This window comes from Mixophyes fleayi, chromosome 2 (assembly GCF_038048845.1).
Source record: "Mixophyes fleayi isolate aMixFle1 chromosome 2, aMixFle1.hap1, whole genome shotgun sequence".
Taxonomy (NCBI): Eukaryota; Metazoa; Chordata; class Amphibia; order Anura; family Limnodynastidae; genus Mixophyes; species Mixophyes fleayi.
Window position 1 is genome coordinate 348256057 of NC_134403.1, and position 72089 is coordinate 348328145.

The window sequence follows — 72089 nt, forward strand, 5'->3', positions numbered from 1 at the left end:
TGTAGCCGCAGACCGGTCAGAGTGACCATGCTGACCCCTGTCCACCATCAAAAGTGCCTACAATTGGCATGTGAGTGCCAGAACTGGACCATGGAGCAATGGAAGAAGGTGGCCTGGTCTGATGAATCACGTTTTATTTTACATCATGTGGACAGCCGGGTGCATGTGTGTCGTTTACCCTGGGAAGAGATGGCACTATGGGAAGAAGTCAAGTCAGCGGACGCAGTGTGATGCTCTGGGCAATTCTCTGGTGGGAAACCTTGGGTCCTGGCATTCATGTTACTTTGACACACAGTATGTCATCTACCTAAACATTGTTGCAGACCAAGTACACCCCTTCATGTCAACGGTATTCCTCGATGGCAGTGACCTGTTTCAGCAGGATAATTGCCACACTGCAAAATTGTTCAGGAGTGACTTGAGGAACATGACAAAGAGTTCAAGGTGTTGACTTGGCCTCCAAATTCCCCAGATCTCAATCCAATCAAGCATCTGTGGGATATGCTGAAAAAACAAGCCAAAGACATGCAGGCCCCACCTTGAAAAACTTACAGGAGTTAAACGATCTGCAACTAACGTCTTGGTGCCAGATACCACAGAACACCTTCAGAGGTCTTGTGAGTACCTGTCTTGACGGGTCAGAGCTGCTTTAGTGAGCATGACCCACACAATTTTCGATTTTTAGTAATTTAGTGTGTGTGTGTGTGTGTGTTTGTGCGTGCGCGCGTGTGTGTGTGTGTGTGTGTGTGTGTATATATATAACATTGTCTTGAAAGTTATAGATGCATTGCAGGCTAGGGTTAAAGCCATCTGAAACATAAGGGATTTAAACTCAATAAAATACACTGCTGTCAGGACAAATTACTTTTTTCCAGTGTAATATGTCTTTAGAAATGCTCAGATTCTGGGATCTAGTCAAAATAAGGCATATTCTGTATTCATAGTGAAAGCAAAATAATCCTTACAGATAAGTAGCACATTAAATGTCTGAGTTTCAGCAAACCGAATGCTTGGTGGTTAAGCCTGAATGAAGTATTATGAAGTGTAATCCTCGCCGTGTCAAATTACAGATGCAGCAATATGACTCACGCAGAGACTGGGCATCACCAATGTTTGCATGTAGAAAGTGATCTATATATTAAGCTTTATTTTTTTCCATGTGAGAGTAAAACCTCAAAGATAATGGCTAAATGCAGAAAGTGTTAATTATATTGTATAAAAGGCCAGGAGAAGGATGAAAGAATGAGGATGGCAGGCACTGGGAGACATAACCCTAATTATGTGTTAAACCCATCACAGATTAGCAAATGTCTGCCTTAGCTAATTATAATATAGATAAAAGGCCTCAGGAAATGCTGCTGAGGAACTAGCATACAGAAAGTCTACTGAAAAGGAGTTATCTTACTCCATGGATTGATGTATACTGCTCAGGGCTGATCAGGAGATGATGAGAGAGGGGATTTCAGTGTATGCTGCATGTCTCAGGATATATTACAGTCAAGGCCACTTTAAAGGCGCACTAACTAATTTTATCTTTGCATTAAACATTCCAAATCCTCCTCTTAAAAAGAAGAGACAACATTCTAAGACGAGCTCACAAGCACATAATTATGAATAAAAGGGAGGCATTTTAATGAACATACCTCATTAAAAACAAGTGAGTGACCTTACATTGTAGTAGCACTAAGTAGCATACCATATGTAACCCATTTGTGAATTAAGAATAATTGTAAAATAATAAACACACTACAAGGACTAAAAAGTCAGGGAGATTCCCAATTTTCTAGCAGAGAAAACCAATATAAAAAGCTAGGTCACCATACAAAACCTGTCACAGAGTAAATGGGAAACGAGAAATAGGAAATGATAACATACACAATATAGCAATAAATATTATAGTAAAGCGGAAAATACCATATAAATATAGAAAAAGAAAGTAACAGAATAAATAATTTACTGGAAGATCTGAGATCGATTCATTAGATTATGTTACGCGATTTTCAATTATCTTGTAAACGATGCTAAATTATTCTAATAGCTTCTACTATTTTAATGATTAGGTTAATTTCATACTTGATTGTCTTTCAATCAAGTATGAACATGGGACATCGGTCCATTATACTGGGACCACTAGGGTATCAAAATTGAGGCACCAGCCAGGTGGCAAAGGCAGGATTTGCATAGGGGGGTTTCCACACCACACAGCCAGTGGGCGTGACCAGCATGCTTGGGGGCGTGGCTATAATTTTAGACAGTGCTTGGCTGCTCTCCAACTCTTCCTATCCCCATAATATACATGGGCAATGCTGTGTGCACTACTGTTAGGTGCACGCAGCTCTCTCTTTTCGAGCAGAGCCATGTGAAGTGGGGGCAGAGTCCACCCACCTCAATTATACAGTGCCCCAGGCTTGGAGGGGGTTTCCAGGCACTAGGACCCCCCCCCCCCCTTGGTATGCCAGCTTAGGGCTGGTTTTCACTATGCCCTAGTTGACCACTTTTGCTAGTCTCCCTGTTCTAGTCTAAAGCAGCCCAGGGTGAGGCAACATCCTCCTCTACACAGTGCCCCAAACTATTGAAATGCATTGCACTTATTCAGATACCTAAAGCAAGGGGCAGTGCACACGCCAATTGGTTAGCAATTCAGGAGAGGGCAAGCATGTTCTGTACTACTCCTGACTATATGGCACCAAGCAGGGCTTCCACTGTATATTGGCATACAGTGGAAATTCTTACTGCTTGTAAAATATACATCCAGGTAATTATATATATATATATATATATATATATATATATATTTGTGTTTGAGTTTATTTTTTTACATTTTAAATATATATATATATATATATATATATATATATATTGTTTTTAATATGTTCAGTTTCTATTTTAATAGACACAACCTTCTTTCACCAACCTTCATATATTGTCCCTGTAGAATTTGTACGATAGCCTCACAAGTATCAGGTATGATCAAACCCAGAGCTTGCGGTGAAATAACTGTGCTGTACTTGAGATCAGCGACTGTCCTTCCTGTGGCCAAAAATTGTAGGGTAGCTACCAGTCCCTGCTCTGCAGATATGGGTCTCCTTGGGTTTCGTCCTTCTGGATGAGGGGGGGCGACTAATTGGAGCAGTTCCTGGAATGTGGGTTCATTCATCCACAGGAAATTCCTGAAATCATCAGGATTGTTGTCCCGTATCTCCTGTAGCAGGGGCATATGAGGAAGAGAGTCTCTTTGGAACCACTCTTTGGTCCAACGGCTCAGATTCTTTCCCTATGTCCGAGTGTTTGCAGCGTTCATCCCATGGCAAGAAGCAACAAAGCACAAGCTTTTCGCTTATTTGAAAGGATGATCATTGTATTTCAATAAATGGTAACAAGCGTACAGTTGTGAACGGAGTTGCCAAAAGTAAGTATACGCAAAGCAGAACAAATCAATGAATGGCGATAACGGTATTTCCTGTTTCTGGATGTAAGTTTGTGGGTGTTATGTGCACTGAGGTTCAGCTCTTTATTTAAATGATGTTTGTATATTGATGCAGGGACTGCAGATATTTGTACGGAGTCACAATAGTTTGAGCCGATGGTTATGATTATTATCACAGATCTGATTGTAAACCGTGTATAGTGAATCGGCACACTCATTGGGACTTTCAGTCGTTGGTGAAAACGTTAACAATATCGCATTGGGATAAGTTTTCTGTAGTGTGTATCTAGCTTCGGTGCTATGATAAAGCCACTGGTTAAGGTATCTGATGCAGAGAAGAGAACCAGGAAAAAGAAAATATTATCTATGCTAAGTTCTACTATAGAGGAGGATGTAGGTTCCTATGAACACCTATTCCTGTGAAAGACAAGAGGCAGGACAGAAATGATAGACTGAAATTGGAAAACCCATTCAATGTAGAGTGTGGATAACAATAGAGAAACTGGTTTAATTACCCTTACTAGTATATGTGTGTAGGAGGTGTTAGTTTCAGCATGTATGGGACTTCGTGTATCGTGCAGGAGACACAGTGTAATATAATGGTTTAGTGGTTTAAGAGTAACAGTAGATGGTGAAATGTCAGTGTAGAGCGTGTTAGACACAATTTAATGTGTTGGAGTTTAGCGATATATGGAGGGGGTCTTATTGTAAAGCAGTATCTGTTTTGGGGATGTGGTCTCGCTCTCTCTCGCCAGAATTTTAAATTAAATGTGGGGCCCCAGCCTTCAATTGTTTTGTATCACATTAAGGATTAATCTGTATATTTTTTTTTTTTTTTAGGTCTATGCAGTTCTGATAATGGTCTGTGATGAGAATTTCTTCCAATAGAATATGTGGAGATCTCTATAGGACTAAACTGAGTTTCACCCACTCAGTAGTACCCCTTGTTTACGGTTATCACTGCAGCTCATGGTAAAATGAGGGTGTTCAGTGATGTGTGCCATGTTATTACCGTTGAGAGATTAAGGGTGTGCACTTTTAGTGTTTTGGGTTCTGATTTGTTTTGCCAAAACACCTGACGAAAGGTTTTGGGTTCTGATTTATTTTTTTAAAAAGCATAAAAAGTGCTAAAATCCTGTTTTTTGGTTGTTTTCCACTCCTACGCTATTATTAACCTCAATAACATTCAATAACAATCATTTCCACTAATTTCCAGTCTATTCTGAACACCTCACAATAATGTTTTTAGTCCAAAACGTTGCACCGAGGTAGCTTTCTGGACTGCGCAGTGGAGTGGCCCCTGTACCCAATTTGGTACCGGGGCCACAATACCTCCTCCAACCATGGTACAGAGCATTCATCATTGAGATCCCATCAAGTATGTCAAAGACAGACAGGGTCGAAGTGTTATTTGTTGACTTTGGGAACAAAAAAACTGTACCTGTTGCAAATCTTCGTGCAATGAAGAGTGACTTTTTCATTTAAAGGCTCAAGCTTTCAAGTGTAGTGTTTATAAGTTATATTATACTTTTGGTTTAATTTGTTTTAATTTTGTTTTACTTTGTGCTCATGGCAAACGACTGTTGAACGGTCACATAATGCCAAAAAAAGCTTAAGTCTCTTAAATTTTTTAGAGGGGGGGGGGGGGCGAAGGAGGAGAGCTTAGATCCTTGGGTGAAGCTGAACCACTAGTCCCGAACACGGGCCAGGGCCTAAGCCGTTCTTTGCCACTACGTGTCGTAAATGGCATATTGGCAAGTTTTCGTTTCTCCTCCGATGTTTTTAATTTTCTTTTTTTGGTAATTTTAGTCAACTTTGGGTTTTTGGATTTTACATGCCCTGTACTAGGAGATTGGGCATCGGCCTTGGCAGACGACGTTGATGGCATTTCATCTGCTATGTCATGACTAGTGGCAGCAGCTTCAGCATTAGGAGGAAGTAGGTCTTGCTCTTTCCCTACTTTATTCTCCAAATTTTTGTACTCCATTATATGCAGCACTAATGAGTGTACCCCTAAACCACACACACTTTGGAAATGCTTAAAAATTGAACGTAGTAAATGTAGTATAGATTGCAGTACCTATTCTCTGGAACTGCTTAAAGAATGAACGTAGTAAATGTAATATAGATTGCAGTACCTATTCTCTTGCACTGCTTAAGGAATGAACGTAGTAAATGTAATATAGATTGCAGTACCTATTCTCTTGCACTGCTTAAAGAATGAACGTAGTAAATGTAATATAGATTGCAGTACCTATTCTCTTGCACTGCTTAAAGAATGAACGTAGTAAATGTAATATAGATTGCAGTACCTATTCTCTGGAACTGCTTAAAGAATGAACGTAGTAAATGTAATATAGATTGCAGTTCCTATTTTTTGGACTGCAGAAACAGTGAATGTAGGTATTGCAGTACTAATATTTCAGGACTGCAATAATATATTGCTCTAGAATTTTTTTTTATACTTTTTAAATTATTTTTTACTTTTTTTTTTTTTTTTTTTTTGAGTTTTTAATAATTAGACAATTACTATGAACTTGGCACAAAAATGCACAGGACTAAAGCACCACTGGACTCAGCAAGGACAGAGCACTGGACACAAGCATAAAGCACAACTGGACTGATCACGCAGGAGTACCACTACCCTACAACCTCCCTCTACCCTGATCACAGCCCAAATGAAAATGGCGGCCGCTAGCGGGGAATTTATGCAATCCGAGTCCTTGGACGTCAGAGCCTCAGTTTTATTTTTTGGCGCCGGAAATACCCGAACAGTGCTCGGATCCTGTCGGATCCGCACTGTTCGGGTGGGCTCGGATTTGCGGAATCCGAGCCCGCTCATCCTTATGAGAGACTACATATTACAAAGGGATACTGGTCTCATGGTGTGTTTGGATTATAGATCCAATACTAGTCTGGTTTAGTAAAGCATATGTCCGCATTACTGCACTCTGTGCGTACGCATGTATCCGTGTTACTGCACTAAGTGTATTATGATACTGGGTGTATCTGCATTATGGCAGTGTGTGTATTATGGACCAGAATGTGTATATATCAGCATCCCACGCTGTGCTGTAATATAGAGACACAGTACCGTATATCTGTGTATTACAGCACGCTGGGTAGTGGTCACTTTCTTAGGTACACATTTCTACTACTGGGTATGACCCCTCATTGCCCCAAGAACAATCTGAATTCATGGTATGAAACATCCTTAGAGATTCTGGTCCACGTTAACATGATCGCATTACGCAGTTGCTGCAGGTCTATCAGCTGCACATTCAGCTACAAATCTCCTGTTCCACCGCATTCTAAATGTGCTCGATTGGATGGAGACCTGGTGACTGTGGAGGCCATTGAAGTACACAGACTTTATGGTCATGTTCGTGGAACCAGCTTGAGATGACACTTGCTTTATGACACGGTATGTTCTCATTCTGGAAATAGCCATTAGAAGATGGATAGACTGTGGCCAAAAAGGGATGCACATGGTCAGCAACAATACTCAGGTAGGCTGCAGCATTTAAATAATCATAATTTATTTATATAAAACCAGCAAATTCGGTGGCGCTTTACAATTGGGATGCTCAATTGGTATTGAGAGGCATAATGTGTGCCAAGAAAACATTTCCCCCACACCACGCTGCGCCGTTGACACAAGACAAGAGTGGATCGACATTCAACTTTGGGGAGCCTGTGCCCACCGCAGCCTCAGTTTCCTATTATTAACAGATGGAACCTGTTTTCGACTTCTACTGCTGTAGCCCACCTACTTCAAGGTTCGATGTGTTGTGCGTTCAGATATGGTCTTCTGCTTACCACTGCTGTAAGCATGGCTATTTAGCTACGGGATTCTTCCTGTCAGCTAGAAGCAGTCTGGCCATTCTCCTCTGACCGCTCTCATTGACTGCTACTCACTGGATGTTTTTTTTGCTTTGTGCACTCTAGAGCAGGGTTTCCCAAACCCAGTCCTCAGGGCTCCCCAACAGTGCAGGTTTTCTGGATCACATGTGACATAATTAGGACTACCTGTGGATCTGTTACAATGTGTCAGTCAGTAATGAATACACCTGTGCTCCAGCAAGGAGATATGGAAAACCTGCACTGTTAGGGAGCCCTGAGTTTGGGAAACCCTGCTCTAGAGACTAGCTAACACTGGAGACTGTTGTACATGAAAATCATAGAACAGCAGTGCTGTGTGTGTACTTTATAGGAGGGAGCCCTTACCACAAAAGAACATTGTCCATCTTCTACATTTCAGTTAAAGAAACATAAATGTTAAACCCTTGACAATAACAATGTACAAATACATACAAGAAACAAACACACTGCACACAGGCAGAACACGGCACTAATGCTTGCAGCAATATAGGCTACAGGAGAATCCTTTAATTATAAGTTCACACTAGCTATAGGCTAGATAACCTCAGAGGGTATAATCATTTTATAGTTCACTGGTTATCAGGGATAAAACCAGCAACAGTCAAATCTGAGCTTTCCGGTTCTCCGAATGCCCAATTTGAGTTTCAGCAAAGTGCTATTATTTTATAAGAATGACTGGTTCAGTGCAGAAAAGGTCAGGAGATCTTTTCAACTCGACAGCTAAAGACATTTCACCAACACCACAATCTTCATATAATCCGTGCAGGACATCCACCCAACTATTACTTGTATATAAATAAAAAAAAATAAAAAATATTACAGACAGACAGACACACACACACACACACACACACACACACACTATTATAGTAAAGGTATTCTGCTTTCTTGTAACTTGATTTTGGAATTAAAATTTCTAACGCCCCCAAATCAGCAAAACAAAAAAATCCAACATACATTTATTAAAATAGTTTTTATTACAAAATCAAAAAAGAACAGCATACAATGCAACAAAACGCAAAAGAAACGTAACTTATCTTTAAACAGGAAAAACGGCAACTTATAATAATTATATAAAATAGTTTCACTTTCCAAAAGTGAAAAATACTTATCAATATTTGCCAGATTTGCTTTCTAAAAAGCACAGCTTTTACCAGTGTAAAGGATCCTACCCAGACAAATATATACATTAAGACACACTCTCGCCTATCATTATACCATTGCTATAACTTGAAGGTTTTAAAACACTGCCTTTTAATTTTGCCTGTTCGCTCTTAATTCTAAAAATTAAATAGTTTGAAGTTCTAAATTATGTTCAAAGACAAACATAGAAAAAATAAATCCAAAACACACACTTTTACATAAGAATAAAAATACAAAAACAGTTTACATTAACAGATTTGCTTTGGCAGTGATGAATATTCTGTCATTTTAATTTACATCAACATATATCGAGATCTTGATTAAACAAAGCAAAAGCAAATTCCAAAAGAAAGGGACTTTATGTTTTAAAACCATAAATCCATATACATTTTACCATGACAAGTCCATATTTCAAAATCATCCGTGATTGTTTCACATGTATACATATTTTGTAAAATACGTATATTAAAGTAATACTATATTTTAATCAGGCTTTTAATTTTTCCACTCCGTGGGTAAATGTGCATGACGCTTTTATAGATCGTGTCAAGACACATAACAAGTAATGAATTGAATACACACAATTACAGAAAAATAGTATCACTTTAAAGCTGCTCTACCACCTCATCTGCAAAACATTTATGTTTGCCTCTTTTAAATGGCTGCAGCTTCTGATTGGTCCTCCTGCTTACGCCCAAACTTCCACAGGGAAACAGGGAGGGGGGGGGGGGGAGGGGTCACACAGCCGTGGTTCATTAGACGAGCCACTAAGACCAGGGTCTCCAAGGTGGGGAAGGAAGCATATTATTAAAATTTACCAATAGGTGATACTGCAGCTTTAAATAACTTTCTTTAAATAAATTAGTTATGGTTCAGATAGAACTTGTCGTACGCTTTAGAAATTTCCTGTAACTACAAGATCTGTTAAACTTTCCATTATCAGCTCAGTTATGTAACAGACAAGATAAATTAAAGCAGTTATTTTGTGTTCATATAAAAGTGAAACCAATGTCCTTTTATTACAAAAGCAAATTAGTTTTGTTCAGTTTCTCTTGATATTAAAAAAAATAATATATATATATATATATATATATATATATATATATATATATATATATATGGTACCGCTTATTGCCATAGCATTTTGTATGTTTTATGCATAGAAAATGCTGATTTCTTTAACATCATATAGTTGTTTTTTTTTGCATTTGCATGTAGAAATCTGGTAACCGCTGGTCAAATTCTATGTTTCACTGAATCTCTAAAGCCACATGCCACTTGAGTAATTAGTTGTTTTTTTTAGAAAAAGCCTAGAAAAAAAACTAAAATTACTTGAATGACTCATTAGGCCTTAATCACAGTTAGGTGAAGACCATATCAGACATTAAGAATGATTCTGAGCCACTAGGGTACAAATTTATCAAACTGCGGGTTTGAAAAAGTGTAGATGTTGCCTATAGCAACCAATCAGATTCTAGCTGTCATTTTGTAGAATGTACTAAATAAATGACAACTAGAATCTGATCGGTTGCTATAGGCAACATCTCCACTTTTTCCAACCCAGTTTAGTAAATATACCCCCTAAAGTTGTAGAATGGCCGCCACAGCCCCTAGACTGGAACAGTATTAAGAATCCGTGAGTGAATCTTAAAACATAAACAGCATACAAGACAACCTAAGAATATTTCTGAGCTAGAAGAGTTCTGCAAGGAAGGATGGGAAAAATAAACTAAAGCAAGTCCTGCACATTCCAAATTCAGTTTAATTTCTCAATCTGTTAAATTTAGCGATATAAATAGTAATTGTGCAGAAACGCATCATGTTCAAGTTCGAACCGCACCAAGTTTAGGTTGTTAGTGTCTGTTCACTTAGAGATTCAGTGAAATGTGCATTGTGATTGAAGGAGCTCAGCAACTTTAATACATTTTACACATTATATTATAACACCATGCCATAAAAATCACATTTCTACCCTTTGGCTGGTTCTAGCGTAATTTCATGAATTGTAACATTGCTAGAACATGATTACACCACTATCACACAATGCAAAATGGAAGATTTAAAAGACCAAAAAAATAATTTTCGCGTTCATACCATATCTGGCAGCCTTTGCTTTGAACTTGCAGGTATTGCATAGCAACATATACTTAGAAAATATCATGATGATCTCATCACAATTTATTTTTACAGCACCAATACATAATATATTATCCCTGTGCGTCTCTTTCATTAATTGTAGAACGACCCAGAAACATTGACCTGCAATTGTACGTACATACTGGTACAAATAGGACATCGGGACCACTTGCTCTTGTACATCCAATCTGCATGTGAATTTTCCACTCAGATGAATTATTTATCCACTTAACAGAAAAAAAATAGATTAAGACCTTAACGCTACATTTTTCCAAAATCACTTCTGTTTCACTAGTGCATTCAAAACCAAAAAGATGAAATGTTCCTATTAAAAAAAATGGAACACACAAAACCAGAGACAAGATGTGTGGAAAAAAAAATTGCTAACAATATCCTTGGTCAGACATCATAATAAATGTGCGAAACAGTAAACATCAGTGAAGCAAAGTTTTTATATAGAATTAAAAAGTATCCAAAAATATTTATCTATGTAAAAAAACAGTAGATCGTATAGTCTCAACTTGTAAACATGAAAAAGTTTCTAGCAATACAATTTTAAGCATTTCAAGCAATAGTAACATTTCTCTTATTTGACCATATCTTTTTTTTTTTTTCTAAAGAAAAACAAAACACCTTTGAAACCAACAAAAACAAACAAACAAAAAACAGTTCAGCCGATCAATGTCACGTTTTTGTTTTAAAAGTTAATAGACCGCGGCTGATTTTTTTGGAAGAACAAGAGATAACTTAAAATAACTAAACAACCAACAAAAATCAAAGATGTTGGAGCGTGTGACAAATTCAGTCCAAAATCTTTGCTAAATAGGCACCAATGCTGCATGATTTGTCATAATACTGACCAGTCTCAAAATGTAAAAGGTCAATTTACATTTTCTCAAGGACCAAAGGTGGTTTTATTGCCCCACTGTACAGTATTTGATAAGACCAGGATCCTACTTAAAAAGTGGCCTTACAAGATAACTTGTGTCAACATCTTGCTGGAAAGGAGATGAGAACGAACATCCCACATGACCGGAGGACGACAACTTCTGTGTTGTGTTTTAGGTGTTCCGCCTACAGTGCACGGAACTCTCGTCTCCAGCCATCTCCGGAATCAGGTCCAGTAAGAACGGGGAAATCTACCAAACAATTTCCATTGCAAAAGCAAATAAGTAAACAGCTCCCAGTTTAATCACTGTATAGATTTTACTCTGCAGTATAATGAAAAGTAAATGTCAGGGTTGGTTTAGCAAGGCATGTGTATGGACTTTTGCTGGAGGCTGTAGACGTCCACTCCCCCTAGTTATTGATGGTCACATTCCCTTTCAACCTAGCCCGACCCATCTGGACACATGGAAGCTTCGAGTAGTTTTTAAGTAGCTGTTCTATGGCGACGTGCCGTACGTGGAGCTCCGAGGAGAGCGTGTCCTTCTCCTGCAAGACGCAACTGAGATCTTCAAAAACATCTACGGCAGACAAAGGACAGGAATGAGAATTAACAAATCTTTTGCCATCAAAGAAAAATTTCGAGACGCTCCAACATTTCTTCTCTAACTACCGATATATAAACTTCTTTGGCACCTCAACAAAAAGGATTTAAAGTCAATTAAATGGTTACATTGGGAGCACCGGCTTTGAAGCATTTTTTTTTGTGAATAGCGCGCCGCTTTGTGAAATGGTTCCGCTCAGTAAAATATTCCACTTAATGCCGATAAAGCTATTCTAGTTTGTAGAGTGGAGTCTAAAAATAAAGCTGAAATACCGTCAAGCACTGATGAGCTTTACTGTAACCTATACTTATCCAGCAACTCAGATTACTGCACAAGCCATTGTAGTGTTGTGCAGCACTTGTTGACATATTGATTTAATGCCAAGTCATTTCTTAAAGCAATATTTCAGGAGAAATAAATAAAAGTCTGCTACACAAAGATCTCAAATATCTCTGTAATCACTAAAATTCATAAATCAATATAGAATCAAACAAAAATAATAGCTATAATATAAAAAAAAATAAAAAAATAGAAGACCAAAAGCAAGTTAGTGAACAGTTATTTAATCTAACTCAAAAATAATACGCATTAACTAAAATTCTAGTTATTAACTGCACGATAACCTGTGTGTTATAGGTACATCTACCGTAAACTCACAAACAAATATATTGCTTGGTGTGAGAAAATCCTTGGATTTTAGCAGGGCAGTCCTCAAATACAAAATATAGAGAACACAAATCTTTCTCACTCACAGAACAAGTATAGAGTCACAATAGTTAAAACTATTGTGTCATAGTCAGTTCTGACTATTGTGACTCTATACTTGTTCCTTTACCAGGTGCAACGTTAAGGCAATGAATGAGAAAGATTTGAATGAGAAAGATTTGCGTTCTCCTGTATATTCTGTATTTGACAGACGACTCCTAGGCTCGCTAAATCAGGGAACTTTATCTCACACCAAGCAATATACTTGTTTCACAAGAGTTGATGTACTAAGTAAAGTAATTGGCTGTGTTCATTTACCTCTTACTATTGGAAAACTGTTTGTAGCCCGGATCCCTGTAGAAGTCCGTATCCAAACACATTTTCTTTTTCTATACTCTTCTCTATTAGAGGGGATTTTTTTTATATACTAAATGCTGCATTTTATGGTTGGACAGAATGAAATGGGTCTTATGTTACTGAGTCTATGGTAGACCTACCTATAACTCACAGGTTATCGTGCATTTAATAGCTAGAATTTTAGTTAATTTATTATTTTTATGAGTTAAACTATTCACTAAACCTGCTGTTGGTCTTCTATTAATAGTTTTTTTTTGTATTACTATTTTTGTTTGATTCTAGGTTGATTTATGAATTTTAGTGATTACACAAATATTTGAGATCATAGAATTTTTTTCTGGTGAACCTCGACTCAGTATAGATGAAATAATTTCTAGATATTTGATATCACGGATACTTTTAGGAATCGCCTGTTTGCCCTGTTTGGTTTAGTTTAGTAAATAATATTATGGGATTGGCACTGTCCCATTACAACGGCATCTGGTGGTGCACAAGAATATTTGTCATTATATTCTCAGCAATTTCTAGTGGCTGAGAAATTTTGTCTTTCCTACTTAAAGATGGCAACGTACGCGCTTTTTACATGGGGGATTTAAAAAAACAAAACAAAACAAAAACAAAAAAACCCAAAACACTACATATGCCTCTCTATCCACTATATAAATTATTTTGCACTGGATGTGTTAACACCCAGACAGACAATGTACATGACAGACAATGTACATGAAGCTGAACACTACGGATCTCCAGAGAATACACCAGGCATTAGATATTGAGACTTACCTTGGATTTGTCTTTGGAGACGTTCATTTAAACATCCCAGTTCTTCTCTACTCATTGAGCTCACTGCAAGCAGGGGAAAAACATGCAAAAAAAATAAGTTACTGTTGACACAGTAATTCAAAGCATCCAACAAAATGCAAATAACTGGGGGACATGCAGGGGTGCACTCACAGTGATGCACACCAATAATGTTTGCTCATTGTGACAGTACACATGGCATTTAAATGAAGCCAATGACTCTGTAGGTTTATTTTTCAGACTAAAAGTATAAATGAACTGCACAGAGTGGGAGCAACCTTTGTGTGGGCTGAACTAGGTAAGGTAACTTTGACCATGCTATTAAAAAAAAAAAATTTCTTCTTACCAAAACAGCAGCTCTTTATCAAACATTATCAATGACAAAATGTCATACTACACAAAGTATGTAGTATTATGGGTCTTCCCACCAAAGAGGATCACATTGTTAGTGACCCGTGGGGGCTCTGCACAATGTCTAAGCCACACAATATATCATTACAACAATGGCTGGCAGAAGGTTATTCCTCCAATTGGACAGGTGACACAGTAGAGAAACCGTAAGGTACCGTTAGAGCTGCAGGATTAAAGAAATAAGTTTAGACTCATAGGGGGGTATTCAATTGTTCGGCTTGACGGCCGAAAAACTCGCACTCTAAAACTATTACCGTTAATACGGTAATTACTCGCTGAATTTCAGCTCGCAGCTCCCTGAGCCGCATATTCAGGTAGTCGTGGAGTGCCACCGGAAAAGTTGCGGAGGCACTCTGCGGCGATGTAACACCGCGGTTTTCTTTTCGCCCCCCCCTTCCCATAGGGGTGTTCGGAGAAATCCACAACATTAAGGTACCACAGTACCGGAAAAAGTGTGCAGCCATGATGTACGGTGGAACATCACAGATAACTGATATCCCCCCTAAAATGCAATCAGGATGAGAGCGATAAGAGGAATTGGAGTTATTACAACAGCAAGGGTCTGCAGTCAGAATGGACACCAACTATTGCAAACAGAGCTGGTGACGAATAGTTAGCTCTGCATTGTTCAATGGCACCTGAAGTACCCATAGAGAGTGTGTGTCTATGTATATCTCTATCTCTATCTCTATCTCTCTATCCATATACACACACACACACACACACACACACACACAGAGTAATTTACTATTTTTTAGAGGCTTAACTTTAAAGCACATCTTCTGTATACAGACTCAGTCACTGTCTATTTGTCTTACTGTCAATCAAAAGGGGCATTTTGGTGAAGCAAACATCCTAAGGCGGTTAGTGAGGGCTGCAAGACATCACAACAGATGTGACCTTGTGGTGTCCTTTGTGCGGCGTTTGTGCCGAATTATCCACATATATTAGGGAAGAGCTATAGAAGAAGGCCGCACAGCTAGAGAGACCCATTACTGACACTTAAATAGGGCTGTACACTTTACAATACATGTAAAACACGAACACAAAAAGGGAATTAAAAAGCCTAATTACAGATGTCAATGGCTAGTTAGGTTTGCAAAACTAGGGAGCACTAAAAGTGTATCCTATTAATAATTATGTAGATTTTTGCTTACTGATAAGGATATAAGCATGGATTTATAGAAAACTTGGGAGCATAGAAAGGTTTTCAACTGACTGGATAGCTGCCGTGACTCCTCCAATCAGCTGAGCAGACATCCATCCAATGCACCAAGTTTACTTTCAGACTTCCTGGCTGTTTATCAACAAGAACCTACCAAACACAGCGGTTCCATAGTCTACTGCTTGATGGCTGAGGTAGCAACGACATACCTTCCTCCTTGCTGTAATGCTGAGGATTCCTCTGTACACTAGGTCCAGACTGTAGGTTGGAGTGATCAGCCTTGTGTTCTTTGCATCCATTAGGCCACAAATGACTGTGGCAAAATGCTGTGTTGGAGTTCTGTAGCACACCCACGCTGAATCCTCTGGCACGGTCATGTTCCAAAATTTCCTGCCCGCAGCGGGATATGCCGCAGGCTCCAGCGTTCTGCCACTTTTCCGAGTACTTGGGAACTTGTGAATCATGCTGGGGGAACAGACTTCTGTCATTTAGATGCCTGAATTTATAAAGCTTGTGCTGAGAAGGTTTAGAACGCTCGGAATCCGAATACAAATCTTTATTTTGTGCGTATTGTACAATCCAGCTTATTTTTTTACTTAATACAGTTTTGACCTCCTCATAGGGACTCTTGGGGAGCTTAGACCGAGAACAGTCCTGGTTTGCAATTTGGTGATACTTCTCAAAACAATCCTTGTGTCCTCTTAAAGATCTAGTGTGCAGAAGATCTGACCTTGCAATCCCTAAAAGAAAACCAAAAAACACACAAAACAGCATGAAGATATTAGTTTTCATTAGTAAGCTAAACAAAATCATCCCCCCCACCCTGCTCACTAATATAACAAATATGCAAAACTAGCTCTTGTGCAAGAACTATTCAAACAGAGACACAGGAACATAGAGGCAAAAAGCAAATATACCTGCAAAACATGTAGTAGGTCATAGCTGCAGTGAGGTAGTTCTTGTCTCAATGCTGTTCTAACACTTTAGAATTTATTATCAGCAACCAGGACAGTCCAGCATAAACTGCATATCAGTGCATAGACCTGACCTGACCGAGTTAAAGCTCCTGTGCGATTTGTCACTCAAGATTAGATTGATCAAGTTTTAGGATTAGATGCCTGTTATTTATTTCTCCATAACCACCCTCCCCAAGTCTTCTATTAGACAGCTCTGGCCTTACAAGAACAAGTTATACAGTACAGAGGAGACAGGGACAAGCTGGAAGCAAACCAACGTGAGACAAGACTGTGCGCAGGAGCAACATAGAGAGCACGAGATGAAGTAGGGGGAGAGAGAGCGACCAGGTAGACGCATGGGTGCTCAGGTGGACAGAATTGTGGGTAAGCATGAAAATAAAAGGATAGAGGGCCCTGGTCGTAGGGGCTTACAATCTAAAGGGGAGAGGCCGTTACAAACACGGGTTTCAGAGTGGGTGCATAGGAGATGAGTTAGGAAGAGGACTGTAGGCTTTGATGAAAAGATAAGTTTTTGTCTGTCCATTAGACACTTTATTTATGGTTTTGACACTGGCAAAAAAAAAAAAAAAGGCTTATTCCAGTAACCTCTACACTAGCACTGCATAAAAAATAAATCATGGCAGGAATGGTGTACGTTGCTCTGCTGTGCTACGGGTATTTTAAACTAAATAAGAGGTGGCAGGACAGATGGCTACTCTCTTATACACTGATGTGCCCACACACAAATCTATGTTGCCATGACAAGGCAGACTGAAGCCACGGAACAAGAGCAGACACAATCTGGCACACATACATGTGCAGGGGACACAGCCGAGTGTGGATCTATCAACACAAAGTCTTGCGGGCGATTTATAAAGCAATTAACACTGTACTACTGACCTTGAAATTAGTCAATTAATAACTAAAGAAAGAACGTAAAGAATACAACAGACTAAACCATAATACCAAATGAATGAACGTCACAGGAGATGCACATTCTGTATGTTATAAAAGCTATAGAATGATGTATTATTTCCATGTTAACCAATAAAAGGTTTCCCGGCAGTGTCCTTAAAACAGACTTACTGGTGTATAGACAAAGGCCTCCCAAATAATCAATACTCAAATAACGAAGCCAGGTCACAGATTACCTCTGGACAGATGTGGATGGTCGGCATTTGGAGCAAGATCTCATGGGGGGACAGCTGTTAACGTGTTTGCTATGCATTTACTGTCACGGTCATAATCCAAACAGCACCACCCAAGTCATAAAGCACGCTGTGAACGTGATCCGTCCTGGTCCCACATACGTGTAATACCAGCACAATAATCAAAATAATTTTTACAGCAAGTGGTTAATTCACCCATACTTTTTTTTTAGAAGAAGCGTATAAGCATTGGTAGATAGCGGTCATCTACTGATCGCATTTACTGGCATTGTCGGTAATCATCAGATCATTCTTGGGCATTTTGCTTAATTTGGAAAGGAGTTGCCAGTTCACCAATATTGCTGCCGATATCGGTGTGGGAGTTCGACATAACAATTTCAACTCCTTACCATTATATCTGATTACTAAAAGATCTTGCAGTTTTATTTATCACATGATGAAACATATAATGCAAGTACCGCAACTTCTTAAATGAGCGGAAAGTCTGTAGGAGCCATACTTACCATAATACAGACCACGCACATTTAACCGTTATATATGGGGGAGGGATGTACTCAAGGAATCTTAACGTAAGGCTTCACTAGAAGCTAAGTTGTGAAAAGGATATTATTCTTCCAGAAGATTAGAGGTACATGTACAAAAAAAACCCCCCCAAAAAAACCAGTGAAAGTTATTGCTGCGAATCAGTTTGCAAATTAAAAAGCTTGACGTTTGGGACTTAAGATTTTCAAATACTCTCACTTTAAAGACTCCTCTCTGAACAACCGGATTGTTCAAAAAAGCAGGTAGGACTGCGGGACAGAGATATGATGCAGGATTGATTTAATTTCATGCTTATTAGCAGATTTCGCAAAGGAGCTAAAATTCTTGACAGGGACTCTGGACATGAAACGTCTGACAAGAAGGAATATAAAGTAAAAGGAGGTCACTCACACATCTAGAATAACTACTACTGTGTAACAAAATTAAAGCCCAAGTACATTTTTTTTTTTTATTGCTAATTAGAAACAGTTCGTACTAAAGGCACTTTGGTGAAAGTTTCTCTTTTCTGGCTGTATAGTATCGTAAATTAATTAAATTTAAGGCATCCGAAAATGGAAGACCCTTTTAATCCTCAAACGGTGCATCCAAAAGAAGGGGGGGGGGGGGGGGGAGAGGGTCTGGGCTCTGAGGTATGAATTAAGAGGAAAGTGTTACACCCTGACATGAACCTGCTAAACACAGTGGAATTGTACCTTTAAATAGACAAGCAGCTGGCAGATTCCTGACTACATCAGTCAGCTGGGATACAAACCTATGTGCTAAATTGGAAAGAGAAGGGGAATAAAAGCAGTTTCTCTTCTATGTGTAGATATAAGCCTGAGGCATGAATGTGCATCTCCAGCTCACAGCATATTGCTAAGATATTCTACTGGAGGCTTGAGTTATCCTTATGGGGACAGTGGACAAATGCTGCAGATCAGCGGACAGCTTCACTGCCTCCATCCTCCACATTCTATTACACAACAACACACAAAGCCAGACTGCTTATTACTGGAATAGTTTCAGCTTCACTATTTATTGTATAAATGAGATGAAACCCATGGGCCTGATTCATTAAAGATCTTAAGTTAAGAAATACCTTATTTAAGTCACCTGGACAAAACCATGTTACAAGGGGTGCAAATTAGTATTCTGTTTTGCACATAAGTTAAATACTGCCTGTTTTTTCATGTAGCACACAAATACTTGAGAGCTTATTTGTACACTGAAATTTAAAGTTGCTATCAAGTATTTGTGTGCTACATGAGAAAACAGTCAGTATTTAACTTATGTGCAAAACAGAATACTAATTTGCACCCCTTGCATTGTAACATGGTTTTGTCCAGGAGACTGAAATAAGATATTTCTTAATTTAAGATCCTTAATGAATCAGGTCCCATGTCTTTCAAAGTGCAATGATCATAAAGAAATATTGTAAAACGCTAAAGAACATGATGTATGTAAATAAATGTTTAAAAAAAATAAAATAAAAAAAATACACAACTACTGATGGTTGTGTAAAATTATACTTAAATCTTGTTCTTCCAGCAGAACTCCCCAGAACATTGTATGGTATCATTATCATATTGCATCATTTTAGCATGATGTTCTTTGCCTTAGTTAGGTTTTTATTTCATGCTGACTAGGAAAACCTTCAGTTATTACAAAACTTTCCCCCCCCAGACACTAAGCAAGGGGAGCAGAACATAATACTACATGTAATCGTCCGCAGCAATTGCTTTACATTTCATTGCACACAATTTTAAAGCAGATCTGGACAAGTTTCAAGCCAGCAATTGTGCACGAAATTGTGATGGCAGCATAAATATTTCTGAACATTATATTTCTCGGGTGGCCCTAACATACCAATCTGAAGGAGTCATTTGACAATATCATTAAAATGTCTTAATGATTTCAAATAAGAAGCCAGAAGGATGGTAATTGGTCACTTCAAGCTGAGGTGTTGAATGTATGCATGTTGCTCATAAACTCCCATTAACTAGAGATGGGAAGTTTCAGGAGAGCCAGTGTGTTGGGGAACTAAAAGAACCTGCAGCACATGACACTTATATTATCACAACAGTAAGAGTGACAGGATACCTAAAGCCCAAAAAAAAAAACACAACACATTTGGCAGCTTCAGTTACCAAAAGCAACCAGCATTGAGCTACATCCCCCTTCCAGCACTTGAGAACTTAGTTAACACCAGGGGGTCTCGTGAAGAAATGGGTATGGTAATTTTTGTGCAAATGCCACCCATTGGTGTACACTGTTTTTTTAAGTGTCGACAGCAGACTGCTAGAGACCGCGGCTTGTAGCTGGTCCCCAGCACCCTAAATCCTAGGAGCTCAAGCGACTTTTTCCCAAACCTGTTTTAAAATTGACTGGCCCAGTTCCTGGCTTCAGGTAGCTGGAAAGGGAACATAAGGGGGCAATAAACAGGGGAGGATGAAACATTAATCACTGGTATTTTCACAGCGCTCTGGGGGAACACCAGCAAAGCAATTAAGCGCATCATATATAAATTGCATCAAAGAGAATGTGGGAGCAGAAGGACCTATCACAAACTGCAGATTTTGATTAAAGCTTGTGATTGGCTCTCCCTTTCACTGCCCACAGTTTTTGGTCCGGATGACAGAAAAGAAAAAAAAAAAAAAAAAAAAAAACCACAAAAAATACAAACAAAAAACCCCCCTAAAAAACAAACTTCAAAACAGCTAGGGCACAGTTAGTAAAAATGTTTTCCAAAGTGGAAGTGCAGCTGTACAAACAACCCCCCTTACACGTTTATAAATTAGAAGGTCGCTAATGCACTGCTGTTAAAGAAAACAAACCACCACTAGTAAAAGCTTACATTTTAAATACCATTAAAAGCATTTAAACGGGGTATGGGGATGGGAACATACGGTTCCAATGACCTCATACCCACTTCTGCCTGCAGTTCTTTTAAACAATGCCAGTAAATACCCCCCACCCCCCCCAAAATCGACCAAATGTGTAGCTGCACACCGCATCCCAAATGTGTAACTGGCGTTAGGCAAGTGGATTCAAAACCAATGCCATTACAGCTTAATCTCAGATATCTTCAGTGCCGACTTACACCCTGAAACGTTTACATAAATGCTCGTCAACGCTTGCAGCTCTTCGAAAGAAGGCAACAAGTATTTTAATTTCAGTAGTCATTCAAACGCACTGCTGTTGCAATCTGTATAAAAACAGTCCGCTCCATAGTGGATGAAACCAGATAACCCTTTTGCTGGGAATGGACTGTTACAGGAAACTCACTGATGTGGACTTATAAAGTACAAAGTACTGACAATGGCACTTCCATCATATGTAAACAAATGCAAAGTGGAAACACAAGGACAGGGTAACCTAGAAACAGTGAATTTGACGGCAGATAAGAACCGCTCGGCCCATCTAGTCAGCTCATTTTTTAACCTGTGGTAACCTCCAACCCTATTTGATCCTTAGCCTTATGTCTATATCTCAAGCATTTTTAAATTGTTCTACTCTAGTAGCCTCCACCACCTCTGATGGGAGGCTATTCCACTTACCCACTACCCTTTCTATGAAGTATTTTTTCTCTCAAATTTCCTGCGAACCTATTTCCCTCCGTTTCAGTGCATGTCCTCGTGTTCTACTACTTCTCTATTTGTAATTCCTGGAGAATATGGCATAGGCATCCAACATCAGGACACACTGAGCATAACAAGAAACAATAAAAGCAAAAAAAAAAAAAAGTCTCACAGGGGAGCTGACGAGACGCCTCTGTCACTTTAACAAGGAGGAATCGGCGAGCATTGATTTGCTTGCTTAACCTCTATTATGTTTGTGCATGTCTTGTTGTAAGTGGTTAAGCACGTTTTTAGTCTTTCCGCTCCATCAAGTGACATTAATCCAGCGGCGGCAAAGCGGCTGTCACTGCCCTTGATTCACACATAATTTCCCATAGCTTTTGGTAGCTGTAAAAACAGCTTTTGCATTTTTTCTTAGGTAGAGCAGATTCAGAACACTTGTGTTGTCATAAAAATGTAAAAGGAGGCAGAAAGCAGCTAAATTATGTAAATCTTTTGCCAAGCTATAGAAGTTCAACATTAACATCTGCTCTACTCCCAATCCAGCAAGTTAGCACAGGACTCCTGGCGCCAGATATACCCTTGTGTCGCTTCTTTCTGATTGGACGACTGACAAATAGTTAAGAAAAAGACTTCCAGGTGTGTACTCTCGAGTGCACACACACAATGTGCCACCACTAGGGGCAGTGTCATTAAGTATTCTAATTTCTAAATACCTGTATAAAGACAACAGAGTAGTCTGCAGAGCAATGCGGCCAACCCACAAGGGCTGCTCACCGTGTCTTGTAAATCCCAAGCCAAAAGTTCTGGTCTACACTGAGCAAAACTGCTGATTTAAAATAATTAAACAAGATAGATGTGTGCGTATATTCTGACATTCATCCACAATGAGTCCAACATGCCAGCGGTGACCAGTGCTGGGTTAAGGGAATGGAGGCCCCTGGGCTATCCCTTCACGATTCACTGGTCCTTTAAACTACTAATGGCTGCATATTTTGTAAATCTTATTTTTTTTTTTTTTTTTTCCTTTAAAATGATTTCATAGGACTCATTTGGTAAAAAGACACAGTGCCCGGTTTAGTGAGCGCTACAAAACAGAATTGATAGGACTTTATGTGTCCCTTGTTAATTGCAGTAATTGTGCTGGCTGAGTACTGTCATCACCCGGGAAATGCAGGAGTACCCAGGTGTGGAGCGAGCATCTGTGCACTGCAGTGCTGTCTGACGTAAAGCTGTAACAGAAAGCCATAAAGACCTCCAAACACATTTACAGTGCGATAAGACAAACTTTGAAAAGCCATTTTCATCTTGCCATTACAATCGGAGTTTTGTGTGATAAAAAAAAGCAAGAGATCCAATTCCAAGAGACTATGATACTTTGGGGGAGAGGTACCCCGGGACATTTTTCTGTGCACCTCTATGGGGCTTGATGAACAATGAGCAGAGATTTCTGTCTGAACGTCACGCCCATGTGTCTCCGCAGACACACTGAACTCCGCACAATCTCCCCCTTGGTGTTCACATTGAGCTCTCCAACAACTACCTTAATAAAAGGACAAGTTAAGTTAAAGGATTCACCTTGTATTCCTGGGGTCAGATATCAATGCGGATAATGAACAATAAGAAACTGATATAAAAAGGTCTTGTACACTAGGGCTGCCACGTCTGAAATAGCACAGTACATTCCCTACGGGATCATAAACACAGGCACTTACTGGAGCAATGCACAATGTTTCTGCAAACACAGCCTGTGCCAATTCTTTTAGGTTCAGTACAGTGCTTATTGTGCGTTTAACGGCACATTTCAGTATAAGCTCAGATATAAAACGCACATGCATTGTGAAAAAGTTCAACTTCAGTTTAACTGGTAATGACATTGAGACTGTTATTGGGAGAAACTAAGGGGTAGGAAGAGAAGAAGGTGGAATGAATAAAAGAGAGAGAGAGATGGCCGAGAGTATGAATAATCCTTGACTGGTTGAAGTACATACATACATTCGCTCGTTTTGTGAACAGACACATTATTAATATCATTTATTTGTTAGGCGCCACAAGGTTTCCGCAGCGCCGTACACAGTACAAACAGTAGACCATAGAGGGTGACATAGTACAGAACAATAAACACAAAGTACCAATACTTCAGAAACTCTGAGCAGACATATGGGGTAAAGACGGAGCAGAAGAACAGGTATGGAGACATGAGGGGAGAGGGGCCCTGCTCATACGAGAAATGTCATAGGGTGAATACAGATTGTACTGAAAGGCCAACCAGGGCCGCCGTCAGGGGGGCACAGGAAGTACAACAGTGTAGTGCCCCACCAGCTCTGGGCCCAAACAGATTAGGTAAGGGGGGCCTCCACCGTGAATAAAGGGACGTAGCAGGTTTCATTTCCAGGCAGCAGCTGCTCCTGAGATATGAGGGGTAGGCTTCACTCTGAGTTAAGGGATGAGACAGTGAGCCCTCTTTTATGCAGCACCTCCCCCTCCAAAATTTTCTCCAGTTCCAGCCCCCCCAGGTACATATCTTCCCAAGTAAGAGGAGCCCCACTCCTGGACAGAGAGCTGCAACAAGGCGGAGAGGCTCCCTGCAGTGCAGTCGACGTAATTTAATTAATGACATCACAATACTGTCAATGGAGAGGAGCTGAAAGGACCCAGCAAGAAGAAGCAGATCTGCAGCAGTTGGAGTTAAGCTAGGTACACACTACAGGGTTTTTGTCCAATAATCGGCTCAACCAGCCGACATACGATCGCTCGTTCAATAGTCGGGTCAGTGTGTGTAGTGACACGATGGGCGAAAGTCTGCCCAAATGGACGATTGTCGCCTCATTTGGTTGGTCGTACCGTTTAATATTTTCGTTCCAATCTCGTTTCCATTGTGTAGTGTGTATAAACTTCTGACCGATCCACGATAATCCTCCGATACTTCCTCATATACTTCCGACATTGCAATCATTGCTCACGATAATATGGCTGTAAAAAGTCGCTAAAGGGACGTCCGCTCTTCCCTTTATCGTCTAAAACAAGGCTAGTCCATGGACCGAACGATCGGACCATCGATCGGATGTAAAATTGATCGGCATAAAAAGTTGGTGGAAAATTCTGTAGTGTGTACCCAGCTTTAGATAGAACCAGAGATGAAAGAGGGGGGGGGGGGGGTGACTAGAGAGTCGAGAGAGACAAATGTTGGGAAAAGGATAATTTAATGAGGGTGCGTTGAGAAAAAGAAGGGGGCCCCTACCAGATACATTTGTACTAGGCCAAACAATTTCTGGTGGCAGCCCCGAGGCCTACCATCTCTTCCCTCCTAAGCAATGTAAGTCAGACTTAGATTTAGGATTCAGGATGACCAATTGTGTCCAGTGGAAGCCCACGCACACGTAGCAGTATAAACAAAGCAGGTGTTCCGTAATGAAATAAATGGAAATGTTCAATTATATTTAATTGAACAGATATAAAACCATTTATAATAATCCTTAGTATTAATTTCAACTGTTTTAATAATACAAATTACAGGAAATCTAATTTCTTTTCCATATTAGGGGTTATTTATTTTTATCAAAGTGATAAGCAAACAGAGTTGTTTGTGTATAATATCAAGAAGAAAGTCCATGGTTCCTCTGTACAGAGGGAAGAAAAATACTTGAAATAAAAAAAACAAAAAACAAGCATCCGCCAAGTGAAACAAAACACCCGGCCGTGGAAACATTAGAGCGGTTAATGTGCTATGTTAAATGTTATCTCTGAAATAGAAAAACAAAGCTGTTATATATTCAACAGATAAAACCACTTTCATTTCCACAGGGTGAAGTTCTCCCAGCTCATTAGGTCTGCTCGGTGTAATGGACCCATCTCTGGTTATTTCCTATTACACAACTTTGATTACGCAGATTTAGAGATCATGCGGCAGAGGACGGTGATATTCCACGTTAGCTGCTCCCTTTCTGCACGTTAAGATGTATGAAATGGGATGCAGCCCTCTAAGCCCGGATGTAATTGAATGTAAACACATTTAGGAGGTGTTCTGCAAACAGGGATCTAGCAAATGGCATGTCTGAGCAAGAACTAAAATGCATAGGGACACAGAGCTCTATCCATTGACTAGAATAGGCAAGTTCTACTAATAACTTTACCTGTACATACCATGGTGGGTTGCCTATCCAAAGAACTTAGTAATGCTTATAGGAAGTCTGATTACTGAACCTATTATGTTGTCAGCACACTGAAGCTTAGGGGGGTATTTAATTGTTAGCGAGATTTTTTTTTTTCCCCACCGTGTAAAAAAAAAAAAAAAAAAAATCTCCTGCGGGTTTTTGCCGGCAATAGCGACAGTTTACAGTTCGCGCAGTGGGAAAACTCGTGCAATTAAACTAAAAAAAAGAGGGAACGCTTCCCCCGCATGTTAAAAATTGTGTATGCGAGATTTTAAGGGAGTTTTAACGCGGTCATGTATAACACAAAAAAAAAAAAAAAGGGGTTTTGCATACATTTCCACACATTAGATTGCATTACACATTGATGATATCTACATTACAGTACTTTCTTTAGCATATTTTTTATCACACAATCTATACAATGTCAAAACATATTGCTTCATATTTGTACCAAAAACATACATAAATCTAATTAAATTAGTGATTTTATTTTATGTCTTTTATTTCAATATTTTTTCACAAGTTAGGCATTAGTGATAAACATAAGTTTAACTTTTTTTCCCCACATTTTTACATGATTTCAAATACTTTTCAGAGATTTACTATTTTTAAACACACCCCAAGGAGGTACGAGATAAAACAGCATATTTTCCCGTTTTACCCGCCGCTTTAAAAAACGATTGAATAGCTTTTAACGCGGCTGCCTCTCGCACACCCTATACTTTCAATATACCTTCTACTGGAGCACGAGAGGACCGTTCCATTAAAAAAAACATAGCGTTAAAAATGGAATTGAATTGCGGGTAAAGTTAACCTGCTTGAAAATGATAAAAAAAACAGCGTTAAAATGACTTAACACGGTCAAAAAAAACCAACAACTTGCTGACAATTGAATACCCCCTTAGTGCTTGTTTTAATGTGAACAAGCAGGATAAAGTGTCATAGGAGAAACTATAACACACAGCTACTTTATTGTGCCTTCAGATTAAGTGTAATTTGTGCAACATCATCAACCGCATTACTAGTGCTTACATGAGAGTGAGCTCTGTAATCATTCTTACCGCAAATAAGGTGTTTGCCCAGTTGTGCCTAGTACAGGGGATGTAAATTAGAAAATCTTATGCTAAAATGCTTTACAGACTACAAGTAAACTTCAGATGGCCTCACACACTAAATAATCGCAATCTGTGCTGCTCAAACATGTGATAATTAGATCACAATTAACTGGTTTATCATCAGGAATATGAGTAAACACAGCTGGGAGATAATCCCTAATGTAAGAGCAGGTGTCCTTGAACCCAGCCACAAGCCTCAGGAAAACAGGAAGACACTTGGCACCTCTCAGTTAATTTGGCCACTGCTGTGTGACCAAAGTGGAGACCCGTTACTTGGCTCAAGGGGCAGATTTGGGCCGCATAAAATGTTGGCGCTATACAAAAAGAGTAAAACTGTCAGACCATTCCTATCACAAGACCAAACCCTCAATATTTTGTATTGTGAAAGGAATATCCCATTCAGGGGCGCATGCAGGATTGTTAGGGGAGGAAACCCCCCCCCCCCTAAAAAACAAAAAAAAAACCAGTGAGAGCTGCTGCGCATGCGCCCGCGCAGCAGCTCCATTTCGACAGCACTGTACTATACAGCAGCCGCGGCGCTGTCAACTTTGACAGCGCCGCAGCTGCTGTATAGTACAGTGCCGTATGTAGAGGCACTTCGATAGCGGAGGGGAGGTGTTTCTGGAGACCCAGAAACCCCCCTGCATGCACCACTGCAATTAAAAAGGTTAGGGGAGAAAAAAAAGTGATATATATATATATATTATATATAAGCCTAGCGGCATGTGTTAGTTTGTGTGTGGAAAAAAACAAAAGCTGCAGCACCACCTGCTAGGCGGAGTTATACACTGACCTACTAAATTCTTAGCATTATCTAATATATAAAAGTAAAAGCCTAGCGGCGTGTGTTAGTGTGTGTGTGTGTGTGTAAAAGACTATTTTCTCAGAAAGGGCTCATCCAATTGACCTGAAATTTGGTATACTGACATTATTTGACAAAAATATTAGAATAGTGAAGTCAGTTAACTTCCATCATCCACCCTTCCCCCCGTGGAAGGGGTAGTAAAGGCTAAATTTCTGAGTTGAGGGGTCAAACTCATTTTCGCGAGGTAATTTTACCTCATGAACACACATTAATAGGGGGCTTGCGTCGGGAAGTAACGCTCTTCCCCTGAGGATGCCTGGGCTAGGCCCAAATGCATGACAAGAACCTTTTTAAGACCTTAAGTAGCTTGATTTGACTAGAATGCATGAGTATCATGCACGGGTTAACATATATATCTCTATCTCTATCTATCTCCACAGCTAAACCAGATAGACTAAACCACCCCCTCAACACAAAACTAAAACCAGATTATTATTTTTTTATTATTACACTTAAGAGTGCCAGAAAGATGTGGAGCTACATTAACAGAAAGCACATGTAGGATATTTGTCTAGACTGTCGTATGAAGCCGTTATCAATGTGTTCAGTAAACAGGATTTTATTTTTATGACTTGGAATTTACAACAACTCACAGATGAGCCACCTGTCCTTGGGAAAAGAAATCTCAGACTTAGATATCCCAGGGGAAAAGCCATCCTTGTGTATCCTTGTATAAATCACACTAGGAGATGAACACTCCAACACAGATGGACCCCAGAAAGGAAAAATAATATAGTGTGTACTGTACAACTTATATTTCTGGTGTCCCGAGAAATTGCAGATAAAGACAACGGCATACGTCATATATTTTAGGTGAGGTGTAAGTTCCTCAGTACCGCTCCCTTAGTATACATAAGTTAATAAATCTAATGCTCACTGTATAATTTATAGCATGATTTATAATATATCACAACTGCCTATTTTAAGGTGAGATGAAGCATTTAAACACTGTGTACAGTTGGGCACACACTAACTACAGGTGTTTCACCTGATTATCGTGCCAATCACACAATATATGACTGTTGGGTCAGATATTGCATTAGTGTGTACGCAGCAATGATCATATTTTATTGTACAAAAGTACATCGTATTGTTTGATTTCATTTTATAATGAGACTAAGAATCTCTATAAATGATGGAACAATGTTGGCCAAATTCTGCAGTGTGTACGCACTCAAAACCAGCAGTGTAGCCAGATCTCCATAGTGTGCAGAGTCACGGTCTTTTCAGCAGATGGTTATGACAGATGAAGAGCACTGATCTGAAGGTAAATTGTGACTAATGTGCACACATATATATCAGCTGATCAATCGTTAACAATATCGCATTGGTTGAAATTTTCTGTAGTGTGTGCCTAGCTTAAGCTGTAATATCCACCAATGGCAAATTTAAAACCTCTATCACGTACAAGTAAAAAAACCCCAAAAAAAACCACAGTATTTTCTAACAGAATAAATATATTAAAAACATATACACTCACAATTTATTAAGCAGAGTACACACCTACGCAATGTCTCTAATGATTTCAACGATGATTGAAAATCCCGATCCGTGCGTACCCACCTACACTCATTCAGGGAGGGAGAGACACACACACTATGGTCAATTTTTGATAGCAGCCAATTAACCTACTAGTATGTTTTTGGAGTATGGGAGGAAACCAGAGCACCAGGAGGAAACCCACGCAAATTTATAAAACCAAATCAAGAGATGCGATGTGCCCTTGATGCATTAAAACATGATCGTGGGGGCGTAAATAATTTTGTCATATTTGACCAAGCGGCCGTGAATCATGCGATCTGCGCGATGATTGTATAATTGTATACCCAGCTCTACTAAGATCACCAACAATATCTGTAGAAAAACTGCCGGAAGGGTAACTGATGCTTTTTCTTTACCTAGCTGGTCAGAAAACTAGTAAAAAATTGGTCAGCAATGTGAATTGCGTATAACTGCTACAGGAGTGACCAGCAAGTCAAGTACAGTACCACGGTTTCCTGAAGCAGCACAAAGGACACCCACAAAAAGCATTGACGTGACCTGTTTATTTGGGAGGAGACTTGCAGCCTTCTCACAGGACCGGAGTCACTCTTTAACCTGTATTCTGAGGTTTCTGCTGTTACATTGCCTAGAGTTTCAGGTTCCAATACAGATACAATGTTTATAACAAACTATCAGTGTATATGTTTTGTTACATATTCTAAAAAAAAAATAATTTTGCACCATGCTGTTTTTACTTATACAGAATGAAGAGGATTTACCTATCTGGGATTGTAGGCTTCATCTCACCTTAAAATAGGCAAGTGTTCGATTATATATATTATACACCATTCAATAAATTACACAGCGAGTGCTAGATTTTTTTTTTTGTATTATGGGTCTGCAATGAGGGAGAGACACGTTACCCCACATACAGAAGCTCTTTATTTCCTAAGGCACCCGTCTCACCTAAAATAGCAGCCTGTACATTTTGTACTTATCTGCAGGTAATTTCAGAACATTACAAATATGAGTTATACAGTACAGGCTGTATTTATTTTACCCATTTAGGTGTCCTTTTGTACCAGGAGTGATCAACTGCTACGATATGCTCTGGAGAAGTATTCCAGGCAGTGGCGCACAGATATAAAACTTCATTTCTATTGTACTATGTGTTATTACAATTGTAAAGGTTGTCCTCATTAGTTGGTTCGATAACTAATCATCGAATTTGCAGACATGAATCTTGTAGGTCACAATCCAGACATTTTCATTCCTTGTGGTTTGACTGGTTTGTGCATCCGGTGTAATCAAAAGACGCTGCCCGATTGCATTCGTGGTAGAAGTTGGAGAAACGTGATTGGATGGTGCCTCCTCTATCCATTGACATGCCTTAGACACCTGAGACTTCAAGCCCTAATGATCGTGCTTCGTATAACAATCCCATGAACAATTCAGCTTTTGTAAGCAGTCAGCTACTCCCACAGTTACAGACATTATCAGTATGTGTACATGAGTGATGGTAACGCTAGGAAAATCACTTATTTCTCATCCGTATCAGACCAAAAAAAAAAAACAAACCACAAGACTAATGTGAAACACAAGGTCTCCTGTCAGACGGCTTATTTCTGTGTGACATTTAAAGCAGCCGTGTGTGGCAGTAAACATTTAGCATAATCCATCCAAAGATCAAACTATTCAATGATTATCATCTACCTTTGGCAGATAACGTCAGAAACAACCGTCAGAGTTAATGTATGACTGGAGATATCACAGAAGTGCAAGATGTATAAAGTAACATGGAGAAGATTTGAAAAACAGGATGCTGGCATGAAACAGCGTAATCCCCAGTGGCCACGATGAAAATAGAAGTGGCTGAGAAAGTTTCAGTCACAGATTGTAAATATCCCCGAGACTGTACTAGCATGAACTGGAAACATCAAGGGGATGCTTACAGGACCCTTGTTCTAAACCCAATCTTCAAAACACCCTCTGAGCAGGGGGAGATGTAGGGAGGAGCTGGAGGGGTGTACATATATTGTCCACCTGCTCTCTGGACACAGTTATATTCAATACAGAGAGTACATAGAGAAAAAGTGTACGATGAGGGTAAAAAAAATATAATAAATAATAAAAAAAAAAATATCCAGAGTGCAGAATCAATGTAGAAGAAAGTTGCAAACCAATAAATTAAAAAGTCAACTGCAGGCAAGACAATCTCCTTAAATCAATCATAACATAATTTAGCTTTGAATTGTCCAAAACAGTTTCTATGAGCTCATATCTCCCGTTTATCAAGGCTATGCCCTGACCAATTCCAGGGGTATCTTTACAATGGAACAACAATCCCACCACATACCCCTAAGCAAGAGCCCTTGGGTCTGCTTTAAGCATCTGTTTTACTCAGGGGTCATCTGGTTCTGTAATTCACAACGGGCAAACCAAACAAGTTAACTTAAGTAACTTTAACCGGAGGTGGAGGTGCGAGCGGCTTGTGACTGGCGCACCCGCTCACTCCTTGAGCGCCATCACCGTTTACTTGGTTGGCAGTTTAGCTTTAACAACAACCAAAAAGTTACTGCTAACAAACTCATCTAAAAAGAATAGATAAGTTGGTATTTGAAAAAAAAAAAAAAAAAAAAAAAAAGAAGCAAGAAAACATAGTGGATTGAAGGGGAAAATGCCAGGTGCATTTTACATTTATTGCTACCAGAAAACTGCACTGTGTGTTTTATTTATCAGCCACCTTTCAGGTGAGAAAATCAGGAAGCTGTAGTACACAAAACATATTGGGTTTGTTTTACAATAGGAAGTTAATTACGTAATTTGATTATTCATTAGATTAGTTACATCACCTATAAACGGATCTAACAGCAGATCTAAATGTGCTTTCCCTGCACGTGTGATGACTAGCAAAGCCCCAGGCTTAAACGGCCATTGTAACTTTACACAGAAATACAGCACTCACATGGTTAATGCATGGCAGTCTAAACACGGAACGTCATGACCCAATTCTCTGCCAGCACATTAGCACCTATATTCCAGCACAAGTAACCAAGTGCATGGGTTTATATTATGCATGTTAACAGAGGACTGTAGACCCTATTTTAGATGTTTTAATAACCTTATTAGTTAATCTATGGTATTTGTATACAGATTAAATTTATGTTAATAAACTTTTTTTATTATTAAAAAAAAAAGGCACGCTAAATATTTAAAGCCTATGGACAGGATTTCTCAAAGGCATAAGTAAATTTACAATAGAAGTTTGCACACACACAAATCCACCTTGTGATAGTGCCCCCAGAAAACTGCAGTTAAACAGCTCACCTGAAACACCTACATTGTTCTTGCTGGCTTTCCAGAGAAGACAGTTTCCTATGTGTATGAGCCAAAATACACCCCTCACCCCCTCCTCTCTTTGGGCACCACTCCCCATCCCAGCTCAAGGTAGAAGCATTTATTTATTAGACATCCGTTTAGAAGTGAGGAGAGCAGGTTATAGAGACAAGTCAAGTTTAACCTTTCATATACCCCAATTACTGATTGTAAGCAAACTCACTGTCACACAGAAGTGTATTTCTCCAAAGATGGGGAAAAATTCAGATATTGTATTTACTTTCTTGTGCACAACACAAAATAGGAGACAAATAGAGACATCCGCTTGTCAGATCTTGGAAGCCTGGATTTATCACCACAGGTCCACAACCAGATAAGCCGTTTTACGAACAAATTTTATAATATAATTATATAATTTATAATATAATTATAAAATTTGTTCATAAAACGGCTTATCTGGTGTGTGTATATATTACAATATACATATTATTTTTAATAAAGATGGGATATATAGATATTGGGCACTGCAACAAGGGAAGAAAAAAAAAAAAAAAAGCCCCCAATAAAACAAAACACAAAAACACAAACAAGACAATACATAAATACAAATTGACCAGATGACCAGACCTGGCAGTACAGCACAGTACAGGGTATTACAACATCTTACTTAAATATAATACAGACAACAAACACATGGTCTCCAACAGTAGTCACATGCCTTGTACCAATTGCAGAAAAACAGAGTCTCACTGGGTGGTGAAATTAAAGAAATTTCACACTAACAATCATGGAGAAGTAAGAAATAATGCAAATCTACTACTAGTTTTTAAGGAAAAAAAAAAAAAAAAGGGGTGTACATGTAATAAAGATTTGCCCCAAAGAGAAAATATGTCCAATGAGATTCTGCAAAGGAGACAAAAATAGTATATCTGTACTGGAAAATAGTTCATCCATGTCGTATCATGCAAACAAAACCAGACAAGCCAATCTTACCCTCAATGCTCAGCTCAAAGCAAATGTGGCAAAATGACAGGGTCTCCATGTCAGTGCCCAGCTTGCAGATACCGCAGACATTGTCATCATTCAAGTCAATGTTCACAAACTGCTCCTCTTCAGCCATGGTGCCCCTGAGACAGAGAGCAAGAAGTTCACATTAGCAAAGCAAAACCTTTAACAGTCCTTAACAAACACAGCTGTTTTGGCCAATTGAAGGCATTGTGTATTTTACCTTTTTATGCTCACATGAGAGTTTGTGCTCTTTTTCTGCCATTTAGAGGGTATTCATTATTCGAATTAAAAGATTTGTATGGGTACAACTTACTGGAGTAGCTCCTGAAACATGAAAAAGTCTTCTGCCTGATGAAAACTCTGGACTGCACCGATTGCTTTCATGGGTGAAGAGCTTGCTAAAGTTTTTTTTTTCCTTTAATTTTAAAGCTGGTGATTTTAGGAAAGAGTCATATTTCATGCATCATGAATGAATCCAGGAAGCATTAGTTCATAAAGATTTAAAGGTCAGTGACACTTTTAAACAAATTTACATCAAATGATTAGGCCATTGGTCACTACAGCATGGTACCTGTGAGCCTAATTTGGAGATAGTGTATAGTATGTTTGCTCTGAGTGACAAAAATACTATGCAGTCTTAGGCCAGCCTATTTTAACTTCAAATCCCATTTTGTGTTACCTTATCTGCAGTTGTTAGCTCTGTGAAGGCATGAAACAACAGCTGCTACCACCATGCTGCAGACAACTTGCTGATGATGTCACAGGAGAGAGACAGGATTGTGACATAAAACTACATATACAATCACTACACATAGTGCTATGACATCCCTGTAAGCTGCCCCATCCCTCACTAGAACTACATTTTGAAGAGATGCACGACCGCTACTGGAAGTCATAAAATCTCATATAAAAAGGCAATTTTAAAAGCAATAACAGATATTTATTGGACAAATATTAGCTTTATTACATATATTAAAGATTGAATTATACTTCAATTCCATAGCATCAGTTTTGAGTAGAGACAAAGTTTAGGTTTCTGATGGAGTTACACTATGAAAGCCATTTGATGTAGAACCCCAAATGAGAGGGAACATAATTGTAACCACTGAATGGACTTCCAAATGACGAGTCTGCACATCTCCCTGTACATCTACTTACAGGGTAACCAAGTATAAAACAATTGATCCAATATGACAAAGAAATATTGTAAAATTCACAAGCAGATTATTTCTCCATCATTTGACAGAACTGACATTTTAAAGTGTACCTATGACCTATGCAAACGGGAGGCAGTCATTTTGTAGATTGAACCAATATTCATAAGAAAGCAGTCTACCAATTCACTATAAACTACTGCCACATGAATATGTTACCAATACATGCATCTGTGATTACCAATTCATACGGTGATAAACTGAGTGTTATAAATACTGGTACCAACTGCCTCCACTGTATGTGGGAATAACAGCACTTTAAACAGTCCTTGTTATTCTGTTGAATGCAAGGTATTCATTTTAGGCTCCCAGTGGCTCCAGGCTATATTCTTCAATAGACTTAGATGATGCATTTTGGTTGCGATACCAAAACCGTACACATATATCAATAAACAAAAATATTTAATGCTTCATTTGTTTTGCTACATTGTTTCCCCCTCATTGCTGTACCATTTTAGCATTTTATTGTATCCCCATGCTATTTTTCTTGCAACTTCCATTCTGTTTTGGTATTTAAACACACAGTTAAAACAGACAACTGACAGTGTATTGCTGGTAGTGTCACATTAGTGGATATTAATGTTGTTTAACACATTGCTTTAGCGGTTAGCAGTGTTAATGAGGTGCTAACTTATTGTCCTTTAGAAGCACTTGGAAATAAAAAAAACTGAATGCTGCAATACATTATTAAACTCCAAACCAGCTACATAAATGTCAATTTTATATAAGCAGCAGTCATAGGATACAGTTCATTGGTATCTAGAAGTTATAAAATGTTTCTGATGTATAAGGGATGAAGAAAGTTAATGGCAATCTACTGAAGTATACACCAATGTGCATGACAAGAGGAGGCCTGTGATCAAAGCAACAGAGTATAATTTGCAAGTCAGGCTAAGTTCAAACAGCTCGTTGGAGAAATAATCAAGCGGAAAATGCTAGCAGTGCTGAAACAGCCTCTAACACATCCGCAGCAATGAACCATGTCCCAGGCTGGGGGTCACCGACTTTTATGATGGTTGAACACCGAAAATTCCAGTACTATAGAAAGGTCCCGAGACCAGCCCAGCATGGGGGGCCTCAGTATGTGGATATGTTAGGTGTAAAACAGACACTGCTTTTATTTTATATTTTTTTTTTAGCTCCAACATCAATAAATATTTTTGTTCTCAACAGTCAATACACATTTGCCTTTGATTCAGACATTTCATGATGTGACAGTGGGCAGTGAGCAGGGAAAACTAAGTTCTTTGTTAAGACTCCAATTAAAACACAATGTTATGAAAGCAATTAGTATCATTAGTCACACTGAAAAAAATGTACTGTCATGTGCACAGTCACAAAAACACGCAGAGTGTACTTTATGCCACCAGCGGAATGCTTCGATGTACTCAATCATAACTTCATAAAGCAAATTTCATTACAGACTTCTGTAGCATCAACATAACCGAAAGGCTTTAAGAAAAAAAAACATTAATGCCAAACAACTTTTAAAAGCCAGGCTCAAATACAGCACCCATAACAAAACATATTAATGCACTATCTGTTAAAAACAACAATATACACTTACACTAACTAGGAAGGAATAAAACTAAAACATACACACAGAAACAGATATCTAACTATAATATACAATCATTCATAAGTAAGCAGAAATTAAGGCTTTGCATTACAGCATACTATCATACCCATTCCCTGTAGAAATGTGCTCCAATGAGTTCCATTAATGTTCTACTAAATCTTTTGTTTTTATCAAACAAAATCAGGAAGTAATGTAGTCTCACAGGGCCCTGTTCAGGAATCCTTTGTTAGTAAACTGTACTTTAGCATGAAAGAGTCTCAGGGTAAGCGTGGACTTAAGGACAATTTACAAACACTTAAAAATACAGATTAATGTAAACACAAGCACAAGACATAAAAACCCTACAGTATTTACAAGTAATCAGATTACTTTAAACTTTAGGTCTGTAACTACCATGCTTGTTAGTCTAAGTTTCTTCATTCTAATTTAAACTGTTTACAACCAAAGCCAGATTATGGGAGAAAAACACACTTATCTCTTCCGTAAGGAACTGTAATTGTAACATCATACTGAATAACAGTACTGTTTTGGGCCCCCATAGGCATTGTTTCTTACTTCAACCCCCAGTGTTAACATAGCTATTAACATCACAACAGGGGAAATAAATAACAAAAAGTAACAAAAAAGTGAAGCAAAAAAGAAACTATTCTCTAAAACATCTGTACAGTAGTAGACTATATAACTTGTGGTATGTCAAGAGACTTTTACATGTTTACCTATATCTCAGATGTTATAGATACAAGACTAGCTTAAATACTGTGTATGCTCATGTCTATAAAAAACACACAATACATGTATGCTCTGAGGTCTCAAAGCCAATGATGTACTCACATTGGCATGTAGTCCTCCTGTAGTAGACGACGAGGATCCCAGCTCCCCTTCCTATCTCGCTGTTGTCTTCTCACCTTACTATACCAGCAAGCATGGATATCCCCTATCACCCACTCTGCTGGATCATACCAACACCCCAAAGAGTGGGAGGGGGGTATTGAACTAACCGCAACAAAGTAACAACAAATACTTTACTAGTTTATTTGTATATACTAGCACTCATGTGTTGAACAGCAAGCAACCAAAATATCAAAAGTATAACATACATTTGTCTTTTCCTACTCCTAAGAATTATGGTACAACCCACGCCAATAACTACATAATACAGCACTGATGCCCAGTAAAGGACTAAACCATTACCGACACGGGGGGCATCGATAATATGTACTAAATTATCACAAGAACTGCAAACTACTTAAACGTAAAGTAAATACAGCATGCTCGGCCGTACAGAAACTATATAAAGTGCTGGGTTTTACCCTCGCTGGTGTTCCGTATCCTCCATGGAGTGTGGTACAGTCCAACTGTGTATATTCCTCTGGAAAGTACACGCTGTTCTTTACGTCATAGAGAGAGACGTTCTGAAGCAGAACGGAAAGGGACAATGAATACAGAGAACGCACGTAGCCCCGCCCACAAGCTGGTAGAATCTTGAGAACGTAATAGAAGATGCTTCTACTATTGTCTCACGTTTTCAATGTAAACCCCATTGCACTTTGTGTTCTGCGCCTGCCCGTCCACATTTTATGTATCATCGTTTTTTGCTTATGTTGTTTTTTGTTGGCAGTGAGAAATGATGTCCTAAGTAAAGTGCTGTAGCCAGACTCTAACGCTATGCAGGAATTTGCTAAGAAAACTATGTTAGAATCATGGAGAGTTCAGCACACCCCAGATATCTGCCAACTTGACTTTTTATGAACACTGTGAAACTAGAGGTTAACGAGGTTAGGTTTGGAGTTAGTTTGCGCCTTAACAACCAGAACAATTATTGAGATTTTTTCTGCCTCTATACATCTATCTCATATCAGGGGCGCACGGAAGATTTTTAAGGGGTTGGTTTCTCCTCCACCCCCCCAAAAAAAAAGCAAGAGACTGTACTATACAGCGCCGCGGCTGCTGTATAGTACAGTGCCGAAATGTAGGGCACTTTGTTAGCGATGGGGAGGGGTTTCTGGAGACCCAGAAACCCCCCTGCGTGCGCCCCTGCATACTTCACCAAAGGCTCATCATGACATCAAGTGAGTTGGCTGTGGCCTTAACCAGCATTTTTTGGGGCAGTAAAATATAGGTGTAATCCGGAAAATATTTTATTTGTAAAATTTTACATTGATAGTTTATTTGGTATATAGGGGCCTGTTTATCAAAGCTTTCCCCCCTGTTAAATCCCTGAAAACTGATTAACCGCTAAATTGTTATTTATGATTGTAGCATCGCAGCAGATATCTCAGAAGAACTGCTGCTTTGCTTCTCTTATCGTTTTACTGAGCACTCCCCATAACAGTGTATGGAGAGTGCTCAGTAACGCTATTTAACAATGAACGAAATTAAATTTTCAATAATGTTAATATATGCCAGTTCAAGCTGGCGTACATTACAATAATTGAAAAGTGTCACTGCCGGCAGCTCTACTCCAAAGAGCAGAGCTGAACAGCGCATTGGTAGAGGGATCATGTGATCCCTCCCTGTCACATGACCCACCATCTTGCAGTCCAGATCTCTGCGCATGCCTGAGCTTTTCGGTTCGAGCATACGCGGATTCAAAGCAAGCCGGAAACCACATCGCAAAGGACCGCAAGTGAAGAGCCCGTCAAAAGTAAGTGTAAGACTTCACAGGATTAGACGTTTTTCGGAACGGGTGTTCCTGTGTTGATTTTTGAATAAATGTGAGATACTTTTCAATCCTCATCTATGCGATGAGGATTGAAAGGTATCTTTCATAAAATGCGGTGCTACATAAAAAGGCTCCTAAATATCGTTATTTTATGTCCATTATGTATGCAAAAAATATTTTTTGCCTGAATTCATTCCATAAATGATTTTATTGTCTAGTTCTGAGGATGTGGATACCACATATGCCATTTTATCATCATCATTATAGTTTATATGGTTCCATAGATTCTGTGGGTAATGAGCCTCATTATTTCAACACTGCTTACCCCGACGTGGAGAAACCAAAGGGCTCCTTTCCCTGACCAGCGTGCAGGACGACTTCTGTGTAAACTGACTGTAAGTCATGGCGATCCCTGAAGAAGCTGACGGCAGCTGATGAAGTCACCGATAACCGCGACGCAGGCATCGGTGCTGTGAAGGGGGTAATATTACCCCCCTTCACAGCCCTTCGGTCTCTACACGTCGGATTAAGTAGTGTCGGGGTAGTCAGCATCGATATGCTGACTACCACCGGATTCTGTAGCACCTGATATAATCATGTAGCTAATGTTTACATGAGAACAGTAAGCATAGCAGTGGGTACAACTAAACCGAATTATAAATGCACGGATGAAATGTTGCAGAACAAATTGTGCATAGAAAAAACAATTCAGCATAAGACATGAATGGGACAAACAAGGAAGACAGAGCGTGTAGACATGAGACAGGGTGGAGGACCCTGCCCGTGAGAGCTTACATTCTAAAGGGAGGGGGAAGTGTGAGACAATAGGAGCGAATGGGACAATAAGCACAGAGGCCTTTTACTATGGTGTGAACGACTGCAAGATTCTGAGGCCAGGATGGTGCAGATCCCTAGATGGGTCTGTGATAGTGTAGGGACCTAGATGGTACAAAGTTCTGGAAGGTCGTGGTGCAGAGGCCTAGTAGGAGTAGAGACCAATATTGTGTCTGGTAGAAGGTTTTTGTTTTTTGGAAAACTTTTTCCTTACCAATTTTTGTTATTTATTCCAGGTTAGACCTTGAGGAATCACACGAGACCCTGATAAGTGTCCCATTGTTTTCAGCATTAGTAGAGCCAATGTGCCTTGGATCTAACAGTAACTAGCACAGTTATTATTAGTATTGGTTTGGATGGGAGGCCTGGTTTGTGTCTCAGCAGGATTCTTTAAACCTGCATGGAAATCCCTGTGAGGTCACACGATGAGTTCACTTTGAATGCAGGCACCTTATACTTTAGCGGCTGCAGCATGGCTTCATCATCATCATCATCATCACCATTTATTTATATAGCGCCACTAATTCCGCAGCGCTGTACAGAGAACTCACTCACATCAGTCCCTGCCCCACTGGAGCTTACAGTCTAAATTCCCTAACACACACACACACACTCTAGGGTCAATTTGTTAGCAGCCAATTAACCTACCAGTATGTTTTTCAGAGTGTGGGAGGAAACCGGAGCACCCGGAGGAAACCCACGCAAACACGGGGAGAACATACAAACTCCTCACAGATAAGGCCATGGTCGGGAATTGAACTCATGACTCCAGTGCTGTAAGGCAGAAGTGCTAACCACTAATCCACCGTGCTGCACACATGGCTTCACCACTTTTTTTCATATCACACTGGTAGATTATTACAAACATATAATAGCCAATGAATCTAAAATGAAAAACGTGTGTGCTTGTGTGGTAAGGAATTTAGACTGAGCTCCACTGAGGAAGGGACTGGTATGAATAATTACATATTCTCTGTACAGCGCTGCATAGTATGATGATGCTATATAAATAATTGAAATTAAATAATTCTCTCAGAGTCACATTAAAGAGTTCCTGGTATAAGGGAGTCATTATATGAAGACCAGGGGGTAAATTTATCAAGCTGCAGGTTTGAAAAAGTGGAGATGTTGCCTATAGCAACCAGTCAGATTCTAACTGTCATTTTGTAGAATGTACTAAATAAATGATAACTAGAATCTGATTGGTTGTTATAGGCAACATCTCGACTTTTTTAAACCCGCAGCTTGATATATTTACCCCCAGGAATCAAAATTTTGTGGAAAGTTCTAACAATGTTGAGCAGACCTGAGGTATACTCTGTCGAAGCGATATGAACGGCAGGTCTGCATGGCGGGTCTGGTTTGTTCCAATCATTCACGATTTGATATTGGGAAATGAATAAATGCACAATGACCCATCAAGTGATTTACAAAGAATGCCAGCATTGAAGTTCGAGGGAATATACTATGTACCTTGGAAAGAACTAAGTACCAACTTGTATATGTTTTGTACACATTCTCCCTTATAACAATATTAATTTAAAATGTTGCTGTCTTCTTGTCTGGTGAGCAACAATCATTCCTGATCCAGAGGGATTACAAAATCACATTCCAGGATGCTTCATGTGAATCTAAGACCTGGGTGTCAGGAGATAATTCTGCTTTATAACAAAGAGAAATTCGTCCCCACATACCTGTGGAATATTTACAGAGACATTTAAATTGTGTTTTCCCTGAAGATTAGTCGATTTAGTTTGACAATGAATCAACTTTTTATCTGCAAATACTGAAAATTGAGTGACTGTGACTCTAATTTCTCGCACAACTCTGCAAAGGAATTCTGGGCAAACTCCCTCAAAGTAAATTGAATGTGGGTACTGAATGGCCCAATTTAACACAAGGGTGAGAATTAAGTTAGAATGATGGGGAAATCTAGCTCCTGGCCTTGGGTGGTAATTCTTTAGTAGAATAGTGCTGCAATCATTGGGGATTGCAGTGAATATTTCTAACAAGCTTCCGTCTTCTCTTGTGAAAAATATTGTTTTGGTATATGTGCAGATCAAGTCTTCTAATTGGAAGTGCATTGACACCGGGGGGAAATAATGCAATAAACAGGACAATTTAATGTATACATCTGAATGTATATATAGACATTCACTTGTTTTGTTGTATTTAGACATAGTGCTAGAAAATAAGGACTTTTTATTTGACACGTATGAAATATTAAGAGACACAAGGTCTATTTATATAGTAGGCGGTTTCTCATGGCGGGTTATCTTCCATTGAAGATCAAAGTGCTGTCGTTCATAAGAGTTTTTAATTTTGTTAAGCCGGATCATTTGGATTATTTTGGGGTATTATAGACTAAGGAAAAAAAGGTTATTTTCAAGAACATTTGGAATATTTTTGGGGGTTTATTTTTTTTTAACTACTCCAGGACCTTGGATGTTATTTTTGTGGACATGTACAGGACCTGGGGAATATTATGTTTTTTTTTATAGTTCGCTCAAAAATGATGAGCATTCAAGCGGATCATTTCCATGTGTGTAAATCTGTTGACTGACCTCGCTTATAGTCCAGGAGCCTGATTCATTAAGAATCTTAACTTGAGAAACTTCTTATTTCAGTCTCCTGGACAAAACCATGTTACAATGCAAGGGGTGCAAACTAGTTTTCTGTTTTGCACATAAGTTAAATACTGACTGTTTTTTCATGTAGCACACAAATATCAACTTTAAATTTCAGTGTACAAATAAGCTATCAAGTATTTGTGTGCTACATTAAAAAACAGTCAGTATTTAACTTATGTGCAAAACAGAAAACTAGTTTGCACCCCTTGCATTGTAAGGGAAATAAGATACCTCTTCATTTAATATCCTTAATGAATCAGGGCCCAGATTTTGTTGGCACTGACCTGATTCTCTGTCCTAGAGTGGGTGGGGCACATCTGAAAACAGGTGTGTTTTTGGGTGGAATATAAATAGGAATTATTTTGTCCCAATATTTCTTTTTTAGACAGGGAGTAATGCAGATTATCGCGCCTTAATGTGATGCGGCCAACCCCAAAAATGTACTATAATTGTTAGGAATCCGCTAGGATGAGTGAGATCCTGCCCGTCTCGACTGGGATTGGCTAGACTCCACCCAGAGGTGTGGAGTCTAACAGAGCGGAAGGTTTTCACCCGGAATCCCCGCAAGGGAATTTGGGTTTTGCTGCTTCCACCCTGCAGGTCACGACCCTCTAGGGAAGTTCCCAGTGAGACGTGATGGAGAACTGACACGATAGATGAGGGTAATCCCCAAGTAGTACTAGGGCAGGATGAGATGATGAGATGATGCTGGGAGACAATATACTTGGAGAAGTAGGGAGCAGGAATCTGCGGCAGTTACCACTAACAAGTGGAGCAGGTGAATGACTATCTGCGGCAGCACACTAAAGAGAAGGGAGCGATGATCCACAACAGATACCACTAACGAGTGGAACAGGTAAGCAGAGATCAGCAGCAGTACACTGGATAGATAGCGGGTGATGATCCACAGCAATTACCACTAACGAGTGGAACAGGTAAGCAGAGATCAGCGGCAGTACACTTGATAGGTAGCGGGTGATGATCCACAGCAATTACCACTAACGAGTGGAACAGGTAAGCGGAGATTAGCGGCAGTACACTGGATAGGTAGAGGGTGATGATCCACAGCAATTACCACTAACGAGTGGAACAGGTAAGCAGAGATCAGCAGCAGTACACTGGATAGGTAGAGGGTGATGATCCACAGCAATTACCACTAACGAGTGGAACAGGTAAGCAGAGATCAGCGGCAGTACACTTGATAGGTAGCGGGTGATGATCCACAGCAATTACCACTAACGAGTGGAACAGGTAAGCGGAGATTAGCGGCAGTACACTGGATAGATAGCGGGTGATGATCCACAGCAATTACCACTAACGAGTGGAACAGGTAAGCGGAGATTAGCGGCAGTACACTGGATAGATAGCGGGTGATGATCCACAGCAATTACCACTAACGAGTGGAACAGGTAAGCAGAGATCAGCGGCAGTACACTGGATAGTTAGCGGCTGAACACCATGTGGAGAAGAGGGAAGCTGCGCCCAGGCCAGAAGTAGACACGAAGAACCAGCACTGATAGGTGAGGGAAGGAGCCTTATAAAGGGATGTCAGGAAAGTACAACCAATGGGAAAACAGGGCAGGTAGAACAGGTGAGACGGTCTGCGTAAGCACAGGACTGCCGCCGACATGACAGCCGGCGAGGAAAGCGAAGAATCAGGAGGAGGGTAGACGCGCCGGTCCTCTAGTGGTGACCACGGGAGGTTGGTGTGTGGCAATAATTATTGCAAACCTGATTAGTCTTACAGTGTCTCTCTACCTTTATTATCTGAGTACATTTTTAATGTTTTTGATTATGTGTTATATTAGTTGATAAACTACCATAGCAAATCACATTGTGATTTAATAGTAGGATTCCTGCAGCCATAAGACTCAAGAACATTAGAGGTGATTTATTATGGTCAAATGGCAAACATTAAATGAAAAGATTGTTAGAAGTAAGACGGAACTAGAATTCTCTGGCCTGAGGGCTTGGCATTCAGTGGCAGTGAACATAGTGTTTAATGTTGGAGATTTGAAAGCAAAATTATTTCTTTCTTCAGTGTACAAAATTGGTGCTCTGTATCTCAGTGTGCAAGAAATTTAAAACTAAAGTGGCAATTAAACAGGTTTCAATATCTGTCTCCATGTTTGTTTCAACACTTGGTCCAAAACTTCTAATTCATATAAATGAAGCAGAATGTACATTGCCTTTTTGAATTTCAGATACCTGTACTCCCTTATGCAATTCTAGTCATTTGTATCAGAGTAACTGGTCTTTATTACTAACCTTGTCTACTCTCCTGGGATGTCTTGGAGTCTCCCAGAAATATTGGAGTCTCCCAGACTCCTGGAAGAACAGGCATGCCTCACAAATTACTATTGAAATGAGCGGATGCAGGGCTTGATGACGCGTTTCACCCCTCCACCCCTTCCAGTTTAGAATGTTGGTAAGTTCATATGAATACTAATAAGTGAGGCTTCATATAATAAAAAAAAATAAAAATCCAGCAACCTATAAAGACCATCAGAAAGGTGTACCCTTTCCCTCATATTGATGCCGCAAGCAAATTGTTCTTGGTATCTTTCTCGTTCTATCTCTTCATCTTGTCACTTTCATCCATATACATGAATTAAACTGAATGGAATCATGCAGAGGAATGTACCCGCCCCTGCTTTGTTGAAATCCTATGTCATATGGGGCACGCATGATCTGCGTGCCAACATAATGTGTGGAAACAAGAGAGGCAGACCGAAGAGTCTGCCTCTCCAACACAGCGCCGATGTAAGATGTAGATGTGAGAGGGAGGAGAGAGAAGCTCTTGCGTTAATGCTGGTGAAGGCTGGCCTAATTCTTTAATGGTGTGGATAGGTACTATTTCATAGAGTGGATGGGTTTAACTTAATTGTGGGGTCATGGTAATGCCTACCCATTTAAGTTGGGGTGATGGGATTTAACGCTGGGGTAGTTTTTGGCTATTAATTGAATGTGGGGTTTGAGTTTGCGGGGAAGTGCTATTTATTAAATATGAATACTAATTATTTAATTAATTCTGGGACAGTATGGGGGGAAATAGGTTTAAACGTGAATGCTGTTACATTAATGCAGGGGCAGTTTGGGGGAGAAATATGTGTATTTAAGAAATATGAATGCCATTGTAATATTGGGCTATATGGGGGCTAGAGGTACTTATTAAATGTAATTACTAATTATTTAATGTTGGGCCTATTTGGAAGGGAAATAGGTGCATTTAGTAAATGGGAATACTAGTAATTTAATGGCTGTGCATGTTGGGGGGAATAGGTCTATGTATTAACTGAATGCTATTAATTTAAAGCTGTGGCTGCTTGAGGGTTGATTGGGGGTAATCGGTCTATTTATTAAATGTGAATGCTATTAATTCAATGTCAGGTTGGTTGCAAGGAGGGAGCCCTCATTTTTAAATATGGGTACTATTGATTTAAAGTCGGGACTGGTTAGGTGAAGGGATGCCTAGAGGGTTCACTCATCTCTAGACTTTTTTAATATTTCATGTACCTATCCTTGTTTCCAAACAGAGCCCCAACATACCAGGATCCAGACAATTCGCAACTGAGCTTAAGGCACCAGCAATCTCAGGTAGTGAAAGCTACAAGAACAGGTAGGAGAGAGAAGGACAGTCTGCCAACTGTCCTGATTCTTGTGGGGCAGTCCCGATTTACCACTCACAAATAAGGAATAAGGAGCTAGATGAGCGCCAAGGCACGGTCTTGTGGCGGGAAAGGATTGCAACACACCACATTATCATTCAAATCCAGTCTCTCAACCAGGTAAGGGTCTTTTGCATTCAGCAAGAAGGTCTATTTTTGGTTTAGCGTGGCATGGTTAATGGAAGTTGAATAAAGCACATCCTGCATTATTGCTGCAGATTACAGAATAGATGTCTGATTCACTTTACTCAGTTAATGAGTTTTATTAAACGGGTCAGTGAACCTAAACATGTAACGCTGAACGTGTAAATTGCTGCTGTAAAAATGATTGTTGTATAATTGCTGTTGTGTATATTTCTAATTATATATAGATAAAGATGATGTTTTATTATTATCTATGCTTACGTTATAGATATATGAAACATATATTTATTATTACAATGCTGCCCCGCTTGGATGTTGAGCTTTGAAAATCAATGCCAGTTTAATTTTACTCCACAGAAAAAAATGTAGCATGACCACTGGTCGATGATCTTTTTGGACCCACCTACTGTTATTTTCAGACGATTAGATCTAAAGCACCAACTTTATTACTGCATGTAAGAGGATGATAGGCTAATGTGAGATGAAAAGTCACAGTGGGGTACATAACAGCTTCTACGTGGAGTTTTATAAAGTAAACTTCCAATACATATAATGGGATATATGCAGTAAAAGAACACAGTCACAGTATTTTTTTGTACTCAAGCGAATATTTAAAGAAACTTTATAGTAACACCATACAATGAACCCCACAGACTCCTTTTACTTTTAGTATAGCTCACGCATCTGCCCAATATCATCATCATTTATTTATATAGCGCCACTAATTCTGCAGCGCTGTACAGAGAATTCACTCACATCAGTCCCTGTCCCAATAGAGCTTACAGTCTAAATTTCCTAGCATACACACAGGCAGACGGGTCAATTTGATAGCAGCCAATTAACCTACCAGTATGTTTTTGGATTATAAATTTAAATAAACAAATGATACATACATAGACATAGCATACATTGCATTGACCTAGAAGTCTGTTAGTTATTAAATACAATAGTAAAACACAAAATAAAATTGGAGATCTCAAATGAGAACTGATAACTATGAGATTTGTAGGGTTTTTTTCCTGTGCGTTCTCCTTTCTTATAAACCTTTAATTTCACAAACACAAGAAAATGATAACCAAACAAGCACTCGTGACAAAACATGTCTAGTACTAAAACAACCTGATCCATTTGTTAGTGTGCAACATATAGGCAGTGGAAACACAAGGGTAATTGAGGAAAACCAGGCATCTTGACAGCAATGTCTTCTACAGAGGGCCTTTTAAATTAAGCAAATAACATTCAAACATGTTTTTCCATGGCAACGTAATATTCTCCATGTGGATTTTGTGTGGTGAGATGCTCCAAAAACTTGGCCTAATCCGACCTTTTTGGTTAGTTCAGTAATTCGGTCATTGTCTGCCACCTGTAATCGGCTTGTCACCGGCTTGTCCCCGGTGTCCGTAGTGTTTGTGAACTACATGTGGAACACGGAAGTGGTAGTTGTATGAGAGCCGGCAGAGGATAATTTCAATCTTGTACATTGCGTTGCCAAGGCGTTTCATCTGGTATATGGACTTTCTCAGTATCAGTGGCCAAAATAGCTCTAATTGTCAAGGTTCCATGAACAATTGTGTCTAAAATGATGTCAGCATTGAACTCAGAAGGAAACCATCATTAACAAATGACAACAGTGTACATAAGCACATAGTCCATGTCATGACACAAATGACACTGGATTCAAATACAAGGATGAATAGGGAGTTTATTGTCCAGATAGTAGTAGTGGGTGGATTCCAGTGGCAAGTAGCCATCTTGAACACATAGTCTGGAAAGGCAGAGGTACAGGGAGCAGTAGAGGCCAGTCATCGGTTTGAGGAGCAGTGATGCTGTGGCAGCTGTAGTGCGGGCTGAAACACAGGACAGTGGAAATTGGTCAAAGGTGGAGGTGCAGTGGGGTACTGTTATAGCTGTAATACAGGAGACATCAGAAGCTGGACACAGGCTTGAGGTGCAGCAGAGTGCTCCGGCATCTACAGTGCAGTCTGAGACTCAGGGGACTGTGGAAACTTGACACAGGCTGAAGGTGCTGCAGAGTGTGTGGAGGCTCCAGTGCAGAACCAGAGGCCTGTGGAAGCTGTTCACAGGCCTAAGGTGCCGTAGAGTGCTGCAGTGCAGGAGAAGCCCCAGGGAACTGGAAAATGGTCACAGGCTAAAGGTGCAGCAGAGTGCTGCAGTGCAGTCGGAAACCCAGGGGACTATTGGAATTGGTCATTGAATGAAGGAACCAAAGTTGTTGCAGCAGAGCCGTAACTTAGAATTCTAGTGCCCTGGGCGAGAAAGACAAATGCCGCCCCCCTAGTCCTCAATTTTAGCCAAATTAACCTAAAATATTCCTAAATTGCGCCCCCCTTCAGCATTGCGCCCTGGGCGGTCGCCCCTGTCGCACAGCCCTAGTTACGGCCCTGTGTTGCAGGGCTAAATATTGTGAAGAGACTACTCCAGAACAGAGCACTGAATGTTAGCAGGTTGGAGCCTCAAACAGTGCACTAATTATGGAGAATCAGTTTCCATAAGAGTGGAGTAGTAGAAATATACTGAGCGTGCTCAGGGACTTTGTCTCTGGAGGCTATTTCTTTTTGAAGGATTTCATTCTGTGATGAATATTCTCAGAAGGCACTGAGTCTGATATTCTAGAATCTTGATATCCATGCATTAAATACAAGTGTAAGGCAAAACAGCTGAAAAACTGATAAGGACTCCCCAGAGCAGCTTACCATAATTTGGTTGCAGTACATAAATCACTAATCACACTTCATGCGCATTTGCAAGTTCAGTGGTGCAAAGACCACAGACAATGGACTACTGAGTAGTGAGTTTTTCTAGCATGCTTTGCACACAATCATTTCCCTCAAAGGCAAGGTCAATGTTAATTGCTACGAAATGATTGAGTGATGTTTACCCCATCTTGCAGATTTTCTTTCCTGGCAGGTGCAGAGTATTACAAGATGGCAAACCCCCATCTGCAAAGCGTCAGGGCTTGATGCTCTGGTCCCTGCTGACTGTGGACTTTGTACCTGTAATACTGTACTCCAATCAGAGTTGTTGCTGTATTTTGGATATGTGCTGCACTTAATCCTGTTGCATTCCCCAGCAGTTAAACAGCTGCATCTGTTGCCTGGTCTTAAACTCTGGCTCTCCCTGTAGTTATGGGTAGATCATTGGTGAGCTTATGCTGTCACACAGATACTGCTATCCTTAGTCCCTGGTATCCTCATCTGCAATCCTGTGTTCCTGACACCCTGCTATCAGTGTGATATCCCGAGATCCTAACAAGGTGCTATGCGTGTGCTATACAGAATGCCTAGCACCCTGCTACCAGTGTGATATTCAGAGTTCTTGACACCCTTCGACCAGTATGCTATCCTGAGTTCCTGATATCCTGCTACCCATGTGCAATCGTGAATTCCTAACACACTGCTATCTGTGCGCAATCGTGAGTTCCTGACAGCTTGCTATCCAAAATGCATGACTGAATTCTTGACACTCTGCTACCCATGTACAATCCTGAGTTCCTGACACTCTGTCACCCATGTGCAATCCTATTTGTTATGATCCAGGAGCAGAGGACCTTAATACTAACCCTGATTGACGCTGGCAGACCTATAGGTGCGGAGTCTAACAGATTCCCCGGTATTCACCAAGAACCGCCGCAAGGCAGGATGCCCTTTGCTGCCGGGAACCCACAGGTCGCATTTCCCTAGAGTGCCCAGGGAGTAGTACAGCAGAGATAGCTGGTAGCGAGGTGTACAAGAGAGTAAGCAGAAGCGTGGTCAGAAGGCCGAGGTTCGAGAAACTGGAGAGATAATCAGAAACGGGGTCAATCAGGCAGAGGTTCGGTAACCTGGAGAGTAATCAGAAGCGTGGTCAATCAGGCAGAGGTTCGGTACACAGGAGGGTTTCCCAAAGGAACAAGCTGGCTAGACACAGGAATCACAACCAGAGGTCAGGAGCTGGCAACAACGTTGCTCTGACACTGAGTCAGTGTCAGAGCGCAGATTAAATACCCTTGCAGGTTTGAAACTCCCGCACCAGACTAGTCACATGAGCCGCCACCCGGAAGTGCCGAGCAGCAGCGCAACGAGACAGCGCTGGAATGAGGGCTGGTACGTCAAACCGAAGTTTGAAAAACCCGCTCCAGGCTGCCGTCACGTGAGCCTCCACCCGGAAGTGCCGAACAGCGCAGCCGTAAGACAGCGCTGGAGCAAGGACGAGTAAGTCAAATCGAAGTTTGAAAAACCCGCTGAAGGCTGCCGTCACGTGAGCCGCCACCCGGACGTGCCAAGCAGCGCAACCGCAAGACAGTGCTGGAGCTAGGACGTGTAAGTCGTGACACTAATCTACTGGTCCAGCCTAACGACTTACAACCATTGTCAAATCTTGTATGTTTTCAAGACACTTTCTCAGATCTTCGACTCCCCTTGTGACATAATTCCTGACAGACTGACGCAGAGCATCTGTGGATTCCCAATGGTTTGATGACCTTGACACAGATGTTATTCATTCACCAGATCTGAACGCAATCATGCATTTATGGGATATTTTGAAAAAATGGCCGAAACAGCTCGAAAAATGCTTACAGTCAAGCATTTATGGGATATGCTGTAAAAATGTCAAGGACACCACCAATCTAGTATCACTTTAGTGGCTTCTCATGGAACAAAGGTGCTACATACATTCTGCAAATTGGTAGACTCGGTGTCATGGTGAGTATAGGACTTCTGGCCGCACATCATGAACCATTAAGTGACTTTACATTGATTTGTTTATCCACTATCTGTAAAATACACCAACCCATTTTATCCAGGGGAACTATGACAAAGAGTTAGTCTCTTGGTACAAATCAAGGGTGGGATGCCACAGACTGAACTTCTACTGCTGGAAGGGGCCCAGGTATTTCTGCACAGGTACCCGTGGGTAGCGCTTTCTTTTAAGATTATAAAAGAAGTAGAACTCAAAAATATATGACATTCTGGAAGGAATATTAAAGATTATGGAGCCAGGACAAGTGCTGGAAGAGCATTCATGTTCCTTCAAGCACAAGCTCTGCTTGTTGGTCCTCTTCTTGATGAACAATATAGCATGTGATTATCTCAAAAGTATTTGTTTTTCAGCCGTATCTCTTGCTCCAGCGACAGGTGCCGATTGCTAATGATGACGGCTGAATATGCATGCTATTAAATGTGTTTCCAATCAGAAGCAATTGTAAAAATGTATTTTATGTACAGTAGGCATTCATAACATACTAATGTATTTCATGGGCAGAATGTTTTTTGTTTGTTTAATGTTTTACCATTAATCCCTATATTATTATCATGTATCATTAATTGAATAGTTTTCTTTTTTTCTGGGCGTTCTTTTGTGATTTTTTTTTTTTATTCCACATAGGTACTGGATGCATCCTGCTGTGTCTTATCTAGTAGAGCAGAGCATTACTTCACCCGTACTCATCACTGTACGTCACGTATCCGTTTCTTGCTGAACTGGGGCGTACATATACCTGATTTACTTGCGTTGTGTGTACTCAGTATGCATGCTTTGATGAACCAGACCCAGGAAGGTAAACCAAGCAACATTTAGGAGAAAAAACAAAATATAATGTTTTAATTGAAAGAGGTAAACCTAAAATTGTATGATGTGATGTTTACACTTTTCTACAGTACGCCTCGAGATATTTTCTGAATCTTCACACACCTGTAATGTCCGTTTCTATCGTCACCAATAAAGATTGCCCGATGCGATTAATGTGGTTCCAACGCACAAAGAGATTTAATAGCAAAATACAAAAAAGTATAACTGATACATACGCTGCGCACTGAATCCACTAACAGCGCATTCATTCTTAAGTCTGTAGTCAAAGAGACTGTTACTATAGCTGTGCCTGTTTATATACAGCATGGTTTGGAAAAAAACAGCGATGATGTCACAATGTAAACAAAGATAACACCAAGAGAGTTCTTCATTGGTTCAGGGTTTATGATGGTCCAGTACAATGCAGGTCATAGGTCAATTCAAATGATCCTTCTTTAAAGGTGGGGCAACTCACTCCAACAGCTGTGTAAGTGTGTTGCCTCCGGTAGTAGTCAGTTTTCCGGCCGTGGAAAACCTGACAGTACTTACCCCGGCAGGAGGAAACCGAAGAGCTGCTCGCCGACTGACTGAAATGACTGACAGCTTCCAAGGATGACGGCTGACATCACATTCAAGAGACTCAATGTGATCCGACTTGTTCAGGTAATAATTTGTGGAGGCAACGCCTGTATAAGGTACATGGTATAGTAATGAACCTTGTAGAGGTGTTGCCTCCTTAAATTATTACCTGAACAAGTCGGATCACATTGAGTCTCTTCAATGTGACGTCAGCCAGCGCTGCCGGCTTCTTCGTCCTTGGAAGCTGTCAGTCATTGTAGTCAGTTGGCGAGCTGCCAGAGTAAGTACTGTTGGGTTTTCCACGGCCGGAAAATGGTACCCAACCCGTTGCCTCAGGAAACCACCAAAAAGCCGGTTTAAACTAGCCCATTAACAGAGTATCTTTTAGAATTAATCTTATACCACTCATAACTTGCGACTGCATTAATCTCTCATGATACCGGATTCCTGCTGGTGAAATGTGGATTAATATAAGACCAAACACAATACCTTTCTTATAACCTGAACCATAAATATCTTTATTGTAGCTTTATCTTTATGTAATAAATCTCTAAGTCTTTATAATAAAAGGATGTGAGTTGTAACTTTATTAAAAGTGAACTATTTACAAGTGTAGGTGCGAATGTAAGTGTATTTGCTTTGTTTACATATAATTGCATAATTAACCTTGCTATGCTGTAGCGTACTAATCGCAATCGAAAGGGAAACTATTGAAATTAATTAAGAATGACTTCATAAAATTATTTGACTTCAACACACCTAGGGGTATATTTACTAAACTGCGGGTTTGAAAAAGTTTAGATGTTGCCGATAGCAACCAATCAGATTCTAGTTAACTTATATTTAGGCCATTCTACAAAATTAGGATCTGATTGGTTTGCTATAGGCAACATCTCCACTTTTTCTAACTCGCAGTTTAGTAAATATACCTCCTGGGCACTCTTCTGAAAGCAGGTGGTAGTCCTGTACCATGATGTACGCTGGGTGGGCTGTCCAAGTGTTTTGCTTTCCACATTTACTAAGTTTTGTAAATGACCTTTTCTGTGTCTTCTCCTCCTTTGTCCCCTTTCTTTCCTGTGTTTTGTCTTTGCCCCTTCCCTGTGGCATCCTTTTATCTCATCTTAGACCACTCTTCTCCTCTTCCTTTTGTCTTCCAAGGTCCATTTTCAACTCCTACTGTGCTTTGTTTATGCCCCCATCTCCTGTTGTGTCTGATCATTGCTTTCTTTCTTGGTTCCCTGCCTCTCTGTTTTGTCTTTGCTCCTCTCCGCCTTGTGTTTTACCTGGGGTCCCCTCTTCTCCATGTGTCTTGTCTGTGATTGTATCACCTCCCCGTGTCTTCCCTGTGATCCCTTCTCCTTTCTTGTGTCTTGTCTTTTATCCTCTCTCTCCTCTTCCTGGCACTTGTCTGGCACCCAGGGCCGGTGCTTCCATTAGGCAAGCTTAGGCAGCTGCCTAGGGCGCCGTGCTTTGGGGGGCGCCACTGACTCAAGGTAACAATGTCTTTTAATGTTAGCAGCAGCCGCTGGCATAAATAAGCTCACCGCCGCACATCATTTGAACCAGGAGTTCAGCGAATCATTGCAAAGCAGAGAAGCAAGGCGCCCTTCTGTCTCACTTCCGCACACCTATTCTCCGCCCACGGAGGAGTTCATGAAGTGATAATGGCGCCCAGAGCCTCAGTATGGGTGGGATCCCGGATAGCAACTCACAGTCTCGGTGATATGAATGTTCTCCGGGTGTCAGTGGCAGCGGGGGTGCCGCTGCCAAATCCTCGTCTAATGATCTGTGAGAGTGGGGAAGTGAGGGAGAATCTGTAAAATCGGAGGGAGCTTTAGAAGCAGTCTCTGGTGGAAGCTCGATAGTGTGTCCAGCCAAAGCACCCAATGAATTTCCAGCCTTACTACATTCAGCTGCAGCGTGAAGGCAGCCGAGAGCGCTAAGAGTCAGGCAGGGGAGGTGCTGTAGTGGCAGCACTGCTTCGAATGGCTGTAAAACAGGAGCAGCTCTGTTCAGTTGGACTAGGAAACTTGGAGTGTAAGGTAATTAAACCTTTCCTGATTTCTTCTAATAAACTGCTTTTTAGGCTATTATTTAACTAAAGAAATCATGGGCATTGGCTTTACTTCAAGTGATTTTTGGGAGTTTGTGAATTTAGTGCAATGGACTATTTACATAACATCTTGTGGAAATGGCACTTCATTGATTAATGACACATAAAGACACATCAGAACGGTGCGTTAAAAACAGCACAAAGCTTTTACAATGGGCAAAAAGGTAGCGTCTTCAAGCACTCTCATCTATTACAGCTCATTTGTATATCTCAGGTACAGAGGCAAAGTATTGTTTTTGCACTATTGCTCTGTATTTGGTACACAATTGTGACTAGATGGCCTATGGAGAATGACCTCCCCAGTCTGTCCAGGAATTCTGTATGCCAACGCAAAACCTAGTGGAATGGTACAAAGCCTGGTACAAAACACTGCTTGTACTCCTATGTGTTACTGTGCCTAAATACATCCATCATAAAATATAAAAAGATCAATAATACCATGAGACCCATAGGTGTCCATGTGTCCCCCTGCCCATGTGTGTCCATGTGTCCCCCTGGCCATGAGTCCCCGTGCCCATGTGTGTCCATGTGTCCTCTTGCCCATGTGTCCTCTTGCCCTATAAATGTGTGAAACTCTGTCTAGACAATAGGGAACCCCCCTCTGAATTGCTCTGGGCTCCCCAAAGCCTTAAGCCAACTCTGATGGTGCCTATGTAACGAAGGCCTTGAAGAACAACAGCTTTGTGTCAGCCTTTCATCTTTAGGTAAGATTATGAGTATGTGTCGAGGGTTTCTTTTTTTTTTTTTTTTTTTTGGGTGGGGGGGGGGGGAGAGGCTAAAGCTTTGCCTAGGGTGCCCCGAAACCTTGCACCGGCCCTGCTGGCACCCTACCCTCCTTGTCCTGATTCTGTGGCCCATGTTTCCCTTTCTTCTTGTCTGTGACTCCTTTAGAAAAGTTACAGGTATGGATCTATGATATTTCTATGTGCCCTACAGCTTCTGTGTCGGGAATCACACGGAAGCTCTTGTGATGTGATCAATGAGAGACTGTCATTCAGTTAAGTGATGTAAATCACATGACTGCATTTCACTTTCTCACTCTCTACCAAAAGAGCGAGCTAGACCTTCAGTGAGTTCTTTCTAAATTCTGGGTGAGTGCAAAGCTGTTTAGTTTGGCACCCACATGCTGGAAGTGACAGGGACCAAAAAATGTAGACACTAAGCATGACAACCGGAGCCTGTGCCTCTAGTGTCTATGCCTTATGGACATGGTGTCATGTTTGACCGTGGGGTTTGTCAGTGCTTTACTATTGTATCACAATTTTTTTTATGTGCTGGGTGAAAACATTTTAAAACTCACAATGAGGATAATTTTTTTTTCAGCAAATTTTCATTGCTTTTAATTCACAGAATATGCAATATGGATGGTCACACAACTGTCATGCAATGTACACATTTTTCATTTGTCCTCTATTTTTTCGAGCATATCCTATCTTTTGTGGTTTCTTTTGTTTGTTTTTCCATATGTATCCAAGGAATACGTGCAAGTCAAAAAATACAAGTAAACCATAGAAGAAATTATACAACTATTTTCAGCAGTTTTATATATATCTTTGGCTAAATTTTTAAAATCTGTTGTGCGGACTTACCCCAGAAACACCTTTTATTGTCTCTTAGAAGTCGGACCTTTTCCTGTCCCGCTATTTGTTTGCATTGGTATTATCATAGACAGTCCCAGTGAAATGATTATTTGATGTCACCGATGACTTCCTTTCAATAGTCCTGATTAACATTAATCTAATAATAACTTATTTTAAGGTTGCTTAAGATCAAATTTGCAGATGATTTATGACTGGTATCTTTTCTATTAATATTAAAAATAGCTAAAAATAAAAAAAAGCCGAAAGCATACCCCCTTTTCTGCCTCTATAGCCCTAGGCCCTTGATTAAAAGGATACATATTTAGTATTCCTAGAATATGCAGAATTTGACAAATGCATATAAGGTAATATTGTGGGATTTTTCCAAATATGCAAAAATATCCATAGGAAGAAATGGTGGACAATTGTATCCTATTTAAATTCAGATTTTTTTGCTTCAAGTATCTTTTTATACATCAGATATATTTGCAAATTATGTGTTCTCATTTTTGTATGAATTTGACCTCTTTTCTTTTTTACTAAATCATTCACTCTATAGCTGCACCAGATGTATAGTTTTAATAATCCGGAAAACTCCCCTGAGATGGTTCTCTGGCAGAGAAATAATTGAGATGATTTATAAATCATTTGGCTAGTATACTTTTTTATTAATGTAAATCTTTTCCCGATAACCTGAACACCAGGTTTGCTATTGGAGTTACTCATTAAAAATAAATAAATGAGAAAAAAAATAAAATTTGCAGATAATTATATAAACAATTGACATTTCTAGTTAGGATTCCTTGACTAGCATTGTCACATATCATGTCGCCTACTGTAGGATATACGAATGTCTCTTTGAAGTCAATTGAAGTTACCTTGAAGTTCTGTCACTAGAGCAACTGTCATTGTTCTTTGCTGCTTCTCCGTGATTGGCTGTTGGATCAAGAGAGGCGAGGCAGCCAGTATAACTTACAATGTGAAGCAGCCAGGTCTGTGGATAGTAGAAATGCTATCTGCCCAATAGCCAGTAATCCCACCAATCACAGTGCTGACTGCTCTCCAGTCTGCGACTCTCCCTCAGTATCATGCAGGTGTGCGCTGCTGAATTATTTGGTGCTTTCCAAATGTGAAATTCATTTATCAGACAAGTCCAACTTCAGTAAATATCACTTCCTTCATATTAATGCTCATACCTGACTTAACTCATTCTAACCTGGACCATTTTCTGGCAGCTGATTGAGGCTAGAGTGAGCTAAGCTTCTATAACAAGCATGTGCAGGACTGCAGATACATTGGGTGAGCATAAGCTATGGACATATGATACCAGCCCTGCTAGTATATGTTCAGTATGGGGTCTAATGCTTGTTTCCAAACCGGACTGCTGCTGTGCCAAATAATGATATTGTTTCTAGGTTGTACAACAATATGTAGAGGCATAAAATTAATATTGAATTACTTACACAAATGTAAACCCTCCTTTAATTTGTTAACCTCCAAAATGAAGTCCTGCAAATTAATACGCAACATTTAAAATATATATGTAACCAATGTTGACTTGTTCAATCTGCTGTAACATCAATCTTCCTTTGCAAACCAATTACATTTATGCTTACCAGACTATTACCTATTGGGTACATGGGCTGGTGTTGGTAAGTATTACTCAAACCATGAAGGTCCTAGGTGCATGTGACCCCAGTGGTTCTACTCTGCGGTCGGAGGGGGCAGTTATACTATTTTCACATTGAAATTTCCTGGGTTTTTCAAGCCGAGTTTTTGCTGTGCCACAGAGCATCCTAGTTCAGAAACCCCGTTAACACTGCACCTTGGATCCGGGAATTTTCCAGGTCGACCCCGTTCATACTGAACATGAGTCTGTCCTGGCATTAAGTGTGAGTCATCACAAGAGGAGCTTTGATTGGCTGAAAAATGGAGAGGTCATTTAAAGGGGTTTTTTTTTTTTTTGCACACAATGATGAGGCCAAAGTGGATGTTGACTGCTCACAGCATTGCATTAATCATGGCGGACGAGTTGCTATTGTGTAGCCCGGAGTTCCTGTTTAATTGCATTTTTTGGCTGTTTTATAAAGCAAATGAGAGCTTGGTGCAGCTGCTAACATTGTTTTTTGATTTCCTCCTCTCCTCTAATCGTCAGCAGCTCACACACTTCTTCCTCTAGGCAGTGTGCCATGCTTTCTCCTACCTCTGTTCTCTGCAGCATTGAATGACGTCATCCTCCAGCGTTCCTAATCCTCCCAATCAGCTTCTTTATGTGAGAACCGGGTGGAAAAGCCCGGGTCGCACCGTTCACACGGCAGGCGACCCGAAACTGACACGGAAATAACCCTGCAAAAGTCCTGGGTCATAAGACCTGGGTTTTGGCATTGTCCCCCTTTTAAACTGAGCCACGACCCGGATCGTTGGCGCTCGCCCTGGCAAAATCCTAGGTTTTATAGGCAGTGTGAATGGTGTATTATACGGCGGCATGCAATACTGCCACTTCTCCTACTGCCTTCATTGAAAAACTGTCCAATTACATTCCATTCCATTTTCCATGCCGCCACTTCTAAATTTCCACTTCAACCTCTGATCCTACTCCATACGGGTAGAGCTTCATTGAGAGAAAAATAATTACTGGAACTCTCTTTTGAGTTACATGTGGGCCATAGAAGCATAGTTGGGCTGCATGCAATTTGCCTGTCCCCAGTTGGACAGCTCTATGTCCAGGCCTTTCGTGCCCCAAGACCCAAATGACAGTCACTGTCTATCAGTGTCCATATTATAGGGATCATTAATGCCTAAACTTAGCTCAAATATTGCTCTGTTCACTATGAGGTGAACAGAACTTATCAAGGGCCAATAAAAAGCAAGTGTGCACAGGAGCCCTTCCATTGCATTCTCTGTAATTGTTTCAAACTGAAAATTCATCTAGTATTTTTACTTATAACAAATACTACATTGTATTTATTTTCTGGGCATGCTTTTGTGTGTTCCATTAAAGGCACCAGATTCTGTTGCCTAGTTGTGATATCATTTTTTTTTTTACAAAGAACTTCGAGCAGCTGTTGCCTAATAACATTTAAAATATCCATATGGTCTATTCATGCAGTAATGCAGATTTCATCATCACAATAAAACATGGCTCAATTATGAGTTTGGAAGGAGTGCTGATGTGACATCCCTATGAATACATTGTTCTAAGGATATACTGAAAGAGCTGCAATTTATACTTCAAAAACATTTGGGTTTGTTTCATGGAACAGCTGCAATTACTTGTGACAGGCAATGCTTCTTTATTTCTTGCTGTAAGTGTAACATTCGTTTCACTATATAATCAAGTGTTATTACAGTCAATAGAGTCAGACCTTGCTCACTTATATGCAAAAAGAGAATTGGTTCGTCAGAAATTTAAGAGGATTTTTTTTTTTTATAAGACTATAATGTAACATTTAATGATCCATTTTATGTCTTCTCCCCAGTGCAGATCTGCTAAATTTTATCAATATTAATAAATACAAAAGAGATTGCTGCTGTACCAAAAAGGTGCGAAAGCGAATTGGCTGCTTCTGTGTCCGATATAAGGATATAAAAATCCCCACACAAAGAAGTAAAGCTTGAGTGGTAGATTTATCAAACGTCTACAAAGGAAAAGTGGAGGTGTTGCCCATAGCAACCATTCAGATTTTACCTATCATTTATCTAGTAATGATAGCTAGTATCTGGTTGCTAGGGGCAACACCTCCACCTTTCCTCTTTAGACGGTTTGATAAATCTACCCAGGGGTAGGCTGGGCTTGGGGGTCATCTAACCCCCAGGCCAGTCCTATACTGGGCTACATTGGGCTGGGCCACCTGCATTTTTTAACTTTAAAATGTTCCTAATAGGCTTGTGAGTCAAGTCTTGACCCCCCTGGTCTAAAATTTGCCAGCCCTCCCCTGCATCTACCCCTAAGAGAGGAATACTGGTGGTTTTTCCTGAAAGCAAATAACAGTTCTATGCAGATTCCTCCCTCCGATTATCTGTTGCACTGTCTGAAAAGCAAATTGTAGACATGTATTAGTATAAAAAGATACAAGGCACTTTGCAGTTAAAAAATCTAGTTATCCCAGTAGTGCATAATGCAAACACCGACAGTTGTTTGACAAATTTAGCTGTGTGCGTTTTAAAGGCCAAATAATCCAGGAGTTTTTGTTTAACTATATTCCTTTCTCAAGTTTCTCCAACCTTATTTACAATATACTCTAAGCAGTGAGTCTACACCATATCATTAGACATACAATACCTTGTAGTGATAGTTAATCTCATGCAGCAGGGTGAAGCTCTTTAAATTGGAAGGATGAATATGGTCAGTTAGTGTTCCTTGACATTTGAGTTCTGAGTCGCCTTAGCATATTTCTAAGGCCTAAACACATTAAAAAGAAGATGAATGCCTCCAGTACAGAGAATGTTATTGCAAGTAAAAATATGAAATATTAATTGAAGGAACACTCCCAATGTTATAGTTGTGTTCAAATTGCGAGAGAAAAATTTTATATTTTTCAGAAATGTCCCCAATTTCTGAAACCCAACTAAGGAGCCTGTCGTAATAGACCTCATGTTTTATATGCTATGCAAACTTTATAAAAAGTCAGATTCTTGTGAAAAAGGAGTAAATTCTACATTCGGAAGAATATGTGTATGGGAATCAGGATACCTAAGAACCTGAGCACACCGATGTCTGTTAGGTCCTCTGGCCTCTCTACTGGATGAAGCTACAGTTTATGGCGTGATTGCCCTTTTCTTTTAAACCCCTCCTGGTGGACCACTGGCAAAATGATCAGCAGTTACAGCAAGTGGTATGTACAGCCCCTAAAGTGTGTCCTTATTAGGGCATGGAAAATAAAGTACCTTTATAGAGGGTCCCAGTGAGGGACCCCAATTGTTACACTTTACTACCAAGTTACAGATTTTTGTGTTTGGTTCTGTACAACTATATTATGTTTGTGTCTGGAAGTGCGGATGTGGTCCATTGTTCCAGTTATAATAATCCATTTTATTTATAGTGTCCAGATGTGCTTTTGTAACAAACGGCATTACCATTCTCCAGCAAATCCAATGATGGTGCTGCCAAACTTTTATATCTGATCATAGATGAGCCCTGGGCATTGTATAAGGATAGACCCTGGTTCCATATTCTTGTTTGGGGGGGTTTACAGGTCAGTTTGGCTGCCAGAAGGGTTAAAAGAGTTGTTCTCATTCCTGGTGGATGAACTGAAAGTGTGGCTCAAGTGTTATTTGTTTGAAAATTTTTAGGAAGAAATGTTTCTGGGCACACCTTTGTTGAAAAATAACATGACAAATGCTTATTGAAACTAATAGTGTCCAACGCTAGCAGTGTAGCACCATTGTATGGCCTTCAACACTTTGATAAAAAAAAAAAAGACATTCGAGTTAACTGAGGGATAGACCAAAGAGTTAATAAAATTATCCTTTATTGTCTGACAAATGAGGGCCCATTGTTCTCCAGTTCCAGCCTCCCAGAGACCCTTTTTGCAGGTTGCCTGCTGCCATCTGAGGACATGGGGGGAAGCTCAGTGCCTGTCCTCCATTATGCTAGTACCCAATTCAGTGAGGAATTGTTATCTGGAACTAGCCCCTACTGAGGTCACACCACTGTGGAAACGGCACTGATCATAATAGAGGGAGCCCAACCATATGATCCCTGTCTACGTCATACAGGCTGACTAAGGGTTACGACCGATTTCGGACTGGTCCAGGACCATGCATGATTGAATGCTAAAGTCTCCATGGATTTTGCTTTTTTGTGGACCTGTAAAAAGCAGCAGGACATTGGGCTTGATCAATGCCCCACTGGCAGAGGTATGAAATGGTGTGGCTTAGTGCTCCAGAGGAAACAGTGATTACAGCCCCATCATGGTAGGGTAGAGCAGTAGGCTCCCTATACGGTGCAAATATACATATATCTATTTTTCATGAAAAATAAATATACATTTGTATTTTTACATTATTTTGCCTCAGTGATTCTGAACATGGAGTTACTGGGGACCATCAGCTAGCACAAAAGGCTGCCTTTAGGCTGACCAATTAGCACAGAGAGAGCAAAGGGGCTGAACATAAACATGCTATCCTCACAGTGAGACACTTTTTTTTTCTTTTTTTACATAATTACTCAATATTGTAGAATTTCCATATTTCTTTGTTTTAGTCTATATGTATGTTCTTTGTGCAAGTGTGCTCTTGGCCGCTTTGAATGGAGCAAACAGTTAATAAATAATCCTGTGTGCAGTTTGCAGCTGTGAAATGTATGCTTGAAAGACTTCTGCGTGCACCTGTATAGTTGACTACAAGTTACCATAAATTGACAGTGATTAATATGTTTGACATTGAGGACTTGCTTACACCTATCTGATCTGAATTTGATTTTCAGCCACTAACATCAGAAAACCACATTAGAAAATAAGATGAGTTATTTCTTGGTGCATTTTAGCATTTTAATGCTGCATTGAAAATTTTAGCGCACGGCTCAACTAATTGCTAATATGTTAATGTGCGCTACCAGTACAATCACTTTTATTGGTAAAAACCCACAGCTTCAAAAACTCATTAAAAGCACTTTTCAGAAATGCGTTACCCAAACTTATCTAGATCATATGTTATCTTTCATGTGTTTTTTTCTCATTTTCCCAGCAAAGGTGTGTGAATATGTGAGAATAAGCCCTAAGGGTAATTTATTAGCATAAGATGTGGAAAAATGTGTTCTACTGCCATTCTCCCCAGCTTTCACTATGAGATTAATACATCTATGCAGTAGCTTTTCATCTTCAAATCCAATTACCAAATAGAAAGAGACTGCACCAGGTTATCCATAAACTCCCATATTGACAACAATTCTTTGTTAAATTATTTTTATGCAAGGTGTCAATTAAGGGACGGTGCACCCGATCATTAATGAATCATTGGCATAAAAAAGAAAAAGAAAAGAATTATCATATGGGGCACTCATTAATGGATATGAGCATATGAATATAAGTCATTTTATCTGATCAGGATTTTCCCTGAATAAATCTTTATTAATATTTATAAACTAAGGTCTATTAGCGAAATATTAAAATTGTAAATGGATGACAAACTGAGTAGAAATAACAGTTAAAAAGACAAATACTTTGTCTAGCCACGCTGCTGCTCTTTATTGGTAGATCAGAACTCTATGGGCTAGATTTACTAAGATGCGGGTTTGAAAAAGTGGGGATGTTGCCTATAGCAACCAATCAGATTCTAGCTTTCATTTAGTTAGTACTTTCTACAAAATGACAGCTAGAATCTGATTGGTTGCTATAGGCAACATCCCCACTTTTTCAAACCCGCAGCTTAGTAAATCTAGGCCTATATGTCTTATCCCATGACATGTATAATAAATATTGATTCTATACCATAACCTTAATATGGAACTGGTTGTGTCTTGATTTGCAACTTTATCAATTCGACTCCTGGTTGGGAGCAAAATAATATGCGTGGTTGAGAAGGCAATTATTTAATATAAGTGTTGATAAACATACACCGAGCTCATGGAACCCATGAAGTTTTCCTATGTGCTTGTGCTTCCCATACTAGGTAATACAGCATTGGTCTCGTATATACCACTAAACCCCTTGAAATGATAGTGAAACTAGACTACCATAGGTCCTTCCTGGTTAATAATAATAGATACAAGTGGGTATTGGATATTAATTTAATTCAACGGGACCGTCACGCTAGGGAACCATTCTGAATCACATCTGCTGAGCTACTATATCTAAATAACCTTTTCAACACTATAGCGCCTACATAAATTTCTGATACTGGCAAACACACAACTAATAGTTACTAATATCTATATGCTTTCATAAGCTATAAATGCCAGAGTCTATGAAAGTTCATCCTGTCTTCCATGTGGCTCTGTTGAAAACATATATTCCAAATTGTATTCCAGATTATACTTTGCCCCTTTCAGATTCAATTCAAGTTGATGGACAAGAATCTATTATAGAAATAATCCTGAACCCTGTTTCGGTACTTTATTCAATCACAAGAACTCATCCCTGAAGATGACTCATGGGAGCCGAAGGACAATCTTTACGCCCCACTGTTACTAAAGTCATTTTACAGAAGTTAGCCTTCTAAAACTAGTGGGGTACTCTACTCATGGGGATATATTTACTATGTGGCGGTTCCGTAGAATTGCCGTATCCCAGAGAGATTGTAAGTCATTTTCTTCAAACGTCAATTCTATTTAAAAAAATCCAATGGGCTTTGTCTGTAAGTGCTATTCTAAAAAATGACTTAGAAGCGCCGCATAGCAAATATACCCCGCAATCACAGTTGGCCTTGTCTATTCATTGGGCAGCACAGTGGCTTATTGGTTAGCATTTCTGCTTCACAGCACTGGGGTCATGAGTTCGATTCCTGACCATAGCCTTATCTGTGGAGTTTATATGTTCTCCGTGGGTTTCCTCTGGCTGCAATTAAAATTCACTTTAGTCTTTCTCAATCTCTGTGTGCGTATGTTGGGGAATTTAGACTCTAAGCTCCAGTGGGTACTCACTTGCATCACTGATGGCTATCATCTTTCCTGCCTTGGACTATAAATAGTCACTACCTGTGTATTGCGACTTCTCTTTGCTCCAGTGTTTTTCTACTAGATCTGCAGTCCTGTGTATGACAACCGTGTTCCTAAACCAGCTTGTCTCTCATTCCTTTCAGGCTATCTGACTTCTACCTGTTAATCCAGTATCTGTAACAGGGATCTGCTATATCTGAAAAGCACATCAGTCTAGTCACTGTTGATTATTGATAGAGCAAGAGAGGTGTTAACTATATAAAAAAAATTAGGAGCTGGCTCCAAAAGATAGTAACTGCCATATACTGAGCAATATCGTGTACCTTACATAATGTGCTAAGCCATATCTTGTACCAAGTACCCAAAGCTGACCATATTTACTGCAGATATGCAAAATGACACATTCCTGGCACCAGGTATAATATGAAGCTATATCTGGGGCCAAGTCTAATTTACAAAGCCATATCTGGTGTCACGTCTGCTATGCAGAGCCATACTTATTGCCAGAAATAATATGCAGAGCCATATCTGGTTCTAAGAGTAATATTAAAAGCTATACCTGGCACAAAGTCTTACAGGCAGAGCCATATCTGATGCCATGTCCAGTATGCATATCTATATCTGGTGCCAAGCCAAATTTGCTGAATCAGGAGTGACAATAAAGCAAGTGCCTATTCGGCAGTGCAAACCTGCGGTGCAGAACTCCTGATTTTTGTTACGTAATGGTCACCAGTATGGGGGTTATGCCGTTTTACTGTGGTTATCAGAATATGGACTGCGGTCACTGGAATATGTGATCTGCGTTTTACTGTGGTCACCAGGATAGGGCTTTCTGCAGGGTTGGGACTAGCGAGCTGTGGGCCCCGGTGCAGGGAGGTGGGGAAGAGGGATCCGGGGCCCCTGACCCTCTGCAACGCCATGCAGCGGGCCCCATTATCTCCATGGGCCCCGGTGCATTGCACCTGCTGCACGAATGCTAGTTGCGCCACTGGCTCTCTACAATATTTATTTACTTTTATTCTGAGTATTTGTTTGATTGGCTACTACTGCCAGTTTTCTGGTGGCCAATACATATTTCTTTTGAGCATCCATACATACAGAGGTAGATGACATGCAAAGTGATTTATATGATTTGTTTTCAGTATATACTAATTAATTTAAATTTATAAGATGGACAGTCAACAATTCCCAGTTTCCCTTACTAAGTGACTGCATTTCTATCATGATGGCACTGTCAAAATGTACAATTTTATCTTGACCTACATTGATGTAACAATTCCTACCACAACCTATATTTTGAACTAATTAATTTATCAACATACGTGCAAATGACTCAGATGCACTCATTGAGTGGGAAGTCTGCTAATTGCTGTTTAGAACTATAAAAATGAAAATAATGAAAAACCTAAAATGACCACAACTCATTGCTTTAATATGTGTTGTCAAAATTAAACTTTTAAATGTGTTGTAGTTATAACTCTACTTTGCAATCTAATGAATAAAAAAATGTATTGTTTAGACTAATATTATATTATGTAGTTTTGCCCATCCTTGTATGATATTTAATAAAGTACAGTACCTTATTTTAGCTCCAAGTGTCACTGTTGCAGTTGCTGTCTATACAAAGCACTTGTATGTTCACCATCAAATTCACAATGGTAAAAAAAGTAACGCTATATAAAAAAGCGTGGTAATAGGTACTGGATCATCATCAGCTATTTATATAGCGCCACTAATTCCGCAGCGCTGCACAGAGAACTCGCTCACATCAGTCCCTGCCCCATAGGAGCTTACAATCTAAATTCCCTAACACACCCACAGAATGATAGAGAGACTAGGGTCAATTTGATAGCAGCCAGTTATCCTGCCAGTATGTTTTTGAAGTGTGGGAGGAAACCCACGCAAACACAGGGAGAACATACAAACTCCACACAGCTAGGGCCATGGCCGGGAATCGAATTAATGACCCCAGGGCTGTGAGGCAGAAGTGCTAACCACTGAGCCACCGTGCTGCTCCCATGATGTAGTAATGCTATTGAAGTAATAAATTTATTTTAATAACCTTTACAACATATATTTTTTTAAACCATTATTCAACTCCTTTAATAAAATAATTATATTTGATTTGATGTAAAATAAATGTAGTGTAGCAAGTTTTGTTAGAACAGCAATATAATCCAAATAAAAGTGATGTCATTTGTACAATCTGCTACTTTTCGGAGTAGCTATGGAAACGAACAAAATTCTAATGTTTTGCTCATTGTAGGTGAAAATCTTTACTCTGCAATGCATACCAAATAACACCCTGCAAATAAGTAAGCCTAATAATTAGGGCTCTTTTTTATGGTAGTCTTCAATAACTGTTCACATAACCTATAATTAATCTTGCACAAAAATACAGAAGAAACAAAAATGTAATTAAGATTGGCACTTGGACCAAGAGCGACCATTATTTTTGTAACACATTGACCAGGTCACACTGTGTTCATGAATTCAGTGTGTTTAGTGGGTTTTCATTCACATTAGTAGAGCTTGAGAGATTTTAGTGGAAATAATGTGAGCATTAAAATCACAAAACAATTCCCTGGAGCTCCGGCGAACAAGCCTGCTGTGCAAACGCCAAGTCCTGTGCACTTCACTGCTACCTCATTAGTGTACAGCGAACAGCAACAGATTACTTAGTACGTGCCCTGACCTTTCATGAAACAAGTACTAGTCACTGGAGAAACATTTTCATGCATCCAAATCAACAGCAGTCTAACAGTACAATAGATATCCACACACCAAATGGAATTTGCTAATTTGTATGTTCACAGGAGACCATATTTAATAATAAGGCTACCTACACAAAAAATGTTAAATGTCTACTTTTAGTGCATGTTAATGGCTATGAAAATAAAAATCATTTTACCCAATGAGACATATTTGCATTTGTAGGACAAGGCAAATTAAACACATTAAAGTTCTTGTTTTTGAACACTTCTTGTTCCATTTTAGTATGTTTGTCGCCAGCCAAAACAGCAACTTACTGGTTTGTTACAGCACCGTATTTAAACAAACAAAAAACACATGATTGAATGCATTTGTAAGAGGATATTAGACATATAAAACCTGCCAACATTTTGGATCTTGGTGCCGAATCCGGGGGCGTGGCAACGTGGCGGCATCCCACAGTGGAAGGTGGGGCCAGGATAAGACGATTCTCTGTAATACCCCGTTCACACGGCCTCAAAAACCCGGGTTATTGTCCAGAGGGGCCCCGACGACCTGGGTCAAGGCTCAGTGTGAGCGGGTCCAGGGGCATCTACCTGGGTCGGATGACCCGGAAATTAGACCCGGGTGTTTTGGAGGGTTATTCCCAGGTCCGACCCAGGTAGCCTCCAGTCTGAAAGATGAGACCCGGGTTGAAAATCCGGGGTCTCACTGAAAGCTATTGTAAAGTTTTAAAAAAAAAATAATCACAAGAGAAGCCAATCAATGGTCCTCTTGTGATGTTGCCATGGAGACCTAGAGCTCAGTGTGAACATGGTCTACCCGGTATTTGCAGGGGAATCCTGCACTGTCATCCACCAATATCCTGGGTTCATAAACCTGGGATATTGTCAGGGCAGCAGTGTGAAAGTGGTATTAATCACGTCATCAAGCCCTCACCTATTTCACTAGGGAAGAGGGCGGGATACGGGAGGGTGCAAGGCCCTCTTGAAAGGCCAGGGGTCATTTTTCGTCAGAACTGAATATAATAAGTCAATATTACCCTTCGGCTCCAAAAATGAGAAAGTCGTGCCTAACATACATAGAGCACCACATGCCTGCTATTATGTATTATTGTTCAGCTAAAGCCATTAACTGAAAAGTAGCAAAGTCCCATCCTCTAAGTACTTGCTTTCAACTAAATGCAATACTTTGCACTCAAAACCATTAACTGAACTGTATACTAAATATAAGCTTATAGTGCGATTGCTTGTGTGTCTTAGCTACAGAACTTAGTTTTGTAATGTCACAAAAAAAAAGTTGACATCTGCATGTATATATTACCTTTATGTGAGTAGACTTAATTAAACTTGGGGCATTTTCTTTTCAGGTCTGATATCATTAGGTTCCATCCACACAGACAAGAATTTTGGTGGCATTTTAGTTGAGTGTGGAAGTGTGTTGGAGCTTTTGCATTGTTTGAATTGCTAAATTACGCTCTGAATTAGTGGCGCTATATAAATAAATTGATGATGTTGAAGTCAGATAATTGGATATAGTCATTTCAATTGATATCTAACAACTTGATTGTCTTTGTCCAAAATTATGCGTATAGCACACTACGGCGTGGAGGAGGGTATTCAGCCACAAGACGTGGCAAACACTTTGGTTAGTTATTTATGTCGAAATGTAGCAATGTTTATGGTCGATATTAAAAGTTATATACATATTAGTGAAATCAAAGGTTCAGGTTACAGGAAACATTTCATGTTTAGTATCAGTCTAATCCCCTATTTATCCGCAATTGTGTGTAGTGTGTACCCAACTTAAGAGGGTGAGAGTGAGAGTTTTTTTAGATGAGATTTGAGATGTATGAAGGAGTGATGTTGTTGAGGGCTTTGTAGATAAGGGTTAGTAATTTTAATTGGATTCTGGAGGACACGGGGAGCCAGTGTAGGGATTTGCAGTGTGAAGCGGCAGATGTGGAGCAGTGAGAGAGGAAGATCAGTCTTGCTGTGGCATTTAACATGGATTGAAGCAGGGATAGATGGGTGAGGGGAATGCTAGATAACAGGAGGTTGCAGTAGTCAAGGCGGGAGATGATGAGAACGTTGATAAGAATTTTATAGCATCTTTGTTAATAAAAAGTTGTATTCTGACAATATTTCTATGGAGGAAGCGACGGTACTGGGAGAACAACTGAATGTTTGAGAGGGTGGAGTCAAGACAGCGGACTTGGAAAATTTAAGACATTTTCATGTTGCTGGTGTGGGGGAGATTTGAGGGTGATGATGACTCTGGGAGGAGGGAAGATGATAAGCTCTGTTATGGACATGTTAAGCTTTAGGTTCTCATGTAGAGATATCCGAGAGACAGTTGATTACATGAAACAGTACAAAAGGGGAGAAGTGTCATCAGCACAGAGGTTCTATTGGTGGCCAAATGAGCTAATTGTTTTAGTTCTTCAAGAGAAGATGTGTTTAGTTAGGAAAGCAGAGGACTGACAACAGAGTCTTGTGGGATCCCAACAGGTAGTGGGAGTTGAGTATGTGCTAGAGGTGGAGACACTAAGCAGATGTGTCAAACTCTTGGCCCGAGGCCGCACTTGGCCTAAACGCATATGTATTGTGGCCCCACCAGGGCCAGGGGAAAAAAATTCTTATCTGAAGTGGCCGCGTCTGGCACCCTAATCACCTCCTCCCTTTGCACTGAGTGTTTGGCATGAGATCAACACGCACGACATTTGCAGTGAGGAGCACACAGAGAGAAGCCACCATAAGAAGAGAAGAAAGCAGAAGAAAGAAAGCAATAGAAAGGTAAGTGAAGGGGAGCAAAAGCAGCACAGAGAGCACAGTGTGAAAGTGAACCAAGAAAGCCCTGTGTCATGAAGGCCAATGGATTGAAGGGTATTATGAGAAACAGCATCGAAAGCAGAAGAGACGTCCAAGAGGATGAGTATGGAGAACTGACCTGTAGATGTTTCACTTTTGTGGGAGCAGGCTCAGTGGAATGTTGTGGATGGTACAGTAGACCATTATTGACTATATTATTAACAGGTGATAATAACTAAATTTTTATATTAAATATTTTTCTATTGATTCTTCAGATCCTCTCCTCGTTGAATACGTAAGTGCATATGCCTGATTTATGTGCATTTAAAAAACCCCCACAATTAAAGTTTGTTTTGCATGCCTTAGTAAATCAGGCCCTGGGTGTGAGAATTAAAACAGCAATCCCATCAAAACAATCAGTTGTATTTAAAAAAAAAAAAAAAAATCACTGTGGGAGGCTATAAAGAGAATGTTGGTAATTATCCATTCCCCTTGTTTCTTTTTTTCAGTTTGCTATTAATGATTTGTAATTCTTGACTACCATAGCAACCACAGTCACATGTCACATAAAGTAGTGAACGTCCCTCTTAGCTCCTCCTGCACTGTGACATCTTCTTTCTACCACGTGTGCCATCACATGACATGCTGCAAGCTGCAAGCCTGTGTCTGTGTAGCAGACTGTATCTGTGCCTGGCATCCATTTTTGTTTGCCAACCATAGAGCTTTTGTAAGGGACATACTGATTTGTAGAAGGATAGCTTATAAAAATGATTAAAATCTACTGTTTAAAGGAATATAAAACTATTAATCTATGTGGAATTGCTGCTTTGGATTGGATTAAGTTGGTTTAAGAATCAGGCTGTGAAGAACACTTGGACAACAGACTAAGGAAAAGAGGACGATGGTGCTGATTCATCAAGGCACGTATCTGACAATCTTGAGCGTATCGTACGTAAAATCACTCTGTGCATGCTCAGAACTAGGAGATACGTCCATGAACGCAGCCCTGTCCACACGGTCTTCGAACGCAAGGGCCACTTAGTACAGCCTACGATTTCGGGGAGTGACAAGATTAGGTAAGGGACATTTTTTCCATAGTCAATTTACAGTAGGGGGCATGCCAAACTCAAGCGCATGCAGCCACATCTGAATCCAGCTCTGGGCACCACAAAATTACTTGTTTTTCTGCCGTATGTCTTGCTCCAGTTACAGGGCTAGTCTAAGTCCTGATCAGTAATGATGACAGTCTCGTCATATGCATGCTATAACATGTGTTTGCAATCAGGAGCATCTACATAAATGTATTTATGTTCAGTAGACATTAACAATATCCTAATAAATATATTTCCACTGTATTGTCATTAATGCCTATATAATTAACAGGTGACATTAAATCCAATTGACCTGAAATTTGGTATACTGACATTATTTGACAAAAAAATTATAATAGTGAAGTCCGTTAACTTCCATCATCCCCCCTTCCCCCGTGGGAGGGGTAGTGAAGGCTAAATTTACCAGTTGAGGGCTCAAACTCTTGACCGTGTGGGTATTTATTTACCAGAGCCTGTGTTTGGTCATGGACAATTGTATGTCGCATTTTCACGAGTACGGAGAAGCAGTGATGTGAAAGTGCAGGTTATGAATACTGCCCTTCAAGGAAGACTGATTGAGCACAGCGATAAGGTGTTTAGCCGAAAC

At 39.9% G+C, this 72089-nt stretch overlaps 1 protein-coding gene across 3 annotated transcripts; it reads right to left on the minus strand.

Moving 5' to 3' along the window:
- Nucleotides 1–9659: 9659 nt before the first annotated feature.
- C2H21orf91 (chromosome 2 C21orf91 homolog) lies at nucleotides 9660–37958 on the minus strand. 3 transcript variants are annotated; one of them, XM_075197110.1, is made up of 5 exons: nucleotides 37806–37957; nucleotides 33688–33821; nucleotides 15727–16257; nucleotides 13924–13986; nucleotides 9660–12054 (listed from the first exon to the last, which is right to left on the minus strand). In XM_075197110.1, exons 1-5 carry the CDS (start codon nucleotides 37829–37831, stop codon nucleotides 11888–11890), a joined length of 921 nt encoding a protein of 306 aa, XP_075053211.1. In that variant the 5' UTR covers nucleotides 37832–37957; the 3' UTR covers nucleotides 9660–11887. The 3 variants fall into 3 exon arrangements, with proteins under 3 accessions (XP_075053211.1, XP_075053212.1, XP_075053213.1); XM_075197111.1 differs by lacking the exon at nucleotides 37806–37957 and adding an exon at nucleotides 37327–37675; XM_075197112.1 differs by having other exon boundaries at nucleotides 11929–12054; nucleotides 15672–16257; nucleotides 37806–37958.
- Nucleotides 37959–72089: the final 34131 nt, after the last annotated feature.

What these genes read in the sequence shown, in the direction of transcription:
- C2H21orf91 (XM_075197110.1), bottom strand. Translation starts at nt 37,831, where the DNA reads ATGGAGGATACGGAACACCAGCGAGG. An exon ending in GATACGGAACACCAGCGAGG is followed by an intron (nt 33,822 to 37,805) that starts GTAAAACCCAGC and finishes TCTCTGTCTCAG; the next exon opens with GGGCACCATGGCTGAAGAGG. An exon ending in TCTCCAAAGACAAATCCAAG is followed by an intron (nt 12,055 to 13,923) that starts GTAAGTCTCAAT and finishes TGTCTGCCGTAG; the next exon opens with ATGTTTTTGAAGATCTCAGT.